This window comes from Camelus bactrianus, chromosome 21, assembly GCF_048773025.1.
Source record: "Camelus bactrianus isolate YW-2024 breed Bactrian camel chromosome 21, ASM4877302v1, whole genome shotgun sequence".
NCBI lineage: Eukaryota > Metazoa > Chordata > Mammalia > Artiodactyla > Camelidae > Camelus > Camelus bactrianus.
Window position 1 is genome coordinate 34,938,662 of NC_133559.1, and position 72,089 is coordinate 35,010,750.

A 72,089-nucleotide genomic window follows, 5' to 3' on the forward strand; every position below is an offset into this window, starting at 1 on the left:
ATGGGGAGGTACTAGCTCCAACTCGGTTTTACAGTGAAAACTGCAGGAACTTCAAACCGGCACTAGGAAACAGACTGAGAAACCAGAGTAAAAGTTTCTCCTGCAACCCGTTCCCTTTGTGCTGGATGAACGAACGTCTCTCCACATGCTCAGTTCTGAGAGATAAGTGTGTTTGAAAGCCGTCCTTCACCTAGCTTGTTGGGAACAAAAAGTTTCTTTTCAGTTGCAAACTACACTCCATACATATATATGGGGAGGTACTAGCTCCAACTCGGTTTTACAGTGAAAACTGCAGGAACTTCAAACCGGCACTAGGAAACAGACTGAGAAACCAGAGTAAAAGTTTCTCCTGCAACCCGTTCCCTTTGTGCTAGATGAACGAACGTCTCTCCACATGCTCAGTTCTGAGAGATAAGTGTGTGTGAAAGCCGTACTTCACCTAGCTTGTTGGGAACACAAAGTTTCTTTTCAGTTGCAAACTCCACTCCATACATATATATGGGGAGGTACTAGCTCCAACTCGGTTTTACAGTGAAATCTGCAGGAACTTCAAACCGGCACTAGGAAACAGACTGAGAAACCAGAGTAAAAGTTTCTCCTGCATCCCGTTCCCTTTGTGCTAGATGAACGAACGTCTCTCCACATGCTCAGTTCTGAGAGATAAGTGTGTGTGAAAGCCGTCCTTCACATAGCTTGTTGGGAACACAAAGTTTCTTTTCAGTTGCAAACTCCACTCCATACATATATATGGGGAGGTACTAGCTCCAACTCGGTTTTACAGTGAAAACTGCAGGAACTTCAAACCGGCACTAGGAAACAGACTGAGAAACCAGAGTAAAAGTTTCTCCTGCAACCCGTTCCCTTTGTGCTAGATGAACGAACGTCTCTCCACATGCTCAGTTCTGAGAGATAAGTGTGTGTGAAAGCCGTCCTTCAACTAGCTTGTTGGGAACACAAAGTTTCTTTTCAGATGCAAACTCCAATCCATATATATATATGGGGAGGTACTAGCTCCAACTCGATTTTACAGTGTAAACTGCAGGAACTTCAAACCGGCACTAGCTAACAGACTGAGAAATCAGAGTAAAAGTTTCTCCTGCAACCCGTTCCTTTTGTGCTACATGAACGAACGTCTCTCCACATGCTCAGTTCTGAGAGATAAGTGTGTGTGAAAGCCGTCCTTCACCTGTCTTGTTGGGAACACAAAGTTTCTTTTCAGTTGCAAACTCCACTCCATACATATATATGGGGAGGTACTAGCTCCAACTCGGTTTTACAGTGAAAACTGCAGGAACTTCAAACCGGCACTAGGAAACAGACTGAGAAACCAGAGTAAATGTTTCTCCTGCAAACCGTTCCCTTTGTGCTAGATGAACGAACGTCTCTCCACATGCTCAGTTCTGAGAGATAAGTGTGTGTGAAAGCCGTCCTTCAACTAGCTTGTTGGGAACACAAAGTTTCTTTTCAGTTGCAAACTCCACTCCATATATATATATGGGGAGGTACTAGCTCCAACTCGGTTTTACAGTGAAAACTGCAGGAACTTCAAACCGGCATTAGGAAACAGACTGAGAAACCAGAGTAAAAGTTTCTCCTGCAACCCGTTCCCTTTGTGCTAGATGAACGAACGTCTCTCCACATGCTCAGTTATGAGAGATAAGTGTGTGTGAATGCCGTCCTTCAACTGTCTTGTTGGGAACACAAAGTTTCTTTTCAGTTGCAAACTCCAATCCATACATATATATGGGTAGGTACTAGCTCCAACTCGGTTTTACAGTGAAAACTGCAGGAACTTCATACCGGCACTAGGAAACAGACTGAGAAACCAGAGTAAAAGTTTCTCCTGCCACCCGTTCCCTTTGTGCTAGATGAACGAACGTCTCTCCACATGCTCAGTTCTGAGAGATATGTGTGTGTGAAAGCCGTCCTTCAACTAGATTGTTGGGAACACAAAGTTTCTTTTCAGTTGCAAACTCCAATCCATACAAATATATGGGGAGGTACAAGCTCCAACTCGGTTTTACAGTGAAAACTGCAGGAACTTCAAACCGGCACTAGGAAACAGACTGAGAAACCAGAGTAAAAGTTTCTCCTGCAACCCGTTCCCTTTGTGCTAGATGAACGAACGTCTCTCCACATGCTCAGTTCTGAGTGATAAGTGTGTGTGAAAGCCGTCCTTCACCTAGCTTGTTGGGAACACAAAGATTCTTTTCAGTTGCAAACTCCACTCCATACATATATATGGGGAAGTACTAGCTCCAAATCTGTTTCACAGTGAAAACTGCAGGAACTTCAAACCGGCACTAGGAAACAGACTGAGAAACCAGAGAAAAAGTTTCTCCTGCAACCCGTTCCCTTTGTGCTAGATGAACGAACGTCTATCCACATGCTCATTTCTGAGAGATAAGTGTGTGTGAAAGCCGTCCTTCACCTGTCTTGTTGGGAACACAAAGTTTCTTTTCAGTTGCAAACTCCACTCCATACATATATATGTTGAGGTACTAGCTCCAACTCGGTTTTACAGTGAAAACTGCAGGAACTTCAAACCGGCACTAGGAAACAGACTGAGAAACCAGAGTAAAAGTTTCCCCTGCAACCCGTTCCCTTTGTGCTAGATGAACGAACGTCTCTCCACATGCTCAGTTCTGAGAGATACGTGCGTGTGAAAGCCGTCCTTCACCTAGCTTGTTGGGAACACAAAGTTTCTTTTCAGTTGCCAACTCCACTCCATATATATATATGGGGAGGTACTAGCTCCAACTCGGTTTTACAGTGAAAACTGCAGGAACTTCAAACCGGCACTAGGAAACAAACTGAGAAACCAGAGTAAAAGTTTCTCCTGCAACCCGTTCCCTTTGTGCTAGATGAACGAACGTCTCTCCACATGCTCAGTTCTGAGAGATAAGTGTGTGTGAAAGCAGTCCTTCACCTAGCTTGTTGGGAACACAAAGTTTCTTTTCAGTAGCAAACTCCACTCCATACATATATATGGGGAGGTACTAGCTCCAACTCGGTTTTACAGTGAAAACTGCAGGAACTTCAAACCGGCACTAGGAAACAGACTGAGAAACCAGAGTAAAAGTTTCTCCTGCAACCCGTTCCCTTTGTGCTAGATGAACGAACGTCTCTCCACATGCTCAGTTCTTAGAGATAATTGTGTGTGAAAGCCGAACTTCAACTAGCTTGTTGGGAACACAAAGTTTCTTTTCAGTTGCAAACTCCACTCCATATATATATATGGGGAGGTACTAGCTCCAACTCGGTTTTACAGTGAAAACTGCAGGAACTTCAAACCGGCATTAGGAAACAGACTGAGAAACCAGAGTAAAAGTTTCTCCTGCAACCCGTTCCCTTTGTGCTAGATGAACGAACGTCTCTCCACATGCTCAGTTATGAGAGATAAGTGTGTGTGAAAGCCGTCCTTCTCCTAGCTTGTTGGGAACACAAAGTTTCTTTTCAGTTGCAAACTCCAATCCATACATATATATGGGTAGGTACTAGCTCCAACTCGGTTTTACAGTGAAAACTGCAGGAACTTCAAAACGGCACTAGGAAACAGACTGAGAAACCAGAGTAAAAGTTTCTCCTGCCACCCGTTCCCTTTGTGCTAGATGAACGAACGTCTCTCCACATGCTCAGTTCTGAGAGATATGTGTGTGTGAAAGCCGTACTTCAACTAGATTGTTGGGAACACAAAGTTTCTTTTCAGTTGCAAACTCCAATCCATATATATATATGGGGAGGTACAAGCTCCAACTCGGTTTTACAGTGAAAACTGCAGGAACTTCAAACCGGCACTAGGAAACAGACTGAGAAACCAGAGTAAAAGTTTCTCCTGCAACCCGTTCCCTTTGTGCTAGATGAACGAACGTCTCTCCACATGCTCAGTTCTGAGAGAAAAGTGTGTGTGAAAGCCGTCCTTCACCTAGCTTGTTGGGAACACAAAGTTTCTTTTCAGTTGCAAACTCCACTCCATACATATATATGGGGAAGTACTAGCTCCAAATCTGTTTCACAGTGAAAACTGCAGGAACTTCAAACCGGCACTAGGAAACAGACTGAGAAACCAGAGAAAAAGTTTCTCCTGCAACCCGTTCCCTTTGTGCTAGATGAACGAACGTCTATCCACATGCTCATTTCTGAGAGATAAGTGTGTGTGAAAGCCGTCCTTCACCTGTCTTGTTGGGAACACAAAGTTTCTTTTCAGTTGCAAACTCCACTCCATACATATATATGGGGAGGTACTAGCTCCAACTCGGTTTTACAGTGAAAACTGCAGGAACTTCAAACCGGCACTAGGAAACAGACTGAGAAACCAGAGTAAAAGTTTCTCCTGCAACCCGTTCCCTTTGTGCTAGATGAACGAACGTCTCTCCACATGCTCAGTTCTGAGAGATACGTGCGTGTGAAAGCCGTCCTTCACCTAGCTTGTTGGGAACACAAAGTTTCTTTTCAGTTGCCAACTCCACTCCATATATATATATGGGGAGGTACTAGCTCCAACTCGGTTTTACAGTGAAAACTGCAGGAACTTCAAACCGGCACTAGGAAACAGACTGAGAAACCAGAGTAAAAGTTTCTCCTGCAACCCGTTCCCTTTGTGCTAGATGAACGAACGTCTCTCCACATGCTCAGTTCTGAGAGATAAGTGTGTGTGAAAGCCGTCCTTCACCTAGCTTGTTGGGAACACAAAGTTTCTTTTCAGTAGCAAACTCCACTCCATACATATATATGGGGAGGTACTAGCTCCAACTCGATTTTACAGTGAAAACTGCAGGAACTTCAAACCGGCAATAGCTAACAGACTGAGAAACCAGAGTAAAAGTTTCTCCTGCAACCCGTTCCTTTTGTGCTACATGAACGAACGTCTCTCCACATGCTCAGTTCTGAGAGATAAGTGTGTGTGAAAGCCGTACTTCAACTGTCTTGTTGGGAACACAAAGTTTCTTTTCAGTTGCAAACTCCACTCCATACATATATATGGGGAGGTACTAGCTCCAACTCGGTTTTACAGTGAAAACTGCAGGAACTTCAAACCGGAACTAGGAAACAGACTGAGAAACCAGAGTAAATGTTTCTCCTGCAACCCGTTCCCTTTGTGCTAGATGAACGAACGTCTCTCCACATGCTCAGTTCTGAGAGATAAGTGTGTGTGAAAGCCGTACTTCACCTAGCTTGTTGGGAACACAAAGTTTCTTTTCAGTTGCAAACTCCACTCCATATATATATATGGGGAGGTACTAGCTCCAACTCGGTTTTACAGTGAAAACTGCAGGAACTTCAAACCGGCACTAGGAAACAGACTGAGAAACCAGAGTAAAAGTTTCCCCTGCAACCCGTTCCCTTTGTGCTAGATGAACGAACGTCTCTCCACATGCTCAGTTATGAGAGATAAGTGTGTGTGAAAGCCGTCCTTCACCTGTCTTGTTGGGAACACAAAGTTTCTTTTCAGTTGCAAACTCCACTCCATACATATATATGGGTAGGTACTAGCTCCAACTCGGTTTTACAGTGAAAACTGCAGGAACTTCAAACCGGCACTAGGAAACAGACTGAGAAACCAGAGTAAAAGTTTCTCCTGCCACCCGTTCCCTTTGTGCTAGATGAACGAACGTCTCTCCACATGCTCAGTTCTGAGAGATATGTGTGTGTGAAAGCCGTCCTTCAACTAGATTGTTGGGAACACAAAGTTTCTTTTCAGTTGCAAACTCCACTCCATACATATATATGGGGAGGTACTAGCTCCAACTCGGTTTTACAGTGAAAACTGCAGGAACTTCAAACCGGCACTAGGAAACAGACTGAGAAACCAGAGTAAAAGTTTCTCCTGCAACCCGTTCCCTTTGTGCTAGATGAACGAACGTCTCTCCACATGCTCAGTTCTGAGTGATAAGTGTGTGTGAAAGCCGTCCTTCACCTAGCTTGTTGGGAACACAAAGTTTCTTTTCAGTTGCAAACTCCACTCCATACATATATATGGGGAAGTACTAGCTCCAAATCTGTTTCACAGTGAAAACTGCAGGAACTTCAAACCGGCACTAGGAAACAGACTGAGAAACCAGAGAAAAAGTTTCTCCTGCAACCCGTTCCATTTGTGCTAGATGAACGAACGTCTATCCACATGCTCATTTCTGAGAGATAAGTGTGTGTGAAAGCCGTCCTTCACCTGTCTTGTTGGGAACACAAAGTTTCTTTTCAGTTGCAAACTCCACTCCATACATATATATGGGGAGGTACTAGCTCCAACTCGGTTTTACAGTGAAAACTGCAGGAACTTCAAACCGGCACTAGGAAACAGACTGAGAAACCAGAGTAAAAGTTTCTCCTGCAACCCGTTCCCTTTGTGCTAGATGAACGAACGTCTCTCCACATGCTCAGTTCTGAGAGATACGTGCGTGTGAAAGCCGTCCTTCACCTAGCTTGTTGGGAACACAAAGTTTCTTTTCAGTTGCCAACTCCACTCCATATATATATATGGGGAGGTACTAGCTCCAACTCGGTTTTACAGTGAAAACTGCAGGAACTTCAAACCGGCACTAGGAAATAGACTGAGAAACCAGAGTAAAAGTTTCTCCTGCAACCCGTTCCCTTTGTGCTAGATGAACGAACGTCTCTCCACATGCTCAGTTCTGAGAGATAAGTGTGTGTGAAAGCCGTCCTTCACCTAGCTTGTTGGGAACACAAAGTTTCTTTTCAGTTGCAAACTCCACTCCATACATATATATGGGGAGGTACTAGCTCCAACTCGGTTTTACAGTGAAAACTGCAGGAACTTCAAACCGGCACTAGGAAACAGACAGAGAAACCAGTGTAAAAGTTTCTCCTGCATCCCGTTCCCTTTGTGCTAGATGAACGAACGTCTCTCCACATGCTCAGTTCTGAGAGATAAGTGTGTGTGAAAGCCGTCCTTCACCTAGCTTGTTGGGAACACAAAGTTTCTTTTCAGTTGCAAACTCCACTCCATACATATATATGGGGAGGTACTAGCTCCAACTCGGTTTTACAGTGAAAACTGCAGGAACTTCAAACCGGCACTAGGAAACAGACTGAGAAACCAGAGTAAAAGTTTCTCCTGCAACCCGTTCCCTTTGTGCTAGATGAACGAACGTCTCTCCACATGCTCAGTTCTGAGAGATAAGTGTGTGTGAAAGCCGTCCTTCACCTAGCTTGTTGGGAACACAAAGTTTCTTTTCAGTTGCAAACTCCACTCCATATATATATATGGGTAGGGACTAGCTCCAACTCGTTTTTACAGTGAAAACTGCAGGAACTTCCAACCGGCACTAAGAAACAGACTGAAAAACCAGAGTAAAAGTTTCTCCTGCAACCCGTTCCCTTTGTGTTAGATGAACGAACGTCTCTCCACATGCTCAGTTCTGAGAGATAAGTGTGTGTGAAAGCCGTCCTTCAACTAGCTTGTTGGGAACACAAAGTTTCTTTTCAGTTGCAAACTCCAGTCCATATATATATATGGGGAGGTACTAGCTCCAACTCGATTTTACAGTGAAAACTGCAGGAACTTCAAACCGGCACTAGCTAACAGACTGAGAAATCAGAGTAAAAGTTTCTCCTGCAAACCGTTCCTTTTGTGCTACATGAACGAACGTCTCTCCACATGCTCAGTTCTGAGAGATAAGTGTGTGTGAAAGCCGACCTTCACCTGTCTTGTTGGGAACACAAAGTTTCTTTTCAGTTGCAAACTCCACTCCATACATATATATGGGGAGGTACTAGCTCCAACTCGGTTTTACAGTGAAAACTGCAGGAACTTCAAACCGGCACTAGGAAACAGACTGAGAAACCAGAGTAAATGTTTCTCCTGCAACCCGTTCCCTTTGTGCTAGATGAACGAACGTCTCTCCACATGCTCAGTTCTGAGAGATAAGTGTGTGTGAAAGCCGTCCTTCACATAGCTTGTTGGGAACACAAAGTTTCTTTTCAGTTGCAAACTCCACTCCATATATATATATGGGGAGGTACTAGCTCCAACTCGGTTTTACAGTGAAAACTGCAGGAACTTCAAACCGGCACTAGGAAACAGACTGAGAAACCAGAGTAAAAGTTTCTCCTGCAACCCGTTCCCTTTGTGCTAGATGAACGAACGTCTCTCCACATGCTCAGTTATGAGAGATAAGTGTGTGTGAAAGCCGTCCTTCACCTGTCTTGTTGGGAACACAAAGTTTCTTTTCAGTTGCAAACTCCACTCCATACATATATATGGGTAGGTACTAGCTCCAAATCGGTTTTACAGTGAAAACTGCAGGAACTTCAAACCGGCACTAGGAAACAGACTGAGAAACCAGAGTAAAAGTTTCTCCTGCCACCCGTTCCCTTTGTGATAGATGAACGAACGTCTCTCCACATGCTCAGTTCTGAGAGATATGTGTGTGTGAAAGCCGTCCTTCAACTAGATTGTTGGGAACACAAAGTTTCTTTTCAGTTGCAAACTCCAATCCATACATATATATGGGGAGGTACTAGCTCCAACTCGGTTTTACAGTGAAAACTGCAGGAACTTCAAACCGGCACTAGGAAACAGACTGAGAAACCAGAGTAAAAGTTTCTCCTGCAACCCGTTCCCTTTGTGCTAGATGAACGAACGTCTCTCCACATGCTCAGTTCTGAGTGATAAGTGTGTGTGAAAGCCGTCCTTCACCTAGCTTGTTGGGAACACAAAGTTTCTTTCCAGTTGCAAACTCCACTCCATACATATATATGGGGAAGTACTAGCTCCAAATCTGTTTCACAGTGAAAACTGCAGGAAATTCAAACCGGCACTAGGAAACAGACTGAGAAACCAGAGAAAAAGTTTCTCCTGCAACCCGTTCCCTTTGTGCTAGATGAACGAACGTCTATCCACATGCTCATTTCTGAGAGATAAGTGTGTGTGAAAGCCGTCCTTCACCTGTCTTGTTGGGAACACAAAGTTTCTTTTCAGTTGCAAACTCCACTCCATACATATATATGGGGAGGTACTAGCTCCAACTCGGTTTTACAGTGAAAACTGCAGGAACTTCAAACCGGCACTAGGAAACAGACTGAGAAACCAGAGTAAAAGTTTCTCCTGCAACCCGTTCCCTTTGTGCTAGATGAACGAACGTCTCTCCACATGCTCAGTTCTGAGAGATACGTGCGTGTGAAAGCCGTCCTTCACCTAGCTTGTTGGGAACACAAAGTTTCTTTTCAGTTGCCAACTCCACTCCATATATATATATGGGGAGGTACTAGCTCCAACTCGGTTTTACAGTGAAAACTGCAGGAACTTCAAACCGGCACTAGGAAACAGACTGAGAAACCAGAGTAAAAGTTTCTCCTGCAACCCGTTCCCTTTGTGCTAGATGAACGAACGTCTCTCCACATGCTCAGTTCTGAGAGATAAGTGTGTGTGAAAGCCGTCCTTCACATAGCTTGTTGGGAACACAAAGTTTCTTTTCAGTTGCAAACTCCACTCCATACATATATATGGGGAGGTACTAGCTCCAAATCGGTTTTACAGTGAAAACTGCAGGAACTTCAAACCGGCACTAGGAAACAGACTGAGAAACCAGAGTAAAAGTTTCCCCTGCAACCCGTTCACTTTGTGCTAGATGAACGAACGTCTCTCCACATGCTCAGTTATGAGAGATAAGTGTGTGTGAAAGCCGTCCTTCACCTGTCTTGTTGGGAACACAAAGTTTCTTTTCAGTTGCAAACTCCACTCCATACATATATATGGGTAGGTACTAGCTCCAACTCGGTTTTACAGTGAAAACTGCAGGAACTTCAAACCGGCACTAGGAAACAGACTGAGAAACCAGAGTAAAAGTTTCTCCTGCCACCCGTTCCCTTTGTGCTAGATGAACGAACGTCTCTCCACATGCTCAGTTCTGAGAGATATGTGTGTGTGAAAGCCGTCCTTCAACTAGATTGTTGGGAACACAAAGTTTCTTTTCAGTTGCAAACTCCAATCCATACATATATATGGGGAGGTACTAGCTCCAACTCGGTTTTACAGTGAAAACTGCAGGAACTTCAAACCGGCACTAGGAAACAGACTGAGAAACCAGAGTAAAAGTTTCTCCTGCAACCCGTTCCCTTTGTGCTAGATGAACGAACGTCTCTCCACATGCTCAGTTCTGAGTGGTAAGTGTGTGTGAAAGCCGTCCTTCACCTAGCTTGTTGGGAACACAAAGTTTCTTTTCAGTTGCAAACTCCACTCCATACATATATATGGGGAAGTACTAGCTCCAAATCTGTTTCACAGTGAAAACTGCAGGAACTTCAAACCGGCACTAGGAAACAGACTGAGAAACCAGAGAAAAAGTTTCTCCTGCAACCCGTTCCCTTTGTGCTAGATGAACGAACGTCTATCCACATGCTCATTTCTGAGAGATAAGTGTGTGTGAAAGCCGTCCTTCACCTGTCTTGTTGGGAACACAAAGTTTCTTTTCAGTTGCAAACTCCACTCCATACATATATATGGGGAGGTACTAGCTCCAACTCGATTTTACAGTGAAAACTGCAGGAACTTCAAACCGGCACTAGGAAACAGACTGAGAAACCAGAGTAAAAGTTTCTCCTGCAACCCGTTCCCTTTGTGCTAGATGAACGAACGTCTCTCCACATGCTCAGTTCTGAGAGATACGTGCGTGTGAAAGCCGTCCTTCACCTAGCTTGTTGGGAACACAAAGTTTCTTTTCAGTTGCCAACTCCACTCCATATATATATATGGGGAGGTACTAGCTCCAACTCGTTTTTACAGTGAAAACTGCAGGAACTTCAAACCGGCACTAGGAAACAGACTGAGAAACCAGAGTAAAAGTTTCTCCTGCAACCCGTTCCCTTTGTGCTAGATGAACGAACGTCTCTCCACATGCTCAGTTCTGAGAGATAAGTGTGTGTGAAAGCCGTCCTTCACCTAGCTTGTTGGGAACACAAAGTTTCTTTTCAGTTGCAAACTCCACTCCATACATATATATGGGGAGGTACTAGCTCCAACTCGGTTTTACAGTGAAAACTGCAGGAACTTCAAACCGGCACTAGGAAACAGACAGAGAAACCAGAGTAAAAGTTTCTCCTGCATCCCGTTCCCTTTGTGCTAGATGAACGAACGTCTCTCCACATGCTCAGTTCTGAGAGATAAGTGTGTGTGAAAGCCGTCCTTCACCTACCTTGTTGGGAACACAAAGTTTCTTTTCAGTTGCAAACTCCACTCCATACATATATATGGGGAGGTACTAGCTCCAACTCGGTTTTACAGTGAAAACTGCAGGAACTTCAAACCGGCACTAGGAAACAGACTGAGAAACCAGAGTAAAAGTTTCTCCTGCAACCCGTTCCCTTTGTGCTAGATGAACGAACGTCTCTCCACATGCTCAGTTCTGAGAGATAAGTGTGTGTGAAAGCCGTCCTTCACCTAGCTTGTTGGGAACACAAAGTTTCTTTTCAGTTGCAAACTCCACTCCATACATATATATGGGTAGGTACTAGCTCCAACTCGGTTTTACAGTGAAAACTGCAGGAACTTCAAACCGGCACTAGGAAACAGACTGAGAAACCAGAGTAAATGTTTCTCCTGCAACCCGTTCCCTTTGTGCTAGATGAACGAACGTCTCTCCACATGCTCAGTTCTGAGAGATAAGTGTGTGTGAAAGCCGTCCTTCACCTAGCTTGTTGGGAACACAAAGTTTCTTTTCAGTTGCAAACTCCACTCCATACATATATATGGGGAGGTACTAGCTCCAACTCGGTTTTACAGTGAAAACTGCAGGAACTTCAAACCGGCACTAGGAAACAGACTGAGAAACCAGAGTAAAAGTTTCTCCTGCAACCCGTTCCCTTTGTGCTAGATGAACGAACGTCTCTCCACATGCTCAGTTCTGAGAGATAAGTGTGTGTGAAAGCCGTCCTTCAACTAGCTTGTTGGGAACACAAAGTTTCTTTTCAGTTGCAAACTCCAATCCATATATATATATGGGGAGGTACTAGCTCCAACTCGATTTTACAGTGAAAACTGCAGGAACTTCAAACCGGCACTAGCTAACAGACTGAGAAATCAGAGTAAAAGTTTCTCCTGCAACCCGTTCCTTTTGTGCTAGATGAACGAACGTCTCTCCACATGCTCAGTTCTGAGAGATAAGTGTGTGTGAAAGCCGACCTTCACCTGTCTTGTTGGGAACACAAAGTTTCTTTTCAGTTGCAAACTCCACTCCATACATATATATGGGGAGGTACTAGCTCCAACTCGGTTTTACAGTGAAAACTGCAGGAACTTCAAACCGGCACTAGGAAACAGACTGAGAAACCAGAGTAAATGTTTCTCCTGCAACCCGTTCCCTTTGTGCTAGATGAACGAACGTCTCTCCACATGCTCAGTTCTGAGAGATAAGTGTGTGTGAAAGCCGTCCTTCACATAGCTTGTTGGGAACACAAAGTTTCTTTTCAGTTGCAAACTCCACTCCATATATATATATGGGGAGGTACTAGCTCCAACTCGGTTTTACAGTGAAAACTGCAGGAACTTCAAACCGGCACTAGGAAACAGACTGAGAAACCAGAGTAAAAGTTTCTCCTGCAACCCGTTCCCTTTGTGCTAGATGAACGAACGTCTCTCCACATGCTCAGTTATGAGAGATAAGTGTGTGTGAAAGCCGTCCTTCACCTGTCTTGTTGGGAACACAAAGTTTCTTTTCAGTTGCAAACTCCACTCCATACATATATATGGGGAGGTACTAGCTCCAACTCGATTTTACAGTGAAAACTGCAGGAACTTCAAACCGGCACTAGCTAACAGACTGAGAAATCAGAGTAAAAGTTTCTCCTGCAACCCGTTCCCTTTGTGCTAGATGAACGAACGTCTCTCCACATGCTCAGTTCTGAGAGATAAGTGTGTGTGAAAGCCGTCCTTCAACTAGCTTGTTGGGAACACAAAGTTTCTTTTCAGTTGCAAACTCCAATCCATATATATATATGGGGAGGTACTAGCTCCAACTCGATTTTACAGTGAAAACTGCAGGAACTTCAAACCGGCACTAGCTAACAGACTGAGAAATCAGAGTAAAAGTTTCTCCTGCAACCCGTTCCTTTTGTGCTACATGAACGAACGTCTCTCCACATGCTCAGTTCTGAGAGATAAGTGTGTGTGAAAGCCGACCTTCACCTGTCTTGTTGGGAACACAAAGTTTCTTTTCAGTTGCAAACTCCACTCCATACATATATATGGGGAGGTACTAGCTCCAACTCGGTTTTACAGTGAAAACTGCAGGAACTTCAAACCGGCACTAGGAAACAGACTGAGAAACCAGAGTAAATGTTTCTCCTGCAACCCGTTCCCTTTGTGCTAGATGAACGAACGTCTCTCCACATGCTCAGTTCTGAGAGATAAGTGTGTGTGAAAGCCGTCCTTCACATAGCTTGTTGGGAACACAAAGTTTCTTTTCAGTTGCAAACTCCACTCCATATATATATATGGGGAGGTACTAGCTCCAACTCGGTTTTACAGTGAAAACTGCAGGAACTTCAAACCGGCACTAGGAAACAGACTGAGAAACCAGAGTAAAAGTTTCTCCTGCAACCCGTTCCCTTTGTGCTAGATGAACGAACGTCTCTCCACATGCTCAGTTATGAGAGATAAGTGTGTGTGAAAGCCGTCCTTCACCTGTCTTGTTGGGAACACAAAGTTTCTTTTCAGTTGCAAACTCCACTCCATACATATATATGGGTAGGTACTAGCTCCAACTCGGTTTTACAGTGAAAACTGCAGGAACTTCAAACCGGCACTAGGAAACAGACTGAGAAACCAGAGTAAATGTTTCTCCTGCAACCCGTTCCCTTTGTGCTAGATGAACGAACGTCTCTCCACATGCTCAGTTCTGAGAGATAAGTGTGTGTGAAAGCCGTCCTTCACCTAGCTTGTTGGGAACACAAAGTTTCTTTTCAGTTGCAAACTCCACTCCATACATATATATGGGGAGGTACTAGCTCCAACTCGGTTTTACAGTGAAAACTGCAGGAACTTCAAACCGGCACTAGGAAACAGACAGAGAAACCAGAGTAAAAGTTTCTCCGGCATCCCGTTCCCTTTGTGCTAGATGAACGAACGTCTCTCCACATGCTCAGTTCTGAGAGATAAGTGTGTGTGAAAGCCGTCCTTCACCTAGCTTGTTGGGAACACAAAGTTTCTTTTCAGTTGCAAACTCCACTCCATACATATATATGGGGAGGTACTAGCTCCAACTCGGTTTTACAGTGAAAACTGCAGGAACTTCAAACCGGCACTAGGAAACAGACTGAGAAACCAGAGTAAAAGTTTCTCCTGCAACCCGTTCCCTTTGTGCTAGATGAACGAACGTCTCTCCACATGCTCAGTTCTGAGAGATAAGTGTGTGTGAAAGCCGTCCTTCAACTAGCTTGTTGGGAACACAAAGTTTCTTTTCAGTTGCAAACTCCAATCCATATATATATATGGGGAGGTACTAGCTCCAACTCGATTTTACAGTGAAAACTGCAGGAACTTCAAACCGGCACTAGCTAACAGACTGAGAAATCAGAGTAAAAGTTTCTCCTGCAACCCGTTCCTTTTGTGCTACATGAACGAACGTCTCTCCACATGCTCAGTTCTGAGAGATAAGTGTGTGTGAAAGCCGACCTTCACCTGTCTTGTTGGGAACACAAAGTTTCTTTTCAGTTGCAAACTCCACTCCATACATATATATGGGGAGGTACTAGCTCCAACTCGGTTTTACAGTGAAAACTGCAGGAACTTCAAACCGGCACTAGGAAACAGACTGAGAAACCAGAGTAAATGTTTCTCCTGCAACCCGTTCCCTTTGTGCTAGATGAACGAACGTCTCTCCACATGCTCAGTTCTGAGAGATAAGTGTGTGTGAAAGCCGTCCTTCACATAGCTTGTTGGGAACACAAAGTTTCTTTTCAGTTGCAAACTCCACTCCATATATATATATGGGGAGGTACTAGCTCCAACTCGGTTTTACAGTGAAAACTGCAGGAACTTCAAACCGGCACTAGGAAACAGACTGAGAAACCAGAGTAAAAGTTTCTCCTGCAACCCGTTCCCTTTGTGCTAGATGAACGAACGTCTCTCCACATGCTCAGTTATGAGAGATAAGTGTGTGTGAAAGCCGTCCTTCACCTGTCTTGTTGGGAACACAAAGTTTCTTTTCAGTTGCAAACTCCACTCCATACATATATATGGGTAGGTACTAGCTCCAACTCGGTTTTACAGTGAAAACTGCAGGAACTTCAAACCGGCACTAGGAAACAGACTGAGAAACCAGAGTAAAAGTTTCTCCTGACACCCGTTCCCTTTGTGCTAGATGAACGAACGTCTCTCCACATGCTCAGTTCTGAGAGATATGTGTGTGTGAAAGCCGTCCTTCAACTAGATTGTTGGGAACACAAAGTTTCTTTTCAGTTGCAAACTCCAATCCATACATATATATGGGGAGGTACTAGCTCCAACTCGGTTTTACAGTGAAAACTGCAGGAACTTCAAACCGGCACTAGGAAACAGACTGAGAAACCAGAGTAAAAGTTTCTCCTGCAACCCGTTCCCTTTGTGCTAGATGAACGAACGTCTCTCCACATGCTCAGTTCTGAGAGATAAGTGTGTGTGAAAGCCGTCCTTCACATAGCTTGTTGGGAACACAAAGTTTCTTTTCAGTTGCAAACTCCACTCCATATATATATATGGGGAGGTACTAGCTCCAACTCGGTTTTACAGTGAAAACTGCAGGAACTTCAAACCGGCACTAGGAAACAGACTGAGAAACCAGAGTAAAAGTTTCTCCTGCAACCCGTTCCCTTTGTGCTAGATGAACGAACGTCTCTCCACATGCTCAGTTATGAGAGATAAGTGTGTGTGAAAGCCGTCCTTCACCTGTCTTGTTGGGAACACAAAGTTTCTTTTCAGTTGCAAACTCCACTCCATACATATATATGGGTAGGTACTAGCTCCAACTCGGTTTTACAGTGAAAACTGCAGGAACTTCAAACCGGCACTAGGAAACAGACTGAGAAACCAGAGTAAAAGTTTCTCCTGCCACCCGTTCCCTTTGTGCTAGATGAACGAACGTCTCTCCACATGCTCAGTTCTGAGAGATATGTGTGTGTGAAAGCCGTCCTTCAACTAGATTGTTGGGAACACAAAGTTTCTTTTCAGTTGCAAACTCCAATCCATACATATATATGGGGAGGTACTAGCTCCAACTCGGTTTTACAGTGAAAACTGCAGGAACTTCAAACCGGCACTAGGAAACAGACTGAGAAACCAGAGTAAAAGTTTCTCCTGCAACCCGTTCCCTTTGTGCTAGATGAACGAACGTCTCTCCACATGCTCAGTTCTGAGTGATAAGTGTGTGTGAAAGGCGTCCTTCACCTAGCTTGTTGGGAACACAAAGTTTCTTTCCAGTTGCAAACTCCACTCCATACATATATATGGGGAAGTACTAGCTCCAAATCTGTTTCACAGTGAAAACTGCAGGAAATTCAAACCGGCACTAGGAAACAGACTGAGAAACCAGAGAAAAAGTTTCTCCTGCAACCCGTTCCCTTTGTGCTAGATGAACGAACGTCTATCCACATGCTCATTTCTGAGAGATAAGTGTGTGTGAAAGCCGTCCTTCACCTGTCTTGTTGGGAACACAAAGTTTCTTTTCAGTTGCAAACTCCACTCCATACATATATATGGGGAGGTACTAGCTCCAACTCGGTTTTACAGTGAAAACTGCAGGAACTTCAAACCGGCACTAGGAAACAGACTGAGAAACCAGAGTAAAAGTTTCTCCTGCAACCCGTTCCCTTTGTGCTAGATGAACGAACGTCTCTCCACATGCTCAGTTCTGAGAGATACGTGCGTGTGAAAGCCGTCCTTCACCTAGCTTGTTGGGAACACAAAGTTTCTTTTCAGTTGCCAACTCCACTCCATATATATATATGGGGAGGTACTAGCTCCAACTCGGTTTTACAGTGAAAACTGCAGGAACTTCAAACCGGCACTAGGAAACAGACTGAGAAACCAGAGTAAAAGTTTCTCCTGCAACCCGTTCCCTTTGTGCTAGATGAACGAACGTCTCTCCACATGCTCAGTTCTGAGAGATAAGTGTGTGTGAAAGCCGTCCTTCACATAGCTTGTTGGGAACACAAAGTTTCTTTTCAGTTGCAAACTCCACTCCATACATATATATGGGGAGGTACTAGCTGCAAATCGGTTTTACAGTGAAAACTGCAGGAACTTCAAACCGGCACTAGGAAACAGACTGAGAAACCAGAGTAAAAGTTTCCCCTGCAACCCGTTCCCTTTGTGCTAGATGAACGAACGTCTCTCCACATGCTCAGTTATGAGAGATAAGTGTGTGTGAAAGCCGTCCTTCACCTGTCTTGTTGGGAACACAAAGTTTCTTTTCAGTTGCAAACTCCACTCCATACATATATATGGGTAGGTACTAGCTCCAACTCGGTTTTACAGTGAAAACTGCAGGAACTTCAAACCGGCACTAGGAAACAGACTGAGAAACCAGAGAAAAAGTTTCTCCTGCCACCCGTTCCCTTTGTGCTAGATGAACGAACGTCTCTCCACATGCTCAGTTCTGAGAGATATGTGTGTGTGAAAGCCGTCCTTCAACTAGATTGTTGGGAACACAAAGTTTCTTTTCAGTTGCAAACTCCAATCTATACATATATATGGGGAGGTACTAGCTCCAACTCGGTTTTACAGTGAAAACTGCAGGAACTTCAAACCGGCACTAGGAAACAGACTGAGAAACCAGAGTAAAAGTTTCTCCTGCAACCCGTTCCCTTTGTGCTAGATGAACGAACGTCTCTCCACATGCTCAGTTCTGAGTGGTAAGTGTGTGTGAAAGCCGTCCTTCACCTAGCTTGTTGGGAACACAAAGTTTCTTTTCAGTTGCAAAATCCACTCCATACATATATATGGGGAAGTACTAGCTCCAAATCTGTTTCACAGTGAAAACTGCAGGAACTTCAAACCGGCACTAGGAAACAGACTGAGAAACCAGAGAAAAAGTTTCTCCTGCAACCCGTTCCCTTTGTGCTAGATGAACGAACGTCTCTCCACATGCTCAGTTCTGAGAGATACGTGCGTGTGAAAGCCGTCCTTCACCTAGCTTGTTGGGAACACAAAGTTTCTTTTCAGTTGCCAACTCCACTCCATATATATATATGGGGAGGTACTAGCTCCAACTCGGTTTTACAGTGAAAACTGCAGGAACTTCAAACCGGCACTAGGAAACAGACTGAGAAACCAGAGTAAAAGTTTCTCCTGCAACCCATTCCCTTTGTGCTAGATGAACGAACGTCTCTCCACATGCTCAGTTCTGAGAGATAAGTGTGTGTGAAAGCCGTCCTTCACCTAGCTTGTTGGGAACACAAAGTTTCTTTTCAGTTGCAAACTCCACTCCATACATATATATGGGGAGGTACTAGCTCCAACTCGGTTTTACAGTGAAAACTGCAGGAACTTCAAACCAGCACTAGGAAACAGACAGAGAAACCAGAGTAAAAGTTTCTCCTGCATCCCGTTCCCTTTGTGCTAGATGAACGAACGTCTCTCCACATGCTCAGTTCTGAGAGATAATTGTGTGTGAAAGCCGTCCTTCACCTAGCTTGTTGGGAACACAAAGTTTCTTTTCAGTTGCAAACTCCACTCCATACATATATATGGGGAGGTACTAGCTCCAACTCGGTTTTACAGTGAAAACTGCAGGAACTTCAAACCGGCACTAGGAAACAGACTGAGAAACCAGAGTAAAAGTTTCTCCTGCAACCCGTTCCCTTTGTGCTAGATGAACGAACGTCTCTCCACATGCTCAGTTCTGAGAGATAAGTGTGTGTGAAAGCCGTCCTTCAACTAGCTTGTTGGGAACACAAAGTTTCTTTTCAGTTGCAAACTCCAATCCATATATATATATGGGGAGGTACTAGCTCCAACTCGATTTTACAGTGAAAACTGCAGGAACTTCAAACCGGCACTAGCTAACAGACTGAGAAATCAGAGTAAAAGTTTCTCCTGCAACCCGTTCCTTTTGTGCTACATGAACGAACGTCTCTCCACATGCTCAGTTCTGAGAGATAAGTGTGTGTGAAAGCCGACCTTCACCTGTCTTGTTGGGAACACAAAGTTTCTTTTCAGTTGCAAACTCCACTCCATACATATATATGGGGAGGTACTAGCTCCAACTCGGTTTTACAGTGAAAACTGCAGGAACTTCAAACCGGCACTAGGAAACAGACTGAGAAACCAGAGTAAATGTTTCTCCTGCAACCCGTTCCCTTTGTGCTAGATGAACGAACGTCTCTCCACATGCTCAGTTCTGAGAGATAAGTGTGTGTGAAAGCCGTCCTTCACATAGCTTGTTGGGAACACAAAGTTTCTTTTCAGTTGCAAACTCCACTCCATATATATATATGGGGAGGTACTAGCTCCAACTCGGTTTTACAGTGAAAACTGCAGGAACTTCAAACCGGCACTAGGAAACAGACTGAGAAACCAGAGTAAAAGTTTCTCCTGCAACCCGTTCCCTTTGTGCTAGATGAACGAACGTCTCTCCACATGCTCAGTTATGAGAGATAAGTGTGTGTGAAAGCCGTCCTTCACCTGTCTTGTTGGGAACACAAAGTTTCTTTTCAGTTGCAAACTCCACTCCATACATATATATGGGTAGGTACTAGCTCCAACTCGGTTTTACAGTGAAAACTGCAGGAACTTCAAACCGGCACTAGGAAACAGACTGAGAAACCAGAGTAAAAGTTTCTCCTGCCACCCGTTCCCTTTGTGCTAGATGAACGAACGTCTCTCCACATGCTCAGTTCTGAGAGATATGTGTGTGTGAAAGCCGTCCTTCAACTAGATTGTTGGGAACACAAAGTTTCTTTTCAGTTGCAAACTCCAATCCATACATATATATGGGGAGGTACTAGCTCCAACTCGGTTTTACAGTGAAAACTGCAGGAACTTCAAACCGGCACTAGGAAACAGACTGAGAAACCAGAGTAAAAGTTTCTCCTGCAACCCGTTCCCTTTGTGCTAGATGAACGAACGTCTCTCCACATGCTCAGTTCTGAGTGATAAGTGTGTGTGAAAGCCGTCCTTCACCTAGCTTGTTGGGAACACAAAGTTTCTTTCCAGTTGCAAACTCCACTCCATACATATATATGGGGAAGTACTAGCTCCAAATCTGTTTCACAGTGAAAACTGCAGGAAATTCAAACCGGCACTAGGAAACAGACTGAGAAACCAGAGAAAAAGTTTCTCCTGCAACCCGTTCCCTTTGTGCTAGATGAACGAACGTCTCTCCACATGCTCAGTTCTGAGAGATAAGTGTGTGTGAAAGCCGTCCTTCACATAGCTTGTTGGGAACACAAAGTTTCTTTTCAGTTGCAAACTCCACTCCATACATATATATGGGGAGGTACTAGCTCCAAATCGGTTTTACAGTGAAAACTGCAGGAACTTCAAACCGGCACTAGGAAACAGACTGAGAAACCAGAGTAAAAGTTTCCCCTGCAACCCGTTCCCTTTGTGCTAGATGAACGAACGTCTCTCCACATGCTCAGTTATGAGAGATAAGTGTGTGTGAAAGCCGTCCTTCACCTGTCTTGTTGGGAACACAAAGTTTCTTTTCAGTTGCAAACTCCACTCCATACATATATATGGGTAGGTACTAGCTCCAACTCGGTTTTACAGTGAAAACTGCAGGAACTTCAAACCGGCACTAGGAAACAGACTGAGAAACCAGAGAAAAAGTTTCTCCTGCCACCCGTTCCCTTTGTGCTAGATGAACGAACGTCTCTCCACATGCTCAGTTCTGAGAGATATGTGTGTGTGAAAGCCGTCCTTCAACTAGATTGTTGGGAACACAAAGTTTCTTTTCAGTTGCAAACTCCAATCCATACATATATATGGGGAGGTACTAGCTCCAACTCGGTTTTACAGTGAAAACTGCAGGAACTTCAAACCGGCACTAGGAAACAGACTGAGAAACCAGAGTAAAAGTTTCTCCTGCAACCCGTTCCCTTTGTGCTAGATGAACGAACGTCTCTCCACATGCTCAGTTCTGAGTGGTAAGTGTGTGTGAAAGCCGTCCTTCACCTAGCTTGTTGGGAACACAAAGTTTCTTTTCAGTTGCAAACTCCACTCCATACATATATATGGGGAAGTACTAGCTCCAAATCTGTTTCACAGTGAAAACTGCAGGAACTTCAAACCGGCACTAGGAAACAGACTGAGAAACCAGAGAAAAAGTTTCTCCTGCAACCCGTTCCCTTTGTGCTAGATGAACGAACGTCTCTCCACATGCTCAGTTCTGAGAGATACGTGCGTGTGAAAGCCGTCCTTCACCTAGCTTGTTGGGAACACAAAGTTTCTTTTCAGTTGCCAACTCCACTCCATATATATATATGGGGAGGTACTAGCTCCAACTCGGTTTTACAGTGAAAACTGCAGGAACTTCAAACCGGCACTAGGAAACAGACTGAGAAACCAGAGTAAAAGTTTCTCCTGCAACCCGTTCCCTTTGTGCTAGATGAACGAACGTCTCTCCACATGCTCAGTTCTGAGAGATAAGTGTGTGTGAAAGCCGTCCTTCACCTAGCTTGTTGGGAACACAAAGTTTCTTTTCAGTTGCAAACTCCACTCCATACATATATATGGGGAGGTACTAGCTCCAACTCGGTTTTACAGTGAAAACTGCAGGAACTTCAAACCGGCACTAGGAAACAGACAGAGAAACCAGAGTAAAAGTTTCTCCTGCATCCCGTTCCCTTTGTGCTAGATGAACGAACGTCTCTCCACATGCTCAGTTCTGAGAGATAATTGTGTGTGAAAGCCGTCCTTCACCTAGCTTGTTGGGAACACAAAGTTTCTTTTCAGTTGCAAACTCCACTCCATACATATATATGGGGAGGTACTAGCTCCAACTCGGTTTTACAGTGAAAACTGCAGGAACTTCAAACCGGCACTAGGAAACAGACTGAGAAACCAGAGTAAAAGTTTCTCCTGCAACCCGTTCCCTTTGTGCTAGATGAACGAACGTCTCTCCACATGCTCAGTTCTGAGAGATAAGTGTGTGTGAAAGCCGTCCTTCAACTAGCTTGTTGGGAACACAAAGTTTCTTTTCAGTTGCAAACTCCAATCCATATATATATATGGGGAGGTACTAGCTCCAACTCGATTTTACAGTGAAAACTGCAGGAACTTCAAACCGGCACTAGCTAACAGACTGAGAAATCAGAGTAAAAGTTTCTCCTGCAACCCGTTCCTTTTGTGCTACATGAACGAACGTCTCTCCACATGCTCAGTTCTGAGAGATAAGTGTGTGTGAAAGCCGTCCTTCACCTGTCTTGTTGGGAACACAAAGTTTCTTTTCAGTTGCAAACTCCACTCCATACATATATATGGGGAGGTACTAGCTCCAACTCGGTTTTACAGTGAAAACTGCAGGAACTTCAAACCGGCACTAGGAAACAGACTGAGAAACCAGAGTAAATGTTTCTCCTGCAACCCGTTCCCTTTGTGCTAGATGAACGAACGTCTCTCCACATGCTCAGTTCTGAGAGATAAGTGTGTGTGAAAGCCGTCCTTCACATAGCTTGTTGGGAACACAAAGTTTCTTTTCAGTTGCAAACTCCACTCCATATATATATATGGGGAGGTACTAGCTCCAACTCGGTTTTACAGTGAAAACTGCAGGAACTTCAAACCGGCACTAGGAAACAGACTGAGAAACCAGAGTAAAAGTTTCTCCTGCAACCCGTTCCCTTTGTGCTAGATGAACGAACGTCTCTCCACATGCTCAGTTATGAGAGATAAGTGTGTGTGAAAGCCGTCCTTCACCTGTCTTGTTGGGAACACAAAGTTTCTTTTCAGTTGCAAACTCCACTCCATACATATATATGGGTAGGTACTAGCTCCAACTCGGTTTTACAGTGAAAACTGCAGGAACTTCAAACCGGCACTAGGAAACAGACTGAGAAACCAGAGTAAAAGTTTCTCCTGCCACCCGTTCCCTTTGTGCTAGATGAACGAACGTCTCTCCACATGCTCAGTTCTGAGAGATATGTGTGTGTGAAAGCCGTCCTTCAAATAGATTGTTGGGAACACAAAGTTTCTTTTCAGTTGCAAACTCCAATCCATACATATATATGGGGAGGTACTAGCTCCAACTCGGTTTTACAGTGAAAACTGCAGGAACTTCAAACCGGCACTAGGAAACAGACTGAGAAACCAGAGTAAAAGTTTCTCCTGCAACCCGTTCCCTTTGTGCTAGATGAACGAACGTCTCTCCACATGCTCAGTTCTGAGTGATAAGTGTGTGTGAAAGCCGTCCTTCACCTAGCTTGTTGGGAACACAAAGTTTCTTTCCAGTTGCAAACTCCACTCCATACATATATATGGGGAAGTACTAGCTCCAAATCTGTTTCACAGTGAAAACTGCAGGAAATTCAAACCGGCACTAGGAAACAGACTGAGAAACCAGAGAAAAAGTTTCTCCTGCAACCCGTTCCCTTTGTGCTAGATGAATGAACGTCTATCCACATGCTCATTTCTGAGAGATAAGTGTGTGTGAAAGCCGTCCTTCACCTGTCTTGTTGGGAACACAAAGTTTCTTTTCAGTTGCAAACTCCACTCCATACATATATATGGGGAGGTACTAGCTCCAACTCGGTTTTACAGTGAAAACTGCAGGAACTTCAAACCGGCACTAGGAAACAGACTGAGAAACCAGAGTAAAAGTTTCTCCTGCAACCCGTTCCCTTTGTGCTAGATGAACGAACGTCTCTCCACATGCTCAGTTCTGAGAGATACGTGCGTGTGAAAGCCGTCCTTCACCTAGCTTGTTGGGAACACAAAGTTTCTTTTCAGTTGCCAACTCCACTCCATATATATATATGGGGAGGTACTAGCTCCAACTCGGTTTTACAGTGAAAACTGCAGGAACTTCAAACCGGCACTAGGAAACAGACTGAGAAACCAGAGTAAAGTTTCTCCTGCAACCCGTTCCCTTTGTGCTAGATGAACGAACGTCTCTCCACATGCTCAGTTCTGAGAGATAAGTGTGTGTGAAAGCCGTCCTTCACATAGCTTGTTGGGAACACAAAGTTTCTTTTCAGTTGCAAACTCCACTCCATACATATATATGGGGAGGTACTAGCTCCAAATCGGTTTTACAGTGAAAACTGCAGGAACTTCAAACCGGCACTAGGAAACAGACTGAGAAACCAGAGTAAAAGTTTCTCCTGCAAACCGTTCCCTTTGTGCTAGATGAACGAACGTCTCTCCACATGCTCAGTTCTGAGAGATAAGTGTGTGTGAAAGCCGTCCTTCACCTAGCTTGTTGGGAACACAAAGTTTCTTTTCAGTAGCAAACTCCACTCCATACATATATATGGGGAGGTACTAGCTCCAAATCGGTTTTACAGTGAAAACTGCAGGAACTTCAAACCGGCACTAGGAAACAGACTGAGAAACCAGAGTAAAAGTTTCTCCTGCAACCCGTTCCCTTTGTGCTAGATGAACGAACGTCTCTCCACATGCTCAGTTCTGAGAGATAAGTGTGTGTGAAAGCCGTCCTTCAACTAGCTTGTTGGGAACACAAAGTTTCTTTTCAGTTGCAAACTCCAATCCATATATATATATGGGGAGGTACTAGCTCCAACTCGATTTTACAGTGAAAACTGCAGGAACTTCAAACCGGCACTAGCTAACACACTGAGAAACCAGAGTAAAAGTTTCTCCTGCAACCCGTTCCTTTTGTGCTACATGAACGAACGTCTCTCCACATGCTCAGTTCTGAGAGATAAGTGTGTGTGAAAGCCGTACTTCACCTGTCTTGTTGGGAACACAAAGTTTCTTTTCAGTTGCAAACTCCACTCCATACATATATATGGGGAGGTACTAGCTCCAACTCGGTTTTACAGTGAAAACTGCAGGAACTTCAAACCGGCACTAGGAAACACACTGAGAAACCAGAGTAAATGTTTCTCCTGCAACCCGTTCCCTTTGTGCTAGATGAACGAACGTCTCTCCACATGCTCAGTTCTGAGAGATAAGTGTGTGTGAAAGCCGTACTTCACCTAGCTTGTTGGGAACACAAAGTTTCTTTTCAGTTGCAAACTCCACTCCATATATATATATGGGGAGGTACTAGCTCCAACTCGGTTTTACAGTGAAAACTGCAGGAACTTCAAACCGGCACTAGGAAACAGACTGAGAAACCAGAGTAAAAGTTTCCCCTGCAACCCGTTCCCTTTGTGCTAGATGAACGAACGTCTCTCCACATGCTCAGTTATGAGAGATAAGTGTGTGTGAAAGCCGTCCTTCACCTGTCTTGTTGGGAACACAAAGTTTCTTTTCAGTTGCAAACTCCACTCCATACATATATATGGGTAGGTACTAGCTCCAACTCGGTTTTACAGTGAAAACTGCAGGAACTTCAAACCGGCACTAGGAAACAGACAGAGAAACCAGAGTAAAAGTTTCTCCTGCCACCCGTTCCCTTTGTGCTAGATGAACGAACGTCTCTCCACATGCTCAGTTCTGAGAGATAAGTGTGTGTGAAAGCCGTCCTTCACCTAGCTTGTTGGGAACACAAAGTTTCTTTTCAGTTGCAAACTCCACTCCATACATATATATGGGGAGGTACTAGCTCCAACTCGGTTTTACAGTGAAAACTGCAGGAACTTCATTCCGGCACTAGGAAACAGACTGAGAAACCAGAGTAAAAGTTTCTCCTGCAACCCGTTCCCTTTGTGCTAGATGAACGAACGTCTCTCCACATGCTCAGTTCTGAGAGATAAGTGTGTGTGAAAGCCGTCCTTCAACTAGCTTGTTGGGAACACAAAGTTTCTTTTCAGTTGCAAACTCCAATCCATATATATATATGGGGAGGTACTAGCTCCAACTCGATTTTACAGTGAAAACTGCAGGAACTTCAAACCGGCACTAGCTAACAGACTGAGAAATCAGAGTAAAAGTTTCTCCTGCAACCCGTTCCTTTTGTGCTACATGAACGAACGTCTCTCCACATGCTCAGTTCTGAGAGATAAGTGTGTGTGAAAGCCGTCCTTCACCTGTCTTGTTGGGAACACAAAGTTTCTTTTCAGTTGCAAACTCCACTCCATACATATATATGGGTAGGTACTAGCTCCAACTCGGTTTTACAGTGAAAACTGCAGGAACTTCAAACCGGCACTAGGAAACAGACTGAGAAACCAGAGTAAAAGTTTCTCCTGCCACCCGTTCCCTTTGTGCTAGATGAATGAACGTCTCTCCAGATGCTCAGTTCTGAGAGATATGTGTGTGTGAAAGCCGTCCTTCAACTAGATTGTTGGGAACACAAAGTTTCTTTTCAGTTGCAAACTCCAATCCATACATATATATGGGGAGGTACTAGCTCCAACTCGGTTTTACAGTGAAAACTGCAGGAACTTCAAACCGGCACTAGGAAACAGACTGAGAAACCAGAGTAAAAGTTTCTCCTGCAACCCGTTCCCTTTGTGCTAGATGAACGAACGTCTCTCCACATGCTCAGTTCTGAGTGATAAGTGTGTGTGAAAGCCGTCCTTCACCTAGCTTGTTGGGAACACAAAGTTTCTTTCCAGTTGCAAACTCCACTCCATACATATATATGGGGAAGTACTAGCTCCAAATCTGTTTCACAGTGAAAACTGCAGGAAATTCAAACCGGCACTAGGAAACAGACTGAGAAACCAGAGAAAAAGTTTCTCCTGCAACCCGTTCCCTTTGTGCTAGATGAACGAACGTCTATCCACATGCTCATTTCTGAGAGATAAGTGTGTGTGAAAGCCGTCCTTCACCTGTCTTGTTGGGAACACAAAGTTTCTTTTCAGTTGCAAACTCCACTCCATACATATATATGGGGAGGTACTATCTCCAACTCGGTTTTACAGTGAAAACTGCAGGAACTTCAAACCGGCACTAGGAAACAGACTGAGAAACCAGAGTAAAAGTTTCTCCTGCAACCCGTTCCCTTTGTGCTAGATGAACGAACGTCTCTCCACATGCTCAGTTCTGAGAGATAAGTGTGTGTGAAAGCCGTCCTTCAACTAGCTTGTTGGGAACACAAAGTTTCTTTTCAGTTGCAAACTCCAATCCATATATATATATGGGGAGGTACTAGCTCCAACTCGATTTTACAGTGAAAACTGCAGGAACTTCAAACCGGCACTAGCTAACAGACTGAGAAATCAGAGTAAAAGTTTCTCCTGCAACCCGTTCCTTTTGTGCTACATGAACGAACGTCTCTCCACATGCTCAGTTCTGAGAGATAAGTGTGTGTGAAAGCCGACCTTCACCTGTCTTGTTGGGAACACAAAGTTTCTTTTCAGTTGCAAACTCCACTCCATACATATATATGGGGAGGTACTAGCTCCAACTCGGTTTTACAGTGAAAACTGCAGGAACTTCAAACCGGCACTAGGAAACAGACTGAGAAACCAGAGTAAATGTTTCTCCTGCAACCCGTTCCCTTTGTGCTAGATGAACGAACGTCTCTCCACATGCTCAGTTCTGAGAGATAAGTGTGTGTGAAAGCCGTCCTTCACATAGCTTGTTGGGAACACAAAGTTTCTTTTCAGTTGCAAACTCCACTCCATACATATATATGGGGAGGTACTAGCTCCAACTCGGTTTTACAGTGAAAACTGCAGGAACTTCAAACCGGCACTAGGAAACAGACTGAGAAACCAGAGTAAAAGTTTCTCCTGCAACCCGTTCCCTTTGTGCTAGATGAACGAACGTCTCTCCACATGCTCAGTTATGAGAGATAAGTGTGTGTGAAAGCCGTCCTTCACCTGTCTTGTTGGGAACACAAAGTTTCTTTTCAGTTGCAAACTCCACTCCATACATATATATGGGTAGGTACTAGCTCCAACTCGGTTTTACAGTGAAAACTGCAGGAACTTCAAACCGGCACTAGGAAACAGACTGAGAAACCAGAGTAAAAGTTTCTCCTGCCACCCGTTCCCTTTGTGCTAGATGAACGAACGTCTCTCCACATGCTCAGTTCTGAGAGATATGTGTGTGTGAAAGCCGTCCTTCAACTAGATTGTTGGGAACACAAAGTTTCTTTTCAGTTGCAAACTCCAATCCATACATATATATGGGGAGGTACTAGCTCCAACTCGGTTTTACAGTGAAAACTGCAGGAACTTCAAACCGGCACTAGGAAACAGACTGAGAAACCAGAGTAAAAGTTTCTCCTGCAACCCGTTCCCTTTGTGCTAGATGAACGAACGTCTCTCCACATGCTCAGTTCTGAGTGATAAGTGTGTGTGAAAGCCGTCCTTCACCTAGCTTGTTGGGAACACAAAGTTTCTTTCCAGTTGCAAACTCCACTCCATACATATATATGGGGAAGTACTAGCTCCAAATCTGTTTCACAGTGAAAACTGCAGGAAATTCAAACCGGCACTAGGAAACAGACTGAGAAACCAGAGAAAAAGTTTCTCCTGCAACCCGTTCCCTTTGTGCTAGATGAATGAACGTCTATCCACATGCTCATTTCTGAGAGATAAGTGTGTGTGAAAGCCGTCCTTCACCTGTCTTGTTGGGAACACAAAGTTTCTTTTCAGTTGCAAACTCCACTCCATACATATATATGGGGAGGTACTAGCTCCAACTCGGTTTTACAGTGAAAACTGCAGGAACTTCAAACCGGCACTAGGAAACAGACTGAGAAACCAGAGTAAAAGTTTCTCCTGCAACCCGTTCCCTTTGTGCTAGATGAACGAACGTCTCTCCACATGCTCAGTTCTGAGAGATACGTGCGTGTGAAAGCCGTCCTTCACCTAGCTTGTTGGGAACACAAAGTTTCTTTTCAGTTGCCAACTCCACTCCATATATATATATGGGGAGGTACTAGCTCCAACTCGGTTTTACAGTGAAAACTGCAGGAACTTCAAACCGGCACTAGGAAACAGACTGAGAAACCAGAGTAAAGTTTCTCCTGCAACCCGTTCCCTTTGTGCTAGATGAACGAACGTCTCTCCACATGCTCAGTTCTGAGAGATAAGTGTGTGTGAAAGCCGTCCTTCACATAGCTTGTTGGGAACACAAAGTTTCTTTTCAGTTGCAAACTCCACTCCATACATATATATGGGGAGGTACTAGCTCCAAATCGGTTTTACAGTGAAAACTGCAGGAACTTCAAACCGGCACTAGGAAACAGACTGAGAAACCAGAGTAAAAGTTTCTCCTGCAAACCGTTCCCTTTGTGCTAGATGAACGAACGTCTCTCCACATGCTCAGTTCTGAGAGATAAGTGTGTGTGAAAGCCGTCCTTCACCTAGCTTGTTGGGAACACAAAGTTTCTTTTCAGTAGCAAACTCCACTCCATACATATATATGGGGAGGTACTAGCTCCAAATCGGTTTTACAGTGAAAACTGCAGGAACTTCAAACCGGCACTAGGAAACAGACTGAGAAACCAGAGTAAAAGTTTCTCCTGCAACCCGTTCCCTTTGTGCTAGATAAACGAACGTCTCTCCACATGCTCAGTTCTGAGAGATAAGTGTGTGTGAAAGCCGTCCTTCAACTAGCTTGTTGGGAACACAAAGTTTCTTTTCAGTTGCAAACTCCAATCCATATATATATATGGGGAGGTACTAGCTCCAACTCGATTTTACAGTGAAAACTGCAGGAACTTCAAACCGGCACTAGCTAACAGACTGAGAAACCAGAGTAAAAGTTTCTCCTGCAACCCGTTCCTTTTGTGCTACATGAACGAACGTCTCTCCACATGCTCAGTTCTGAGAGATAAGTGTGTGTGAAAGCCGTACTTCACCTGTCTTGTTGGGAACACAAAGTTTCTTTTCAGTTGCAAACTCCACTCCATACATATATATGGGGAGGTACTAGCTCCAACTCGGTTTTACAGTGAAAACTGCAGGAACTTCAAACCGGCACTAGGAAACAGACTGAGAAACCAGAGTAAATGTTTCTCCTGCAACCCGTTCCCTTTGTGCTAGATGAACGAACGTCTCTCCACATGCTCAGTTCTGAGAGATAAGTGTGTGTGAAAGCCGTACTTCACCTAGCTTGTTGGGAACACAAAGTTTCTTTTCAGTTGCAAACTCCACTCCATATATATATATGGGGAGGTACTAGCTCCAACTCGGTTTTACAGTGAAAACTGCAGGAACTTCAAACCGGCACTAGGAAACAGACTGAGAAACCAGAGTAAAAGTTTCCCCTGCAACCCGTTCCCTTTGTGCTAGATGAACGAACGTCTCTCCACATGCTCAGTTATGAGAGATAAGTGTGTGTGAAAGCCGTCCTTCACCTGTCTTGTTGGGAACACAAAGTTTCTTTTCAGTTGCAAACTCCACTCCATACATATATATGGGTAGGTACTAGCTCCAACTCGGTTTTACAGTGAAAACTGCAGGAACTTCAAACCGGCACTAGGAAACAGACAGAGAAACCAGAGTAAAAGTTTCTCCTGCCACCCGTTCCCTTTGTGCTAGATGAACGAACGTCTCTCCACATGCTCAGTTCTGAGAGATAAGTGTGTGTGAAAGCCGTCCTTCACCTAGCTTGTTGGGAACACAAAGTTTCTTTTCAGTTGCAAACTCCACTCCATACATATATATGGGGAGGTACTAGCTCCAACTCGGTTTTACAGTGAAAACTGCAGGAACTTCATTCCGGCACTAGGAAACAGACTGAGAAACCAGAGTAAAAGTTTCTCCTGCAACCCGTTCCCTTTGTGCTAGATGAACGAACGTCTCTCCACATGCTCAGTTCTGAGAGATAAGTGTGTGTGAAAGCCGTCCTTCAACTAGCTTGTTGGGAACACAAAGTTTCTTTTCAGTTGCAAACTCCAATCCATATATATATATGGGGAGGTACTAGCTCCAACTCGATTTTACAGTGAAAACTGCAGGAACTTCAAACCGGCACTAGCTAACAGACTGAGAAATCAGAGTAAAAGTTTCTCCTGCAACCCGTTCCTTTTGTGCTACATGAACGAACGTCTCTCCACATGCTCAGTTCTGAGAGATAAGTGTGTGTGAAAGCCGTCCTTCACCTGTCTTGTTGGGAACACAAAGTTTCTTTTCAGTTGCAAACTCCACTCCATACATATATATGGGGAGGTACTAGCTCCAACTCGGTTTTACAGTGAAAACTGCAGGAACTTCAAACCGGCACTAGGAAACAGACTGAGAAACCAGAGTAAAAGTTTCTCCTGCCACCCGTTCCCTTTGTGCTAGATGAATGAACGTCTCTCCAGATGCTCAGTTCTGAGAGATATGTGTGTGTGAAAGCCGTCCTTCAACTAGATTGTTGGGAACACAAAGTTTCTTTTCAGTTGCAAACTCCAATCCATACATATATATGGGGAGGTACTAGCTCCAACTCGGTTTTACAGTGAAAACTGCAGGAACTTCAAACCGGCACTAGGAAACAGACTGAGAAACCAGAGTAAAAGTTTCTCCTGCAACCCGTTCCCTTTGTGCTAGATGAACGAACGTCTCTCCACATGCTCAGTTCTGAGTGATAAGTGTGTGTGAAAGCCGTCCTTCACCTAGCTTGTTGGGAACACAAAGTTTCTTTCCAGTTGCAAACTCCACTCCATACATATATATGGGGAAGTACTAGCTCCAAATCTGTTTCACAGTGAAAACTGCAGGAAATTCAAACCGGCACTAGGAAACAGACTGAGAAACCAGAGAAAAAGTTTCTCCTGCAACCCGTTCCCTTTGTGCTAGACGAACGAACGTCTATCCACATGCTCATTTCTGAGAGATAAGTGTGTGTGAAAGCCGTCCTTCACCTGTCTTGTTGGGAACACAAAGTTTCTTTTCAGTTGCAAACTCCACTCCATACATATATATGGGGAGGTACTATCTCCAACTCGGTTTTACAGTGAAAACTGCAGGAACTTCAAACCGGCACTAGGAAACAGACTGAGAAACCAGAGTAAAAGTTTCTCCTGCAACCCGTTCCCTTTGTGCTAGATGAACGAACGTCTCTCCACATGCTCAGTTCTGAGAGATACGTGCGTGTGAAAGCCGTCCTTCACCTAGCTTGTTGGGAACACAAAGTTTCTTTTCAGTTGCCAACTCCACTCCATATATATATATGGGGAGGTAATAGCTCCAACTCGGTTTTACAGTGAAAACTGCAGGAACTTCAAACCGGCACTAGGAAACAGACTGAGAAACCAGAGTAAAAGTTTCTCCTGCAACCCGTTCCCTTTGTGCTAGATGAACGAACGTCTCTCCACATGCTCAGTTCTGAGAGATAAGTGTGTGTGAAAGCCGTCCTTCACATAGCTTGTTGGGAACACAAAGTTTCTTTTCAGTAGCAAACTCCACTCCATACATATATATGGGGAGGTACTAGCTCCAAATCGGTTTTACAGTGAAAACTGCAGGAACTTCAAACCGGCACTAGGAAACAGACTGAGAAACCAGAGTAAAAGTTTCTCCTGCAACCCGTTCCCTTTGTGCTAGATGAACGAACGTCTCTCCACATGCTCAGTTCTGAGAGATAAGTGTGTGTGAAAGCCGTCCTTCACATAGCTTGTTGGGAACACAAAGTTTCTTTTCAGTAGCAAACTCCACTCCATAAATATATATGGGTAGGTACTAGCTCCAACTCGGTTTTACAGTGAAAACTGCAGGAACTTCAAACCGGCACTAGGAAACAGACTGAGAAACCAGAGTAAAAGTTTCTCCTGCAACCCGTTCCCTTTGTGCTAGATGAACGAACGTCTCTCCACATGCTCAGTTCTGAGAGATAAGTGTGTGTGAAAGCCGTCCTTCAACTAGCTTGTTGGGAACACAAAGTTTCTTTTCAGTTGCAAACTCCAATCCATATATATATATGGGGAGGTACTAGCTCCAACTCGATTTTACAGTGAAAACTGCAGGAACTTCAAACCGGCACTAGCTAACAGACTGAGAAACCAGAGTAAAAGTTTCTCCTGCAACCCGTTCCTTTTGTGCTACATGAACGAACGTCTCTCCACATGCTCAGTTCTGAGAGATAAGTGTGTGTGAAAGCCGTACTTCACCTGTCTTGTTGGGAACACAAAGTTTCTTTTCAGTTGCAAACTCCACTCCATACATATATATGGGGAGGTACTAGCTCCAACTCGGTTTTACAGTGAAAACTGCAGGAACTTCAAACCGGCACTAGGAAACAGACTGAGAAACGAGAGTAAATGTTTCTCCTGCAACCCGTTCCCTTTGTGCTAGATGAACGAACGTCTCTCCACATGCTCAGTTCTGAGAGATAAGTGTGTGTGAAAGCCGTACTTCACCTAGCTTGTTCGGAACACAAAGTTTCTTTTCAGTTGCAAACTCCACTCCATATATATATATGGGGAGGTACTAGCTCCAACTCTGTTTTACAGTGAAAACTGCAGGAACTTCAAACCGGCACTAGGAAACAGACTGAGAAACCAGAGTAAAAGTTTCCCCTGCAACCCGTTCCCTTTGTGCTAGATGAACGAACGTCTCTCCACATGCTCAGTTATGAGAGATAAGTGTGTGTGAAAGCCGTCCTTCACCTGTCTTGTTGGGAACACAAAGTTTCTTTTCAGTTGCAAACTCCACTCCATACATATATATGGGGAGGTACTAGCTCCAACTCGGTTTTACAGTGAAAACTGCAGGAACTTCAAACCGGCACTAGGAAACAGACTGAGAAACCAGAGTAAAAGTTTCTCCTGCCACCCGTTCCCTTTGTGCTAGATGAACGAACGTCTCTCCACATGCTCAGTTCTGAGAGATATGTGTGTGTGAAAGCCGTCCTTCAAATAGATTGTTGGGAACACAAAGTTTCTTTTCAGTTGCAAACTCCAATCCATACATATATATGGGGAGGTACTAGCTCCAACTCGGTTTTACAGTGAAAACTGCAGGAACTTCAAACCGGCACTAGGAAACAGACTGAGAAACCAGAGTAAAAGTTTCTCCTGCAACCCGTTCCCTTTGTGCTAGATGAACGAACGTCTCTCCACATGCTCAGTTCTGAGTGATAAGTGTGTGTGAAAGCCGTCCTTCACCTAGCTTGTTGGGAACACAAAGTTTCTTTCCAGTTGCAAACTCCACTCCATACATATATATGGGGAAGTACTAGATCCAAATCTGTTTCACAGTGAAAACTGCAGGAAATTCAAACCGGCACTAGGAAACAGACTGAGAAACCAGAGAAAAAGTTTCTCCTGCAACCCGTTCCCTTTGTGCTAGATGAACGAACGTCTATCCACATGCTCATTTCTGAGAGATAAGTGTGTGTGAAAGCCGTCCTTCACCTGTCTTGTTGGGAACACAAAGTTTCTTTTCAGTTGCAAACTCCACTCCATACATATATATGGGGAGGTACTAGCTCCAACTCGGTTTTACAGTGAAAACTGCAGGAACTTCAAACCGGCACTAGGAAACAGACTGAGAAACCAGAGTAAAAGTTTCTCCTGCCACCCGTTCCCTTTGTGCTAGATGAACGAACGTCTCTCCACATGCTCAGTTCTGAGAGATATGTGTGTGTGAAAGCCGTCCTTCAACTAGATTGTTGGGAACACAAAGTTTCTTTTCAGTTGCAAACTCCAATCCATACATATATATGGGGAGGTACTAGCTCCAACTCGGTTTTACAGTGAAAACTGCAGGAACTTCAAACCGGCACTAGGAAACAGACTGAGAAACCAGAGTAAAAGTTTCTCCTGCAACCCGTTCCCTTTGTGCTAGATGAACGAACGTCTCTCCACATGCTCAGTTCTGAGTGATAAGTGTGTGTGAAAGCCGTCCTTCACCTAGCTTGTTGGGAACACAAAGTTTCTTTCCAGTTGCAAACTCCACTCCATACATATATATGGGGAAGTACTAGCTCCAAATCTGTTTCACAGTGAAAACTGCAGGAAATTCAAACCGGCACTAGGAAACAGACTGAGAAACCAGAGAAAAAGTTTCTCCTGCAACCCGTTCCCTTTGTGCTAGATGAACGAACGTCTATCCACATGCTCATTTCTGAGAGATAAGTGTGTGTGAAAGCCGTCCTTCACCTGTCTTGTTGGGAACACAAAGTTTCTTTTCAGTTGCAAACTCCACTCCATACATATATATGGGGAGGTACTAGCTCCAACTCGGTTTTACAGTGAAAACTGCAGGAACTTCAAACCGGCACTAGGAAACAGACTGAGAAACCAGAGTAAAAGTTTCTCCTGCAACCCGTTCCCTTTGTGCTAGATGAACGAACGTCTCTCCACATGCTCAGTTCTGAGAGATACGTGCGTGTGAAAGCCGTCCTTCACCTAGCTTGTTGGGAACACAAAGTTTCTTTTCAGTTGCCAACTCCACTCCATATATATATATGGGGAGGGACTAGCTCCAACTCGGTTTTACAGTGAAAACTGCAGGAACTTCAAACCGGCACTAGGAAACAGACTGAGAAACCAGAGTAAAAGTTTCTCCTGCAACCCGTTCCCTTTGTGCTAGATGAATGAACGTCTCTCCACATGCTCAGTTCTGAGAGATAAGTGTGTGTGAAAGCCGTCCTTCACATAGCTTGTTGGGAACACAAAGTTTCTTTTCAGTAGCAAACTCCACTCCATACATATATATGGGGAGGTACAAGCTCCAAATCGGTTTTACAGTGAAAACTGCAGGTACTTCAAACCGGCACTAGGAAACAGACTGAGAAACCAGAGTAAAAGTTTCTCCTGCAAACCGTTCCCTTTGTGCTAGATGAACGAACGTCTCTCCACATGCTCAGTTCTGAGAGATAAGTGTGTGTGAAAGCCGTCCTTCACCTAGCTTGTTGGGAACACAAAGTTTCTTTTCAGTTGCAAACTCCACTCCATACATATATATGGGGAGGTACTAGCTCCAACTCGGTTTTACAGTGAAAACTGCAGGAACTTCAAACCGGCACTAGGAAACAGACTGAGAAACCAGAGTAAAAGTTTCTCCTGCAACCCGTTCCCTTTGTGCTAGATGAACGAACGTCTCTCCACATGCTCAGTTCTGAGAGATAAGTGTGTGTGAAAGCCGTCCTTCACCTAGCTTATTGGGAAAACAAAGTTTCTTTTCAGTTGCAAACTCCAATCCATACATTTATATGGGGAGGTACTAGCTCCAAATCGGTTTTACAGTGAAAACTGCAGGAACTTCAAACCGGCACTAGGAAACAGACTGAGAAACCAGAGTAAAAGTTTCTCCTGCAACCCGTTCCCTTTGTGCTAGATGAACGAACGTCTCTCCACATGCTCAGTTATGAGAGATAAGTGTGTGTGAAAGCCGTCCTTCACCTAGCTTGTTGGGAACACAAATTTTCTTTTCAGTTGCAAACTCCACTCCATACATATATATGGGGAGGTACTAGCTCCAACTCGGTTTTACAGTGAAAACTGCAGGAACTTCAAACCGGCACTAGGAAACAGACTGAGAAACCAGAGTAAAAGTTTCTCCTGCATCCCGTTCCCTTTGTGCTAGATGAACGAACGTCTCTCCACATGCTCAGTTCTGAGAGATAAGTGTGTGTGAAAGCCGTCCTTCACCTAGCTTGTTGGGAACACAAAGTTTCTTTTCAGTTGCAAACTCCACTCCATACATATATATGGGGAGGTACTAGCTCCAACTCGGTTTTACAGTGAAAACTGCAGGAACTTCAAACCGGCACTAGGAAACAGACTGAGAAACCAGAGTAAAAGTTTCTCCTGCAACCCGTTCCCTTTGTGCTAGATGAACGAACGTCTCTCCACATGCTCAGTTCTGAGAGATAAGTGTGTGTGAAAGCCGTCCTTCAACTAGCTTGTTGGGAACACAAAGTTTCTTTTCAGTTGCAAACTCCAATCCATATATATATATGGGGAGGTACTAGCTCCAACTCGATTTTACAGTGAAAACTGCAGGAACTTCAAACCGGCACTATCTAACAGACTGAGAAACCAGAGTAAAAGTTTCTCCTGCAACCCGTTCCTTTTGTGCTACATGAACGAACGTCTCTCCACATGCTCAGTTCTGAGAGATAAGTGTGTGTGAAAGCCGTCCTTCACCTGTCTTGTTGGGAACACAAAGTTTCTTTTCAGTTGCAAACTCCACTCCATACATATATATGGGGAGGTACTAGCTCCAACTCGGTTTTACAGTGAAAACTGCAGGAACTTCAAACCGGCACTAGGAAACAGACTGAGAAACCAGAGTAAAAGTTTCTCCTGCAACCCGTTCCCTTTGTGCTAGATGAACGAACGTCTCTCCACATGCTCAGTTCTGAGAGATAAGTGTGTGTGAAAGCCGTCCTTCACCTAGGTTGTTGGGAACACAAAGTTTCTTTTCAGTAGCAAAATCCACTCCATACATATATATGGGGAAGTACTAGCTCCAAATCGGTTTTACAGTGAAAACTGCAGGAACTTCAAACCGGCACTAGGAAACAGACTGAGAAACCAGAGTAAAAGTTTCTCCTGCAACCCGTTCCCTTTTTGCTAGATGAACGAACGTCTCTCCACATGCTCAGTTCTGAGAGATAAGTGTGTGTGAAAGCCGTCCTTCACCTAGCTTGTTGGGAACACCAAGTTTCTTTTCAGTTGCAAACTCCACTCCATACATATATATGGGGAGGTACTAGCTCCAACTCGGTTTTACAGTGAAAACTGCAGGAACTTCAAACCGGCACTAGGAAACAGACTGAGAAACCAGAGTAAAAGTTTCTCCTGCAACCCGTTCCCTTTGTGCTAGATGAATGAACGTCTCTCCACATGCTCAGTTCTGAGAGATAAGTGTGTGTGAAAGCCGTCCTTCACCTAGCTTGTTGGGAACACAAAGTTTCTTTTCAGTTGCAAACTCCACTCCATACATATATATGGGGAGGTACTAGCTCCAACTCGGTTTTACAGTGAAAACTGCAGGAACTTCAAACCGGCACTAGGAAACAGACTGAGAAACCAGAGAAAAAGTTTCTCCTGCATTCCGTTCCCTTTGTGCTAGATGAACGAACGTCTCTGCACATGCTCAGTTCTGAGAGATAAGTGTGTGTGAAAGCCGTCCTTCACCTAGCTTGTTGGGAACACAAAGTTTCTTTTCAGTTGCAAACTCCACTCCATACATATATATGGGGAGGTACTAGCTCCAACTCGGTTTTACAGTGAAAACTGCAGGAACTTCAAACCGGCACTAGGAAACAGACTGAGAAACCAGAGTAAAAGATTCTCCTGCAACCCGTTCCCTTTGTGCTAGATGAACGAACGTCTCTCCACATGCTCAGTTCTGAGAGATAAGTGTGTGTGAAAGCCGTCCTTCAACTAGCTTGTTGGGAACACAAAGTTTCTTTTCAGTTGCAAACTCCAATCCATATATATATATGGGGAGGTACTAGCTCCAACTCGATTTTACAGTGAAAACTGCAGGAACTTCAAACCGGCACTAGCTAACAGACTGAGAAATCAGAGTAAAAGTTTCACCTGCAACCCGTTCCTTTTGTGCTACATGAACGAACGTCTCTCCACATGCTCAGTTCTGAGAGATAAGTGTGTGTGAAAGCCGTCCTTCACCTGTCTTGTTGGGAACACAAAGTTTCTTTTCAGTTGCAAACTCCACTCCATACATATATATGGGGAGGTACTAGCTCCAACTCGGTTTTACAGTGAAAACTGCAGGAACTTCAAACCGGCACTAGGAAACAGACTGAGAAACCAGAGAAAATGTTTCTCCTGCAACCCGTTCCCTTTGTGCTAGATGAACGAACGTCTCTCCACATGCTCAGTTCTGAGAGATAAGTGTGTGTGAAAGCCGTCCTTCACCTAGCTTGTTGGGAACACAAAGTTTCTTTTCAGTGGCAAACTCCACTCCATATATATATATGGGGAGGTACTAGCTCCAACTCGGTTTTACAGTGAAAACTGCAGGAACTTCAAACCGGCACTAGGAAACAGACTGAGAAACCAGAGTAAAAGTTTCTCCTGCAACCCGTTCCCTTTGTGCTAGATGAACGAACGTCTCTCCACATGCTCAGTTATGAGAGATAAGTGTGTGTGAAAGCCGTCCTTCACCTGTCTTGTTGGGAACACAAAGTTTCTTTTCAGTTGCAAACTCCACTCCATACATATATATGGGTAGGTACTAGCTCCAACTCGGTTTTACAGTGAAAACTGCAGGAACTTCAAACCGGCACTAGGAAACAGACTGAGAAACCAGAGTAAAAGTTTCTCCTGCCACCCGTTCCCTTTGTGCTAGATGAACGAACGTCTCTCCACATGCTCAGTTCTGAGAGATATGTGTGTGTGAAAGCCGTCCTTCAACTAGATTGTTGGGAACACAAAGTTTCTTTTCAGTTGCAAACTCCACTCCATACATATATATGGGGAGGTACTAGCTCCAAATCTGTTTCACAGTGAAAACTGCAGGAACTTCAAACCGGCACTAGGAAACAGACTGAGAAACCAGAGTAAAAGTTTCACCTGCAACCCGTTCCCTTTGTGCTAGATGAACGAACGTCTCTCCACATGCTCAGTTCTGAGAGATATGTGTGTGTGAAAGCCGTCCTTCACCTAGCTTGTTGGGAACACAAAGTTTCTTTTCAGTAGCAAACTCCACTCCATACATATATATGGGGAGGTACAAGCTCCAAATCGGTTTTACAGTGAAAACTGCAGGAACTTCAAACCGGCACTAGGAAACAGACTGAGAAACCAGAGTAAAAGTTTCTCCTGCAACCCGTTCCCTTTGTGCTAGATGAACGAACGTCTCTCCACATGCTCAGTTCTGAGAGATAAGTGTGTGTGAAAGCCGTCCTTCACCTAGCTTGTTGGGAACACCAAGTTTCTTTTCAGTTGCAAACTCCACTCCATACATATATAAGGGGAGGTACTAGCTCCAACTCGGTTTTACAGTGAAAACTGCAGGAACTTCAAACCGGCACTAGGAAACAGACTGAGAAACCAGAGTAAAAGTTTCTCCTGCAACCCGTTCCCTTTGTGCTAGATGAACGAAAGTCTCTCCACATGCTCAGTTCTGAGAGATAAGTGTGTGTGAAAGCCGTCCTTCACCTAGCTTATTGGGAACACATAGTTTCTTTTCAGTTGCAAACTCCAATCCATACATTTATATGGGGAAGTACTAGCTCCAAATCGGTTTTACAGTGAAAACTGCAGGAACTTCAAACCGGCACTAGGAAACAGACTGAGAAACCAGAGTAAAAGTTTCTCCTGCAACCCGTTCCCTTTGTGCTAGATGAACGAACGTCTCTCCACATGCTCAGTTCTGAGTGATAAGTGTGTGTGAAAGCCGTCCTTCACCTAGCTTGTTGGGAACACAAATTTTCTTTTCAGTTGCAAACTCCACTCCATACATACATATGGGGAGGTACTAGCTCCAACTCGGTTTTACAGTGAAAACTGCAGGAACTTCAAACCGGCACTAGGAAACAGACTGAGAAACCAGAGTAAAAGTTTCTCCTGCATCCCGTTCCCTTTGTGCTAGATGAACGAACGTCTTTCCACATGCTCAGTTCTGAGAGATAAGTGTGTGTGAAAGCCGTCCTTCACCTAGCTTGTTGGGAACACAAAGTTTCTTTTCAGTTGCAAACTCCACTCCATACATATATATGGGGAGGTACTAGCTCCAAATCGGTTTTACAGTGAAAACTGCAGGAACTTCAAACCGGCACTAGGAAACAGACTGAGAAACCAGAGTAAAAGTTTCTCCTGCAACCTGTTCCCTTTGTGCTAGATGAACGAACGTCTCTCCACATGCTCAGTTCTGAGAGATAAGTGTGTGTGAAAGCCGTCCTTCAACTAGCTTGTTGGGAACACAAAGTTTCTTTTCAGTTGCAAACTCCAATCCATATATATATATGGGGAGGTACTAGCTCCAACTCGATTTTACAGTGAAAACTGCAGGAACTTCAAACCGGCACTATCTAACAGACTGAGAAACCAGAGAAAAAGTTTCTCCTGCAACCCGTTCCTTTTGTGCTACATGAACGAACGTCTCTCCACATGTTCAGTTCTGAGGGATAAGTGTGTGTGAAAGCCGTCCTTCACCTGTCTTGTTGGGAACACAAAGTTTCTTTTCAGTTGCAAACTCCTCTCCATACATATATATGGGGAGGTACTAGCTCCAACTCGGTTTTACAGTGAAAACTGCAGGAACTTCAAACCGGCACTAGGAAACAGACTGAGAAACCAGAGTAAAAGTTTCTCCTGCAACCCGTTCCCTTTGTGCTAGATGAACGAACGTCTCTCCACATGCTCAGTTCTGAGAGATAAGTGTGTGTGAAAGCCGTCCTTCACCTAGCTTGTTGGGAACACAAAGTTTCTTTTCAGTTGCAAACTCCACTCCATACATATATATGGGGAGGTACTAGCTCCAACTCGGTTTTACAGTGAAAACTGCAGGAACTTCAAACCGGCACTAGGAAACAGACTGAGAAACCAGAGTAAAAGATTCTCCTGCAACCCGTTCCCTTTGTGCTAGATGAACGAACGTCTCTCCACATGCTCAGTTCTGAGAGAAAAGTGTGTGTGAGTGCCGTCCTTCACCTAGCTTTTTGGGAACACAAAGTTTCTTTTCAGTTGCAAACTCCACTCCATACTTATATATGGGGAGGTACTAGCTCCAACTCGGTTTTACAGTGAAAACTGCAGGAACTTCAAACCGGCACTAGGAAACAGACTGAGAAACCAGAGTAAAAGTTTCTCCTGCAACCCGTTCCCTTTGTGCTAGATGAACGAACGTCTCTCCACATGCTCAGTTCTGAGAGAAAAGTGTGTGTGAAAGCCGTCCTTCACCTAGCTTGTTGGGAACACAAAGTTTCTTTTCAGTTGCAAACTCCACTCCATACTTATATATGGGGAGGTACTAGCTCCAACTCGGTTTTACAGTGAAAACTGCAGGAACTTCAAACCGGCACTAGGAAACAGACTGAGAAACCAGAGTAAAAGTTTCTCCTGCAACCCGTTCCCTTTGTGCTAGATGAACGAACGTCTCTCCACATGCTCAGTTCTGAGAGATAAGTGTGTGTGAAAGCCGTCCTTCACCTAGCTTGTTGGGAACACCAAGTTTCTTTTCAGTTGCAAACTCCACTCCATACATATATATGGGGAGGTACTAGCTCCAACTCGGTTTTACAGTGAAAACTGCAGGAACTTCAAACCGGCACTAGGAAACAGACTGAGAAACCAGAGTAAAAGTTTCTCCTGCAACCCGTTCCCTTTGTGCTAGATGAACGAACGTCTCTCCACATGCTCAGTTCTGAGAGATAAGTGTGTGTGAAAGCCGTACTTCACCTAGCTTGTTGCGAACACAAATTTTCTTTTCAGTTGCAAACTCCACTCCATACATATATATGGGGAGGTACTAGCTCCAACTCGGTTTTACAGTGAAAAGTGCAGGAACTTCAAACCGGCACTAGGAAACAGACTGAGAAACCAGAGTAATAGTTTCTCCTGCAACCCGTTCCTTTTGTGCTAGATGAACGAACGTCTCTCCACATGCTCAGTTCTGAGAGATAAGTGTGTGTGAAAGCCGTCCTTCACCCAGCTTGTTGGGAACACAAAGTTTCTTTTCAGTTGCAAACTCCACTCCATACATATATATGGGGAGGTACTAGCTCCAACTCGGTTTTACAGTGAAAACTGCAGGAACTTCAAACCGGCACTAGGAAACAGACTGAGAAACCAGGGTAAAAGTTTCTCCTGCATCCCGTTCCCTTTGTGCTAGATGAACGAACGTCTCTCCACATGCTCAGTTCTGAGAGATAAGTGTGTGTGAAAGCCGTCCTTCACCTAGCTTGTTGGGAACACAAAGTTTCTTTTCAGTTGCAAACTCAACTCCATACATATATATGGGGAGGTACTAGCTCCAACTCGGTTTTACAGTGAAAACTGCAGGAACTTCAAACCGGCACTAGGAAACAGACTGAGAAACCAGAGTAAAATTTTCTCCTGCAACCCGTTCCCTTTGTGCTAGATGAACGAACGTCTCTCCACATGCTCAGTTCTGAGAGATAAGTGTGTGTGAAAGCCGTCCTTCAACTAGCTTGTTGGGAACACAAAGTTTCTTTTCAGTTGCAAACTCCAATCCATATATATATATGGGGAGGTACTAGCTCCAACTCGATTTTACAGTGAAAACTGCAGGAACTTCAAACCGGCACTAGCTAACAGACTGAGAAATCAGAGTAAAAGTTTCCCCTGCAACCTGTTCCTTTTGTGCTACATGAACGAACGTCTCTCCACATGCTCAGTTCTGAGAGATAAGTGTGTGTGAAAGCCGTCCTTCACCTGTCTTGTTGGGAACACAAAGTTTCTTTTCAGTTGCAAACTCCACTCCATACATATATATGGGGAGGTACTAGCTCCAACTCGGTTTTACAGTGAAAACTGCAGGAACTTCAAACCGGCACTAGGAAACAGACTGAGAAACCAGAGTAAATGTTTCTCCTGCAACCCGTTCCCTTTGTGCTAGATGAACGAACGTCTCTCCACATGCTCAGTTCTGAGAGATACGTGCGTGTGAAAGCCGTCCTTCTCCTAGCTTGTTGGGAACACAAAGTTTCTTTTCAGTTGCCAACTCCACTCCATACATATATATGGGGAGGTACTAGCTCCAACTCGATTTTACAGTGAAAACTGCAGGAACTTCAAACCGGCACTAGGAAACAGACTGAGAACCCAGAGTAAAAGTTTCTCCTGCAACCCGTTCCCTTTGTGCTAGATGAACGAACGTCTCTCCACATGCTCAGTTCTGAGAGATAAGTGTGTGTGAAAGCCGTACTTCACCTAGCTTGTTGGGAACACCAAGTTTCTTTTCAGTTGCAAACTCCACTCCATATATATATATGGGGAGGTACTAGCTCCAAATCGGTTTTACAGTGAAAACTGCAGGAACTTCAAACCGGCACTAGGAAACAGACTGAGAAACCAGAGTAAAAGTTTCTCCTGCAACCCGTTCCCTTTGTGCTAGATGAACGAACGTCTCTCCACATGCTCAGATCTGAGAGATAAATGTGTGTGAAAGCCGTACTTCAACTAGATTGTTGGGAACACCAAGTTTCTTTTCAGTTGCAAACTCCACTCCATACATATATATGGGGAGGTACTAGCTCCAACTCGGTTTTACAGTGAAAACTGCAGGAACTTCAAACCGGCACTAGGAAACAGACTGAGAAACCAGAGTAAAAGTTTCTCCTGCAACCCGTTCCCTTTGTGCTAGATGAACGAACGTCTCTCCACATGCTCAGTTCTGAGAGATAAGTGTGTGTGAAAGCCGTACTTCACCTAGCTTGTTGGGAACACAAAGTTTCTTTTCAGTTGCAAACTCCAATCCATACATTTATATGGGGAGGTACTAGCTCCAACTCGGTTTTACAGTGAAAACTGCAGGAACTTCAAACCGGCACTAGGAAACAGACTGAGAAACCAGAGTAAAAGTTTCTCCTGCAACCCGTTCCCTTTGTGCTAGATGAACGAACGTCTCTCCACATGCTCAGTTCTGAGTGATAAGTGTGTGTGAAAGCCGTCCTTCACCTAGCTTGTTGGGAACACAAAGTTTCTTTTCAGTTGCAAACTCCACTCCATACATATATATGGGGAGGTACTAACTCCAACTCGGTTTTACAGTGAAAACTGCAGGAACTTCAAAACGGCACTAGGAAACAGACTGAGAAACCAGAGTAAAAGTTTCTCCTGCATCCCGTTCCCTTTGTGCTAGATGAACGAACGTCTCTCCACATGCTCAGTTCTGAGAGTTAAGTGTGTGTGAAAGCCGTCCTTCACCTAGCTTGTTGGGAACACAAAGTTTCTTTTCAGTTGCAAACTCCACACCATACATATATATGGGGAGGTACTAGCTCCAACTCGGTTTTACAGTGAAAACTGCAGGAACTTCAAACCGGCACTAGGAAACAGACTGAGAAACCAGAGTAAAAGTTTCTCCTGCAACCCGTTCCCTTTGTGCTAGGTGAACGAACGTCTCTCCACATGCTCAGTTCTGAGAGATAAGTGTGTGTGAAAGCCGTCCTTCAACTAGCTTGTAGGGAACACAAAGTTTCTTTTCAGTTGCAAACTCCAATCCATATATATATATGGGGAGGTACTAGCTCCAACTCGATTTTACAGTGAAATCTGCAGGAACTTCAAACCGGCACTATCTAACAGACTGAGAAACCAGAGTAAAATTTCTCCTGCAAACCGTTCCCTTTGTGCTAGATGAACGAACGTCTCTCCACATGCTCAGTTCTGAGAGATAAATGTGTGTGAAAGCCGTCATTCACCTAGCTTGTTGGGAACACAAAGTTTCTTTTCAGTTGCAAACTCCACTCCATAATTTTATATGGGGAGGTACTAGCTCCAAATCGGTTTTACAGTGAAAACTGCAGGAACTTCAAACCGGCACTAGGAAACAGACTGAGAAACCAGAGTAAAAGTTTCTCCTGCAACCCGTTCCCTTTGTGCTAGATGAACGAACGTCTCTCCACATGCTCAGATCTGAGAGATAAATGTGTGTGAAAGCCGTACTTCACCTAGCTTGTTGGGAACACCAAGTTTCTTTTCAGTTGCAAACTCCACTCCATACATATATATGGGGAGGTACTAGCTCCAACTCGGTTTTACAGTGAAAACTGCAGGAACTTCAAACCGGCACTAGGAAACAGACTGAGAAACCAGAGTAAAAGTTTCTCCTGCAACCCGTTCCCTTTGTGCTAGATGAACGAACGTCTCTCCACATGCTCAGTTCTGAGAGATAAGTGTGTGTGAAAGCCGTACTTCACCTAGCTTGTTGGGAACACAAAGTTTCTTTTCAGTTGCAAACTCCAATCCATACATTTATATGGGGAGGTACTAGCTCCAACTCGGTTTTACAGTGAAAACTGCAGGAACTTCAAACCGGCACTAGGAAACAGACTGAGAAACCAGAGTAAAAGTTTCTCCTGCAACCCGTTCCCTTTGTGCTAGATGAACGAACGTCTCTCCACATGCTCAGTTCTGAGAGATAAGTGTGTGTGAAAGCCTTCCTTCACCTAGCTTGTTGGGAACACAAATTTTCTTTTCAGTTGCAAACTCCACTCCATACATATATATGGGGAGGTACTAACTCCAACTCGGTTTTACAGTGAAAACTGCAGGAACTTCAAAACGGCACTAGGAAACAGACTGAGAAACCAGAGTAAAAGTTTCTCCTGCATCCCGTTCCCTTTGTGCTAGATGAACGAACGTCTCTCCACATGCTCAGTTCTGAGAGATAAGTGTGTGTGAAAGCCGTCCGTCACCTAGCTTGTTGGGAACACAAAGTTTCTTTTCAGTTGCAAACTCCACACCATACATATATATGGGGAGGTACTAGCTCCAACTCGGTTTTACAGTGAAAACTGCAGGAACTTCAAACCGGCACTAGGAAACAGACTGAGAAACCAGAGTAAAAGTTTCTCCTGCAACCCGTTCCCTTTGTGCTAGGTGAACGAACGTCTCTCCACATGCTCAGTTCTGAGAGATAAGTGTGTGTGAAAGCCGTCCTTCAACTAGCTTGTAGGGAACACAAAGTTTCTTTTCAGTTGCAAACTCCAATCCATATATATATATGGGGAGGTACTAGCTCCAACTCGATTTTACAGTGAAATCTGCAGGAACTTCAAACCGGCCATATCTAACAGACTGAGAAACCAGAGTAAAATTTCTCCTGCAAACCGTTCCCTTTGTGCTAGATGAACGAACGTCTCTCCACATGCTCAGTTCTGAGAGATAACTGTGTGTGAAAGCCGTCATTCACATAGCTTGTTGGGAACACAAAGTTTCTTTTCAGTTGCAAACTCCACTCCATAATTTTATATGGGGAGGTACTAGCTCCAACTCGGTTTTACAGTGAAAACTGCAGGAACTTCAAACCGGCACTAGGAAACAGACTGAGAAACCAGAGTAAAAGTTTCTCCTGCAACCCGTTCCCTTTGTGCTAGATGAACGAACGTCTCTCCATATGCTCAGTTGTGAGAGGTAAGTGTGTTAAAGCCGTCCTTCAAATAGCTTGTTGGGAACACAAAGTTTCTTTTCAGTTGCAAACTCCACTCCATACATATATATGGGGAGGTACTAGCTCCAACTCGATTTTACAGTGAAAACTGCAGGAACTTCAAACCGGCACTAGGAAACAGACTGAGAAACCAGAGTAAAAGTTTCTCCTGCAACCCGTTCCCTTTGTGCTAGATGAACGAACGTCTCTCCACATGCTCAGTTCTGAGAGATAAGTGTGTGTGAAAGCCGTACTTCACCTAGCTTGTTGGGAACACAAAGTTTCTTTTCAGTTGCAAACTCCACTCCATACATATATATGGGGAGGTACTAGCTCCAACTCGGTTTTACAGTGAAAACTGCAGGAACTTCAAACCGGCACTAGGAAACAGACTGAGAAACCAGAGTAAAAGTTTCTCCTGCATCCCGTTCCCTTTGTGCTAGATGAACGAACGTCTCTCCACATGCTCAGTTCTGAGAGTTAAGTGTGTGTGAAAGCCGTCCTTCACCTAGCTTGTTGGGAACACAAAGTTTCTTTTCAGTTGCAAACTCCACACCATACATATATATGGGGAGGTACTAGCTCCAACTCGGTTTTACAGTGAAAACTGCAGGAACTTCAAACCGGCACTAGGAAACAGACTGAGAAACCAGAGTAAAAGTTTCTCCTGCAACCCGTTCCCTTTGTGCTAGGTGAACGAACGTCTCTCCACATGCTCAGTTCTGAGAGATAAGTGTGTGTGAAAGCCGTCCTTCAACTAGCTTGTAGGGAACACAAAGTTTCTTTTCAGTTGCAAACTCCAATCCATATATATATATGGGGAGGTACTAGCTCCAACTCGATTTTACAGTGAAATCTGCAGGAACTTCAAACCGGCACTATCTAACAGACTGAGAAACCAGAGTAAAATTTCTCCTGCAAACCGTTCCCTTTGTGCTAGATGAACGAACGTCTCTCCACATGCTCAGTTCTGAGAGATAAATGTGTGTGAAAGCCGTCATTCACCTAGCTTGTTGGGAACACAAAGTTTCTTTTCAGTTGCAAACTCCACTCCATAATTTTATATGGGGAGGTACTAGCTCCAAATCGGTTTTACAGTGAAAACTGCAGGAACTTCAAACCGGCACTAGGAAACAGACTGAGAAACCAGAGTAAAAGTTTCTCCTGCAACCCGTTCCCTTTGTGCTAGATGAACGAACGTCTCTCCACATGCTCAGATCTGAGAGATAAATGTGTGTGAAAGCCGTACTTCACCTAGCTTGTTGGGAACACCAAGTTTCTTTTCAGTTGCAAACTCCACTCCATACATATATATGGGGAGGTACTAGCTCCAACTCGGTTTTACAGTGAAAACTGCAGGAACTTCAAACCGGCACTAGGAAACAGACTGAGAAACCAGAGTAAAAGTTTCTCCTGCAACCCGTTCCCTTTGTGCTAGATGAACGAACGTCTCTCCACATGCTCAGTTCTGAGAGATAAGTGTGTGTGAAAGCCGTACTTCACCTAGCTTGTTGGGAACACAAAGTTTCTTTTCAGTTGCAAACTCCAATCCATACATTTATATGGGGAGGTACTAGCTCCAACTCGGTTTTACAGTGAAAACTGCAGGAACTTCAAACCGGCACTAGGAAACAGACTGAGAAACCAGAGTAAAAGTTTCTCCTGCAACCCGTTCCCTTTGTGCTAGATGAACGAACGTCTCTCCACATGCTCAGTTCTGAGAGATAAGTGTGTGTGAAAGCCTTCCTTCACCTAGCTTGTTGGGAACACAAATTTTCTTTTCAGTTGCAAACTCCACTCCATACATATATATGGGGAGGTACTAACTCCAACTCGGTTTTACAGTGAAAACTGCAGGAACTTCAAAACGGCACTAGGAAACAGACTGAGAAACCAGAGTAAAAGTTTCTCCTGCATCCCGTTCCCTTTGTGCTAGATGAACGAACGTCTCTCCACATGCTCAGTTCTGAGAGATAAGTGTGTGTGAAAGCCGTCCGTCACCTAGCTTGTTGGGAACACAAAGTTTCTTTTCAGTTGCAAACTCCACACCATACATATATATGGGGAGGTACTAGCTCCAACTCGGTTTTACAGTGAAAACTGCAGGAACTTCAAACCGGCACTAGGAAACAGACTGAGAAACCAGAGTAAAAGTTTCTCCTGCAACCCGTTCCCTTTGTGCTAGGTGAACGAACGTCTCTCCACATGCTCAGTTCTGAGAGATAAGTGTGTGTGAAAGCCGTCCTTCAACTAGCTTGTAGGGAACACAAAGTTTCTTTTCAGTTGCAAACTCCAATCCATATATATATATGGGGAGGTACTAGCTCCAACTCGATTTTACAGTGAAATCTGCAGGAACTTCAAACCGGCACTATCTAACAGACTGAGAAACCAGAGTAAAATTTCTCCTGCAAACCGTTCCCTTTGTGCTAGATGAACGAACGTCTCTCCACATGCTCAGTTCTGAGAGATAACTGTGTGTGAAAGCCGTCATTCACCTAGCTTGTTGGGAACACAAAGTTTCTTTTCAGTTGCAAACTCCACTCCATAATTTTATATGGGGAGGTACTAGCTCCAACTCGGTTTTACAGTGAAAACTGCAGGAACTTCAAACCGGCACTAGGAAACAGACTGAGAAACCAGAGTAAAAGTTTCTCCTGCAACCCGTTCCCTTTGTGCTAGATGAACGAACGTCTCTCCATATGCTCAGTTGTGAGAGGTAAGTGTGTTAAAGCCGTCCTTCAAATAGCTTGTTGGGAACACAAAGTTTCTTTTCAGTTGCAAACTCCACTCCATACATATATATGGGGAGGTACTAGCTCCAACTCGATTTTACAGTGAAAACTGCAGGAACTTCAAACCGGCACTAGGAAACAGACTGAGAAACCAGAGTAAAAGTTTCTCCTGCAACCCGTTCCCTTTGTGCTAGATGAACGAACGTCTCTCCACATGCTCAGTTCTGAGAGATAAGTGTGTGTGAAAGCCGTACTTCACCTAGCTTGTTGGGAACACAAAGTTTCTTTTCAGTTGCAAACTCCACTCCATACATATATATGGGGAGGTACTAGCTCCAACTCGGTTTTACAGTGAAAACTGCAGGAACTTCAAACCGGCACTAGGAAACAGACTGAGAAACCAGAGTAATAGTTTCTCCTGCAACCCGTTCCTTTTGTGCTAGATGAACGAACGTCTCTCCACATGCTCAGTTCTGAGAGATAAGTGTGTGTGAAAGCCGTCCTTCACCTAGCTTGTTGGGAACACAAAGTTTCTTTTCAGTTGCAAACTCCACTCCATACATATATATGGGGAGGTACTAGCTCCAAGTCGGTTTTACAGTGAAAACTGCAGGAACTTCAAACCGGCACTAGGAAACAGACTGAGAAACCAGAGTAAAAGTTTCTCCTGCATCCCGTTCCCTTTGTGCTAGATGAACGAACGTCTCTCCACATGCAAAGTTCTGAGAGATAAGTGTGTGTGAAAGCCGTCCTTCACCTAGCTTGTTGGGAACACAAAGTTTCTTTTCAGTTGCAAACTCCACTCCATACATATATATGGGGAGGTACTAGCTCCAACTCGGTTTTACAGTGAAAACTGCAGGAACTTCAAACCGGCACTAGGAAACAGACTGAGAAACCAGAGTAAAAGTTTCTCCTGCAACCCGTTCCCTTTGTGCTAGATGAACGAACGTCTCTCCACATGCTCAGTTCTGAGAGATAAGTGTGTGTGAAAGCCGTCCTTCAACTAGCTTTTTGGGAACACAAAGTTTCTTTTCAGTTGCAAACTCCAATCCATATATATATATGGGGAGGTACTAGCTCCAACTCGATTTTACAGTGAAAACTGCAGGAACTTCAAACCAGCACTAGGAAACAGACTGAGAAACCAGAGTAAAAGTTTCTCCTGCAACCCGTTCCCTTTGTGCTAGATGAACGAACGTCTCTCCACATGCTCAGTTCTGAGTGATAATTGTGTGTGAAAGCCGTCCTTCACCTAGCTTGTTGGGAACACAAAGTTTCTTTTCAGTTGCAAACTCCACTCCATACATATATATGGGGAGGTACTAGCTCCAACTCGGTTTTACAGTGAAAACTGCAGGAACTTCAAACCGGCACTAGGAAACAGACTGAGAAACCAGAGTAAAAGTTTCTCCTGCATCCCGTTCCCTTTGTGCTAGATGAACGAACGTCTCTCCACATGCTCAGTTCTGAGAGATAAGTGTGTGTGAAAGCCGTCCTTCACCTAGCTTGTTGGGAACACAAAGTTTCTTTTCAGTTGCAAACTCCACTCCATACATATATATGGGGAGGTACTAGCTCCAACTCGATTTTACAGTGAAAACTGCAGGAAATTCAAACCGGCACTATCAAACAGACTGAGAAACAAGAGTAAAAGTTTCTCCTGCAACCCGTTCCTTTAGTGCTAGATGAACGAACGTCTCTCCACATGCTCAGTTCTGAGATATAAGTGTGTGTGAAAGCCGTCCTTCACCTGTCTTGTTGGGAACACAAAGTTTCTTTTCAGTTGCAAACTCCACTCCATACATATATATGGGGAGGTACTAGCTCCAAATCGGTTTTACAGTGAAAACTGCAGGAACTTCAAACCGGCACTAGGAAACAGACTGAGAAACCAGAGAAAATGTTTCTCTTGCAACACGTTCCCTTTGTGCTAGATGAACGAACGTCTCTCCACATGCTCAGTTCTGAGAGATAAGTGTGTGTGAAAGCCGTCCTTCACCTAGCTTGTTGGGAACACAAAGTTTCTTTTCAGTTGCAAACTCCACTCCATACATATATATGGGGAGGTACTAGCTCCAACTCGGTTTTACAGTGAAAACTGCAGGAACTTCAAACCGGCACTAGGAAACAGACTGAGAAACCAGAGTAAAAGTTTCTCCTGCAACCCGTTCCCTTTGTGCTAGATGAACGAACGTCTCTCCACATGCTTAGTTCTGAGAGATAAGTGTGTGTGGAAGCCGTACTTCACCTAGCTTGTTGGGAACACAAAGTTTCTTTTCAGTTGCAAACTCCAATCCATACATTTATAAGGGGAGGTACTAGCTCCAACTCGGTTTTACAGTGAAAACTGCAGGAACTTCAAACCGGCACTAGGAAACAGACTGAGAAACCAGAGTAAAAGTTTCTCCTGCAACCCGTTCCCTTTGTGCTAGATGAACGAACGTCTCTCCACATGCTCAGTTCTGAGTGATAATTGTGTGTGAAAGCCGTCCTTCACCTAGCTTGTTGGGAACACAAATTTTCTTTTCAGTTGCAAACTCCACTCCATACATATATATGGGGAGGTACTAACTCCAACTCGGTTTTACAGTGAAAACTGCAGGAACTTCAAAACGGCACTAGGAAACAGACTGAGAAACCAGAGTAAAAGTTTCTCCTGCATCCCGTTCCCTTTGTGCTAGATGAACGAACGTCTCTCCACATGCTCAGTTCTGAGAGATAAGTGTGTGTGAAAGCCGTCCTTCACCTAGCTTGTTGGGAACACAAAGTTTCTTTTCAGTTGCAAACTCCACACCATACATATATATGGGGAGGTACTAGCTCCAACTCGGTTTTACAGTGAAAACTGCAGGAACTTCAAACCGGCACTAGGAAACAGACTGAGAAACCAGAGTAAAAGTTTCTCCTGCAACCCGTTCCCTTTGTGCTAGGTGAACGAACTTCTCTCCACATGCTCAGTTCTGAGAGATAAGTGTGTGTGAAAGCCGTCCTTCAACTAGCTTGTAGGGAACACAAAGTTTCTTTTCAGTTGCAAACTCCAATCCATATATATATATGGGGAGGTACTAGCTCCAACTCGATTTTACAGTGAAATCTGCAGGAACTTCAAACCGGCACTATCTAACAGACTGAGAAACCAGAGTAAAATTTCTCCTGCAAACCGTTCCCTTTGTGCTAGATGAACGAACGTCTCTCCACATGCTCAGTTCTGAGAGATAAATGTGTGTGAAAGCCGTCATTCACCTAGCTTGTTGGGAACACAAAGTTTCTTTTCAGTTGCAAACTCCACTCCATAATTTTATATGGGGAGGTACTAGCTCCAACTCGGTTTTACAGTGAAAACTGCAGGAACTTCAAACCGGCACTAGGAAACAGACTGAGAAACCAGAGTAAAAGTTTCTCCTGCAACCCGTTCCCTTTGTGCTAGATGAACGAACGTCTCTCCATATGCTCAGTTGTGAGAGGTAAGTGTGTTAAAGCCGTCCTTCAACTAGCTTGTTGGGAACACAAAGTTTCTTTTCAGTTGCAAACTCCACTCCATACATATATATGGGGAGGTACTAGCTCCAACTCGGTTTTACAGTGAAAACTGCAGGAACTTCAAACCGGCACTAGGAAACAGACTGAGAAACCAGAGTAAAAGTTTCTCCTGCAACCCGTTCCCTTTGTGCTAGATGAACGAACGTCTCTCCACATGCTCAGTTCTGAGAGTTAAGTGTGTGTGAAAGCCGTACTTCACCTAGCTTGTTGGGAACACAAAGTTTCTTTTCAGTTGCAAACTCCACTCCATACATATATATGGGGAGGTACTAGCTCCAACTCGGTTTTACAGTGAAAACTGCAGGAACTTCAAACCGGCACTAGGAAACAGACTGAGAAACCAGAGTAATAGTTTCTCCTGCAACCCGTTCCTTTTGTGCTAGATGAACGAACGTCTCTCCACATGCTCAGTTCTGAGAGATAAGTGTGTGTGAAAGCCGTCCTTCACCTAGCTTGTTGGGAACACAAAGTTTCTTTTCAGTTGCAAACTCCACTCCATACATATATATGGGGAGGTACTAGCTCCAAGTCGGTTTTACAGTGAAAACTGCAGGAACTTCAAACCGGCACTAGGAAACAGACTGAGAAACCAGAGTAAAAGTTTCTCCTGCATCCCGTTCCCTTTGTGCTAGATGAACGAACGTCTCTCCACATGCTAAGTTCTGAGAGATAAGTGTGTGTGAAAGCCGTCCTTCACCTAGCTTGTTGGGAACACAAAGTTTCTTTTCAGTTGCAAACTCCACTCCATACATATATATGGGGAGGTACTAGTTCCAACTCGGTTTTACAGTGAAAACTGCAGGAACTTCAAACCGGCACTAGGAAACAGACTGAGAAACCAGAGTAAAAGTTTCTCCTGCAACCCGTTCCCTTTGTGCTAGATGAACGAACGTCTCTCCACATGCTCAGTTCTGAGAGATAAGTGTGTGTGAAAGCCGTCCTTCAACTAGCTTGTTGGGAAAACAAAGATTCTTTTCAGTTGCAAACTCCAATCCATACATATATATGGGGAGGTACTAGCTCCAACTCGATTTTACAGTGAAAACTGCAGGAACTTCAAACCGGCACTAGCTAACAGACTGAGAAACCAGAGTAAAAATTTCTCCTGCAACCCGTTCCTTTTGTGCTACATGAACGAACGTCTCTCCACATGCTCAGTTCTGAGAGATAAGTGTGTGTGAAAGCCGTACTTCACCTGTCTTGTTGGGAACACAAAGTTTCTTTTCAGTTGCAAACTCCCCTCCATACATATATATGGGGAGGTACTAGCTCCAAATCGGTTTTACAGTGAAAACTGCAGGAACTTCAAACCGGCACTAGGAAACAGACTGAGAAACCAGAGTAAATGTTTCTCTTGCAACCCGTTCCCTTTATGCTAGATGAACGAACGTCTCTCCACATGCTCAGTTCTGAGAGATAAGTGTGTGTGAAAGCCGTCCTTCACCTAGCTTGTTGGGAACACAAAGTTTGTTTTCAGTTGCAAACTCCACTCCATACATATATATGGGGAGGTACTAGCTCCAACTCGGTTTTACAGTGAAAACTGCAGGAACTTCACACCGGCACTAGGAAACAGACTGAGAAACCAGAGTAAAAGTTTCTCCTGCAACCCGTTCCCTTTGTGCTAGATGAACGAACGTCTCTCCACATGCTCAGTTCTGAGAGATAATTGTGTGTGAAAGCCGTCCTTCACCTAGCTTGTTGGGAACACAAATTTTCTTTTCAGTTGCAAACTCCACTCCATACATATATATGGGGAGGTACTAGCTCCAACTCGGTTTTACAGTGAAAACTGCAGGAACTTCAAACCGGCACTAGGAAACAGACTGAGAAACCAGAGTAAAAGTTTCTCCTGCATCCCGTTCCCTTTGTGCTAGATGAACGAACGTCTCTCCACATGCTCAGTTCTGAGAGATAAGTGTGTGTGAAAGCCGTCCTTCACCTAGCTTGTTGGGAACACAAAGTTTCTTTTCAGTTGCAAACTCCACTCCATACATATATATGGGGAGGTACTAGCTCCAACTCGGTTTTACAGTGAAAACTGCAGGAACTTCAAACCGGCACTAGGAAACAGACTGAGAAACCAGAGTAAAAGTTTCTCCTGCAACCCGTTCCCTTTGTGCTAGATGAACGAACGTCTCTCCACATGCTCAGTTCTGAGAGATAAGTGTGTGTGAAAGCCGTCCTTCAACTAGCTTGTTGGGAACACAAAGTTTCTTTTCAGTTGCAAACTCCAATCCATATATATATATGGGGAGGTACTAGCTCCAACTCGATTTTACAGTGAAAACTGCAGGAACTTCAAACCGGCACTATCAAACAGACTGAGAAACAAGAGTAAAAGTTTCTCCTGCAACCCGTTCCTTTTGTGCTAGATGAACGAACGTCTCTCCACATGCTCAGTTCTGAGATATAAGTGTGTGTGAAAGCCGTCCTTCACCTGTCTTGTTGTGAACACAAAGTTTCTTTTCAGTTGCAAACTCCACTCCATACATATATATGGGGAGGTACTAGCTCCAACTCGGTTTTACAGTGAAAACTGCAGGAACTTCAAACCGGCACTAGGAAACAGACTGAGAAACCAGAGTAAAAGTTTCTCCTGCAACCCGTTCCCTTTGTGCTAGATGAACGAACGTCTCTCCACATGCTCAGTTCTGAGAGATAAGTGTGTGTGAAAGCCGTCCTTCAACTAGCTTGTTGGGAAAACAAAGATTCTTTTCAGTTGCAAACTCCTATCCATACATATATATGGGGAGGTACTAGCTCCAACTCGATTTTACAGTGATAACTGCAGGAACTTCAAACCGGCACTAGCTAACAGACTGAGAAACCAGAGTAAAAGTTTCACCTGCAACCCGTTCCTTTTGTGCTACATGAACGAACGTCTCTCCACATGCTCAGTTCTGAGAGATAAGTGTGTGTGAAAGCCGTCCTTCACCTGTCTTGTTGGGAACACAAAGTTTCTTTTCAGTTGCAAACTCCACTCCATACATATATATGGGGAGGTACTAGCTCCAAATCGGTTTTACAGTGAAAACTGCAGGAACTTCAAACCGGCACTAGGAAACAGACTGAGAAACCAGAGTAAATGTTTCTCTTGCAACCCGTTCCCTTTGTGCTAGATGAACGAACGTCTCTCCACATGCTCAGTTCTGAGAGATAAGTGTGTGTGAAAGCCGTCCTTCACCTAGCTTGTTGGGAACACAAAGTTTCTTTTCAGTTGCAAACTCCACTCCATACATATATATGGGGAGGTACTAGCTCCAACTCGGTTTTACAGTGAAAACTGCAGGAACTTCAAACCGGCACTAGGAAACAGACTGAGAAACCAGAGTAAAAGTTTCTCCTGCAACCCGTTCCCTTTGTGCTAGATGAACGAACGTCTCTCCACATGCTCAGTTCTGAGAGATAAGTGTGTGTGAAAGCCGTACTTCACCTAGCTTGTTGGGAACACAAGTTTCTTTTCAGTTGCAAACTCCAATCCATACATTTATAAGGGGAGGTACTAGCTCCAACTCGGTTTTACAGTGAAAACTGCAGGAACTTCAAACCAGCACTAGGAAACAGACTGAGAAACCAGAGTAAAAGTTTCTCCTGCAACCCGTTCCCTTTGTGCTAGATGAACGAACGTCTCTCCACATGCTCAGTTCTGAGTGATAATTGTGTGTGAAAGCCGTCCTTCACCTAGCTTGTTGGGAACACAAAGTTTCTTTTCAGTTGCAAACTCCACTCCATACATATATATGGGGAGGTACTAGCTCCAACTCGGTTTTACAGTGAAAACTGCAGGAACTTCAAACCGGCACTAGGAAACAGACTGAGAAACCAGAGTAAAAGTTTCTCCTGCATCCCGTTCCCTTTGTGCTAGATGAACGAACGTCTCTCCACATGCTCAGTTCTGAGAGATAAGTGTGTGTGAAAGCCGTCCTTCACCTAGCTTGTTGGGAACACAAAGTTTCTTTTCAGTTGCAAACTCCACTCCATACATATATATGGGGAGGTACTAGCTCCAACTCGACTTTACAGTGAAAACTGCAGGAACTTCAAACCGGCACTATCAAACAGACTGAGAAACAAGAGTAAAAGTTTCTCCTGCAACCCGTTCCTTTAGTGCTAGATGAACGAACGTCTCTCCACATGCTCAGTTCTGAGATATAAGTGTGTGTGAAAGCCGTCCTTCACCTGTCTTGTTGGGAACACAAAGTTTCTTTTCAGTTGCAAACTCCACTCCATACATATATATGGGGAGGTACTAGCTCCAAATCGGTTTTACAGTGAAAACTGCAGGAACTTCAAACCGGCACTAGGAAACAGACTGAGAAACCAGAGTAAATGTTTCTCTTGCAACACGTTCCCTTTGTGCTAGATGAACGAACGTCTCTCCACATGCTCAGTTCTGAGAGATAAGTGTGTGTGAAAGCCGTCCTTCACCTAGCTTGTTGGGAACACAAAGTTTCTTTTCAGTTGCAAACTCCACTCCATACATATATATGGGGAGGTACTAGCTCCAACTCGGTTTTACAGTGAAAACTGCAGGAACTTCAAACCGGCACTAGGAAACAGACTGAGAAACCAGAGTAAAAGTTTCCCTGCATCCCGTTCCCTTTGTGCTAGATGAACGAACGTCTCTCCACATGCTCAGTTCTGAGAGATAAGTGTGTGTGAAAGCCGTCCTTCACCTAGCTTGTTGGGAACACAAAGTTTCTTTTCAGTTGCAAACTCCACTCCATACATATATATGGGGAGGTACTAGCTCCAACTCGGTTTTACAGTGAAAACTGCAGGAACTTCAAACCGGCACTAGGAAACAGACTGAGAAACCAGAGTAAAAGTTTCTCCTGCAACCCGTTCCCTTTGTGCTAGATGAACGAACGTCTCTCCACATGCTCAGTTCTGAGAGATAAGTGTGTGTGAAAGCCGTCCTTCAACTAGCTTGTTGGGAACACAGAGTTTCTTTTCAGTTGCAAACTCCAATCCTTATATATATATGGGGAGGTACTAGCTCCAACTCGATTTTACAGTGAAAACTGCAGGAACTTCAAACCGGCACTATCAAACAGACTGAGAAACCAGAGTAAAAGTTTCTCCTGCAACCCGTTCCTTTTGTGCTACATGAACGAACGTCTCTCCACATGCTCAGTACTGAGAGATAAGTGTGTGTGAAAGCCGTCCTTCACCTGTCTTGTTGAGAACACAAAGTTTCTTTTCAGTTGCAAACTCCACTCCATACATATATATGGGGAGGTACTAGCTCCAACTCGGTTTTACAGTGAAAACTGCAGGAACTTCAAACCGGCACTAGGAAACAGACTGAGAAACCAGAGTAAATGTTTCTCCTGCAACCCGTTCCCTTTGTGCTAGATGAACGAACGTCTCTCCACATGCTCAGTTCTGAGAGATAAGTGTGTGTGAAAGCCGTCCTTCACCTAGCTTGTTGGGAACACAAAGTTTCTTTTCAGTTGCAAACTCCACTCCATACATATATATGGGGAGGTACTAGCTCCAACTCGGTTTTACAGTGAAAACTGCAGGAACTTCAAACCGGCACTAGGAAACAGACTGAGAAACCAGAGTAAAAGTTTCTCCTGCAACCCGTTCCCTTTGTGCTAGATGAACGAACGTCTCTCCACATGCTCAGTTCTGAGAGATAAGTGTGTGTGAAAGCCGTCCTTCACCTAGCTTGTTGGGAACACAAAGTTTCTTTTCAGTTGCAAACTCCACTCCATACATATATATGGGGAGGTACTAGCTCCAACTCGGTTTTACAGTGAAAACTGCAGGAACTTCAAACCGGCACTAGGAAACAGACTGAGAAACCAGAGTAAAAATTTCTCCTGCAACCCGTTCCCTTTGTGCTAGATTAACGAACGTCTCTCCACATGCTCAGTTCTGAGAGATAAGTGTGTGTGAAAGCCGTACTTCACCTAGCTTGTTGGGAACACAAAGTTTCTTTTCAGTTGTAAACTCCACTCCATACATATATATGGGGAGGTACTAGCTCCAACTCGTTTTTACAGTGAAAACTGCAGGAACTTCAAACCGGCACTAGGAAACAGACTGAGAAACCAGAGTAATAGTATCTCCTGCAACCCGTTCCCTTTTTGCTAGATGAACGAACGTCTCTCCACATGCTCAGTTCTGAGAGATAAGTGTGTGTGAAAGCCGTCCTTCACCTACCTTGTTGGGAACACAAAGTTTCTTTTCAGTTGCAAACTCCACTCCATACTTATATATGGGGAGGTACTAGCTGCAACTCGGTTTTACAGTGAAAACTGCAGGAACTTCAAACCGGCACTAGGAAACAGACTGAGAAACCAGAGTAAAAGTTTCTCCTGCAACCCGTTCCCTTTGTGCTAGATGAACGAACGTCTCTCCACATGCTCAGTTCTGAGAGATAAGTGTGTGTGAAAGCCGTCCTTCACCTAGCTTGTTGGGAACACAAAGTTTCTTTTCAGTTGCAAACTCCACTCCATACATATATATGGGGAGGTACTAGCTCCAACTCGTTTTTACAGTGAAAACTGCAGGAACTTCAAACCGGCACTAGGAAACAGACTGAGAAACCAGAGTAATAGTTTCTCCTGCAACCCGTTCCCTTTGTGCTAGATGAACGAACGTCTCTCCACATGCTCAGTTCTGAGAGATAAGTGTGTGTGAAAGCCGTCCTTCACCTAGCTTGTTGGGAACACAAAGTTTCTTTTCAGTTGCAAACTCCACTCCATACATATATATGGGGAGGTACTAGCTCCAACTCGGTTTTACAGTGAAAACTGCAGGAACTTCAAACCGGCACTAGGAAACAGACTGAGAAACCAGAGTAAAAGTTTCTCCTGCATCCCGTTCCCTTTGTGCTAGATGAACGAACGTCTCTCCACATGCTCAGTTCTGAGAGATAAGTGTGTGTGAAAGCCGTCCTTCACCTAGCTTGTTGGGAACACAAAGTTTCTTTTCAGTTGCAAACTCCACTCCATACATATATATGGGGAGGTACTAGCTCAAACTCGGTTTTACAGTGAAAACTGCCGGAACTTCAAACCGGCACTAGGAAACAGACTGAGAAACCAGAGTAAAAGTTTCTCCTGCAACCCGTTCCCTTTGTGCTAGATGAACGAACGTCTCTCCAAATGCTCAGTTCTGAGAGATAAGTGTGTGTGAAAGCCGTCCTTCAACTAGCTTGTTGGGAACACAAAGTTTCTTTTCAGTTGCAAACTCCAATCCATATATATATATGGGGAGGTACTAGCTCCAACTCGATTTTACAGTGAAAACTGCAGGAACTTCAAACAGGCACTAGCTAACAGACTGAGAAACCAGAGTAAAAGTTTCTCCTGCAACCCGTTCCTTTTGTGCTGCATGAACGAACGTCTCTCCACGTGCTCAGTTCTGAGAGATAAGTGTGTGTGAAAGCCGTCCTTCACCGGTCTTGTTGGGAACACAAAGTTTCTTTTCAGTTGCAAACTCCACTCCATACATATATATGGTGAGGTAGTAGCTCCAACTCGGTTTTACAGTGAAAACTGCAGGAACTTCAAACCGGCACTAGGAAACAGACTGAGAAACCAGAGTAAATGTTTCTCCTGCAACCCGTTCCCTTTGTGCTAGATGAACGAACGTCTCTCCACATGCTCAGTTCTGAGAGATAAATGTGTGTGAAAGCCGTCCTTCACCTAGCTTGTTGGGAACACAAAGTTTCTTTTCAGTTGCAAACTCCACTCCATACATATATATGGGGAGGTACTAGTTCCAACTCGGTTTTACAGTGAAAACTGCAGGAACTTCAAACCGGCACTAGGAAACAGACTGAGAAACCAGAGTAAAAGTTTCTCCTGCAACCCGTTCCCTTTGTGCTAGATGAACGAACGTCTCTCCACATGCTCAGTTCTGAGTGATAAGTGTGTGGAAGCCGTCCTTCACCTAGCTTGTTGGGAACACAAAGTTTCTTTTCAGTTGCAAACTCCACTCTATACATATATATGGGGAGGTACTAGCTCCAACTCGGTTTTACAGTGAAAACTGCAGGAACTTCAAAACGGCACTAGGAAACAGACTGAGAAACCAGAATAAAGTTTCCCCTGCAACCCGTTCCCTTTGTGCCAAATGAACGGACGTCTCTCCACATGCCCAGTTCTGAGAGATAAGTGTGTGTGAAAGCCGTCCTTCACCTAGCTTGTTGGGAACACAAAGTTTGTTTTCAGTTGCAAACTCCAATCCATACATATATATGGGGAGGTACTAGCTCCAACTCGGTTTTACAGTGAAAACTGCAGGAATTTCAAACCGGCACTAGGAAACAGACTGAGAAACCAGAGTAAAAGTTTCTCCTGCAACCCGTTCCCTTTGTGCTAGATGAACGAACGTCTCTCCACATGCTCAGTTCTGAGAGATAAGTGTGTGTGAAAGCCGTCCTTCACCTAGCTTGTTGGGAACACAAAGTTTCTTTTCAGTTGCAAACTCCACTCCATACATATATATGGGGAGGTACTAGCTCCAACTCGGTTTTACAGTGAAAACTGCAGGAACTTCAAACCGGCACTAGGAAACAGACTGAGAAACCAGAGTAAAAGTTTCCCCTGCAACCCGTTCCCTTTGTGCTAGATGAACGAACGTCTCTCCACATGCTCAGTTCTGAGAGATAAGTGTGTGTGAAAGCCGTACTTCACCTAGCTTGTTGGGAACACAAAGTTTCTTTTCAGTTGCAAACTCCAATCCATACATATATATGGGGAGGGACAAGCTCCAACTTGGTTTTACAGTGAAAACTGCCGGAACTTCAAACCGGCACTAGGAAACAGACTGAGAAACCAGAGTAAAAGTTTCTCCTGCAACCCGTTCCCTTTGTGCTAGATGAACGAACGTCTCTCCAAATGCTCAGTTCTGAGAGATAAGTGTGTGTGAAAGCCGTCCTTCAACTAGCTTGTTGGGAACACAAAGTTTCTTTTCAGTTGCAAACTCCAATCCATATATATATATGGGGAGGTACTAGCTCCAACTCGATTTTACAGTGAAAACTGCAGGAACTTCAAACAGGCACTAGCTAACAGACTGAGAAACCAGAGTAAAAGTTTCTCCTGCAACCCGTTCCTTTTGTGCTGCATGAACGAACGTCTCTCCACGTGCTCAGTTCTGAGAGATAAGTGTGTGTGAAAGCCGTCCTTCACCGGTCTTGTTGGGAACACAAAGTTTCTTTTCAGTTGCAAACTCCACTCCATACATATATATGGTGAGGTAGTAGCTCCAAATCGGTTTTACAGTGAAAACTGCAGGAACTTCAAACCGGCACTAGGAAACAGACTGAGAAACCAGAGTAAATGTTTCTCCTGCAACCCGTTCCCTTTGTGCTAGATGAACGAACGTCTCTCCACATGCTCAGTTCTGAGAGATAAATGTGTGTGAAAGCCGTCCTTCACCTAGCTTGTTGGGAACACAAAGTTTCTTTTCAGTTGCAAACTCCACTCCATACATATATATGGGGAGGTACTAGTTCCAACTCGGTTTTACAGTGAAAACTGCAGGAACTTCAAACCGGCACTAGGAAACAGACTGAGAAACCAGAGTAAAAGTTTCTCCTGCAACCCGTTCCCTTTGTGCTAGATGAACGAACGTCTCTCCACATGCTCAGTTCTGAGAGATAAGTGTGTGTGAAAGCCGTCCTTCACCTAGCTTGTTGGGAACACAAAGTTTCTTTTCAGTTGCAAACTCCAATCCATACAGATATATGGGGAGGTACTAGCTCCAACTCGGTTTTACAGTGAAAACTGCAGGAACTTCAAACCGGCACTAGGAAACAGACTTAGAAACCAGAGTAAAAGTTTCTCCTGCAACCCGTTCCCTTTGTGCTAGTTGAACGAACGTCTCTCCACATGCTCAGTTCTGAGTGATAAGTGTGTGTGAAAGCCGTCCTTCACCTAGCTTGTTGGGAACACAAAGTTTCTTTTCAGTTGCAAACTCCACTCTATACATATATATGGGGAGGTACTAGCTCCAACTCGGTTTTACAGTGAAAACTGCAGGAACTTCAAACCGGCACTAGGAAACAGACTGAGAAACCAGAATAAAGTTTCCCCTGCAACCCGTTCCCTTTGTGCCAAATGAACGGACGTCTCTCCACATGCCCAGTTCTGAGAGATAAGTGTGTGTGAAAGCCGTCCTTCACCTAGCTTGTTGGGAACACAAAGTTTGTTTTCAGTTGCAAACTCCAATCCATACATATATATGGGGAGGTACTAGCTCCAACTCGGTTTTACAGTGAAAACTGCAGGAATTTCAAACCGGCACTAGGAAACAGACTGAGAAACCAGAGTAAAAGTTTCTCCTGCAACCCGTTCCCTTTGTGCTAGATGAACGAACGTCTCTCCACATGCTCAGTTCTGAGAGATAAGTGTGTGTGAAAGCCGTCCTTCACCTAGCTTGTTGGGAACACAAAGTTTCTTTTCAGTTGCAAACTCCACTCCATACATATATATGGGGAGGTACTAGCTCCAACTCGGTTTTACAGTGAAAACTGCAGGAACTTCAAACCGGCACTAGGAAACAGACTGAGAAACCAGAGTAAAAGTTTCTCCTGCAACCCGTTCCCTTTGTGCTAGATGAACGAACGTCTCTCCACATGCTCAGTTCTGAGAGATAAGTGTGTGTGAAAGCCGTACTTCACCTAGCTTGTTGGGAACACAAAGTTTCTTTTCAGTTGCAAACTCCAATCCATACATATATATGGGGAGGGACAAGCTCCAACTCGGTTTTACAGTGAAAACTGCAGGAACTTCAAACCGGCACTAGGAAACAGACTGAGAAACCAGAGTAAAAGTTTCTCCTGCAACCCGTTCCCTTTGTGCTAGATGAACGAACGTCTCTCCACATGCTCAGTTCTGAGAGATAAGTGTGTGTGAAAGCCGTACTTCACCTAGCTTGTTGGGAACACAAAGTTTCTTTTCAGTTGCAAACTCCACTCCATACATATATATTGGGAGGTACTAGCTCCAACTCGGTTTTACAGTGAAAACTGCAGGAACTTCAAACTGGCACTAGGAAACAGACTGAGAAACCAGAGTAATAGTTTCTCCTGCAACCCGTTCCATTTGTGCTAGATGAACGAACGTCTCTCCACATGCTCAGTTCTGAGAGATAAGTGTGTGTGAAAGCCGTCCTTCACCTATCTTGTTGGGAACACAAATTTTCTTTTCAGTTGCAAACTCCACTCCATACATATATATGGGGAGGTACTAGCTCCAACTCGGTTTTACAGTGAAAACTGCAGGAACTTCAAACAGGCACTAGGAAACAGACTGAGAAACCAGAGTAAAAGTTTCTCCTGCAACTCGTTCCCTTTGTGCTAGATGAACGAACGTCTCTCCACATGCTCAGTTCTGAGAGATAAGTGCGTGCGAAAGCCGTACTTCACCTAGCTTGTTGGGAACACAAAGTTTCTTTTCAGTTCCAAACTCCACTCCATATATATATATGGGGAGGTACAAGCTCCAAATCTGTTTTACAGTGAAAACTGCAGGAACTTCAAACCGGCACTAGGAAACAGACTGAGAAACCAGAGTAAAAGTTTCTCCTGCATCCCGTTCCCTTTGTGCTAGATGAACGAACGTCTCTCCACATGCTCAGTTCTGAGAGATAAGTGTGTGTGAAAGCCGACCTTCACCTAGCTTGTTGGGAACACAAAGTTTCTTTTCAGTTGCAAACTCCACTCCATACATGTATATGGGGAGGTACTAGCTCCAACTCGGTTTTACAGTGAAAACTGCAGGAACTTCAAACCGGCACTAGGAAACAGACTGAGAAACCAGAGTAAAAGTTTCTCCTGCATCCCGTTCCCTTTGTGCTAGATGAACGAACGTCTCTCCACATGCTCAGTTCTGAGAGATAAGTGTGTGTGAAAGCCGTCCTTCACCTAGCTTGTTGGGAACACAAAGTTTCTTTTCAGTTGCAAACTCCACTCCATACATATATATGGGGAGGTACTAGCTCCAACTCGGTTTTACAGTGAAAACTGCAGGAACTTCAAACCGGCACTAGGAAACAGACTGAGAAACCAGAGTAAAAGTTTCTCCTGCAACCCGTTCCCTTTGTGCTAGATGAACGAACGTCTCTCCACATGCTCAGTTCTGAGAGATAAGTGTGTGTGAAAGCCGTCCTTCAACTAGCTTGTTGGGAACACAAAGTTTCTTTTCAGTTGCAAACTCCAATCCTTATATATATATGGGGAGGTACTAGCTCCAACTCGATTTTACAGTGAAAACTGCAGGAACTTCAAACCGGCACTATCAAACAGACTGAGAAACCAGAGTAAAAGTTTCTCCTGCAACCCGTTCCTTTTGTGCTACATGAACGAACGTCTCTCCACATGCTCAGTTCTGAGAGATAAGTGTGTGTGAAAGCCGTCCTTCACCTGTCTTGTTGAGAACACAAAGTTTCTTTTCAGTTGCAAATTCCACTCCATACATATATATGGGGAGGTACTAGCTCCAACTCGGTTTTACAGTGAAAACTGCAGGAACTTCAAACCGGCACTAGGAAACAGACTGAGAAACCAGAGTAAATGTTTCTCCTGCAACCCGTTCCCTTTGTGCTAGATGAACGAACGTCTCTCCACATGCTCAGTTCTGAGAGATAAGTGTGTGTGAAAGCCGTCCTTCACCTAGCTTGTTGGGAACACAAAGTTTCTTTTCAGTTGCAAACTCCACTCCATACATATATATGGGGAGGTACTAGCTCCAACTCGGTTTTACAGTGAAAACTGCAGGAACTTCAAACGGGCACTAGGAAACAGACTGAGAAACCAGAGTAAAAGTTTCTCCTGCAACCCGTTCCCTTTGTGCTAGATGAACGAACGTCTCTCCACATGCTCAGTTCTGAGAGATAAGTGTGTGTGAAAGCCGTCCTTCACCTATCTTGTTGGGAACACAAAGGTTCTTTTCAGTTGCAAACTCCACTCCATACATATATATGGGGAGGTACTAGCTGCAACTCGGTTTTACAGTGAAAACTGCAGGAACTTCAAACCGGCACTAGGAAACAGACTGAGAAACCAGAGTAAAAGTTTCTCCTGCAACCCGTTCCCTTTGTGCTAGATGAACGAACGTCTCTCCACATGCTCAGTTCTGAGAGATAAGTGTGTGTGAAAGCCGTACTTCACCTAGCTTGTTGGGAACACAAAGTTTCTTTTCAGTTGCAAACTCCACTCCATACATATATATGGGGAGGTACTAGCTCCAACTCGGTTTTACAGTGAAAACTGCAGGAACTTCAAACCGGCACTAGGAAACAGACTGAGAAACCAGAGTAATAGTTTCTCCTGCAACCCGTTCCCTTTGTGCTAGATGAACGAACGTCTCTCCACATGCTCAGTTCTGAGAGATAAGTGTGTGTGAAAGCCGTCCTTCACCTAGCTTGTTGGGAACACAAAGTTTCTTTTCAGTTGCAAACTCCACTCCATACATATATATGGGAAGGTACTAGCTGCAACTCGGTTTTACAGTGAAAACTGCAGGAACTTCAAACCGGCACTAGGAAACAGACTGAGAAACCAGAGTAAAAGTTTCTCCTGCAACCCGTTCCCTTTGTGCTAGATGAACGAACGTCTCTCCACATGCTCAGTTCTGAGAGATAAGTGTGTGTGAAAGCCGTACTTCACCTAGCTTGTTGGGAACACAAAGTTTCTTTTCAGTTGCAAACTCCACTCCATACATATATATGGGGAGGTACTAGCTCCAACTCGGTTTTACAGTGAAAACTGCAGGAACTTCAAACCGGCACTAGGAAACAGACTGAGAAACCAGAGTAATAGTTTCTCCTGCAACCCGTTCCCTTTGTGCTAGATGAACGAACGTCTCTCCACATGCTCAGTTCTGAGAGATAAGTGTGTGTGAAAGCCGTCCTTCACCTAGCTTGTTGGGAACACAAAGTTTCTTTTCAGTTGCAAACTCCACTCCATACATATATATGGGGAGGTACTAGCTCCAACTCGGTTTTACAGTGAAAACTGCAGGAACTTCAAACCGGCACTAGGAAACAGACTGAGAAACCAGAGTAAAAGTTTCTCCTGCATCCCGTTCCCTTTGTGCTAGATGAACGAACGTCTCTCCACATGCTCAGTTCTGAGAGATAAGTGTGTGTGAAAGCCGTCCTTCACCTAGCTTGTTGGGAACACAAAGTTTCTTTTCAGTTGCAAACTCCACTCCATACATATATATGGGGAGGTACTAGCTCCAACTCGGTTTTACAGTGAAAACTGCCGGAACTTCAAACCGGCACTAGGAAACAGACTGAGAAACCAGAGTAAAAGTTTCTCCTGCAACCCGTTCCCTTTGTGCTAGATGAACGAACGTCTCTCCAAATGCTCAGTTCTGAGAGATAAGTGTGTGTGAAAGCCGTCCTTCAACTAGCTTGTTGGGAACACAAAGTTTCTTTTCAGTTGCAAACTCCAATCCATATATATATATGGGGAGGTACTAGCTCCAACTCGATTTTACAGTGAAAACTGCAGGAACTTCAAACAGGCACTAGCTAACAGACTGAGAAACCAGAGTAAAAGTTTCTCCTGCAACCCGTTCCTTTTGTGCTGCATGAACGAACGTCTCTCCACGTGCTCAGTTCTGAGAGATAAGTGTGTGTGAAAGCCGTCCTTCACCTGTCTTGTTGGGAACACAAAGTTTCTTTTCAGTTGCAAACTCCACTCCATACATATATATGGTGAGGTAGTAGCTCCAACTCGGTTTTACACTGAAAACTGCAGGAACTTCAAACCGGCACTAGGAAACAGACTGAGAAACCAGAGTAAATGTTTCTCCTGCAACCCGTTCCCTTTGTGCTAGATGAACGAACGTCTCTCCACATGCTCAGTTCTGAGATATAAGTGTGTGTGAAAGCCGTCCTTCACCTAGCTTGTTGGGAACACAAAGTTTCTTTTCAGTTGCAAACTCCACTCCATACATATATATGGGGAGGTACTAGTTCCAACTCGGTTTTACAGTGAAAACTGCAGGAACTTCAAACCGGCACTAGGAAACAGACTGAGAAACCAGAGTAAAAGTTTCTCCTGCAAACCGTTCCCTTTGTGCTAGATGAACGAACGTCTCTCCACATGCTCAGTTCTGAGAGATAAGTGTGTGTGAAAGCCGTCCTTCACCTAGCTTGTTGGGAACACAAAGTTTCTTTTCCGTTGCAAACTCCAATCCATATATATATATGGGGAGGTACTAGCTCCAACTCGGTTTTACAGTGAAAACTGCAGGAACTTCAAACCGGCACTAGGAAACAGACTTAGAAACCAGAGTAAAAGTTTCTCCTGCAACCCGTTCCCTTTGTGCTAGATGAACGAACGTCTCTCCACATGCTCAGTTCTGAGTGAGAAGTGTGTGTGAAAGCCGTCCTTCACCTAGCTTGTTGGGAACACAAAGTTTCTTTTCAGTTGCAAACTCCACTCTATACATATATATGGGGAGGTACTAGCTCCAACTCGGTTTTACAGTGAAAACTGCAGGAACTTCAAACCGGCACTAGGAAACAGACTGAGAAACCAGAATAAAGTTTCTCCTGCAACCCGTTCCCTTTGTGCTAGATGAACGGACGTCTCTCCACATGCCCAGTTCTGAGAGATAAGTGTGTGTGAAAGCCGTCCTTCACCTAGCTTGTTGGGAACACAAAGTTTGTTTTCAGTTGCAAACTCCAATCCATACATATATATGGGGAGGTACTAGCTCCAACTCGGTTTTACAGTGAAAACTGCAGGAATTTCAAACCGGCACTAGGAAACAGACTGAGAAACCAGAGTAAAAGTTTCTCCTGCAACCCGTTCCCTTTGTGCTAGATGAACGAACGTCTCTCCACATGCTCAGTTCTGAGAGATAAGTGTGTGTGAAAGCCGTCCTTCACCTAGCTTGTTGGGAACACAAAGTTTCTTTTCAGTTGCAAACTCCACTCCATACATATATATGGGGAGGTACTAGCTCCAACTCGGTTTTACAGTGAAAACTGCAGGAACTTCAAACCGGCACTAGGAAACAGACTGAGAAACCAGAGTAAAAATTTCTCCTGCAACCCGTTCCCTTTGTGCTAGATGAACGAACGTCTCTCCACATGCTCAGTTCTGAGAGATAAGTGTGTGTGAAAGCCGTACTTCACCTAGCTTGTTGGGAACACAAAGTTTCTTTTCAGTTGCAAACTCCAATCCATACATATATATGGGGAGGGACAAGCTCCAACTCGGTTTTACAGTGAAAACTGCAGGAACTTCAAACCGGCACTAGGAAACAGACTGAGAAACCAGAGTAAAAGTTTCTCCTGCAACCCGTTCCCTTTGTGCTAGATGAACGAACGTCTCTCCACATGCTCAGTTCTGAGAGATAAGTGTGTGTGAAAGCCGTACTTCACCTAGCTTGTTGGGAACACAAAGTTTCTTTTCAGTTGCAAACTCCACTCCATACATATATATGGGGAGGTACTAGCTCCAACTCGGTTTTACAGTGAAAACTGCAGGAACTTCAAACTGGCACTAGGAAACAGACTGAGAAACCAGAGTAATAGTTTCTCCTGCAACCCGTTCCATTTGTGCTAGATGAACGAACGTCTCTCCACATGCTCAGTTCTGAGAGATAAGTGTGTGTGAAAGCCGTCCTTCACCTATCTTGTTGGGAACACAAAGTTTCTTTTCAGTTGCAAACTCCACTCCATACATATATATGGGGAGGTACTAGCTCCAACTCGGTTTTACAGTGAAAACTGCAGGAACTTCAAACAGGCACTAGGAAACAGACTGAGAAACCAGAGTAAAAGTTTCTCCTGCAACTCGTTCCCTTTGTGCTAGATGAACGAACGTCTCTCCACATGCTCAGTTCTGAGAGATAAGTGCGTGCGAAAGCCGTACTTCACCTAGCTTGTTGGGAACACAAAGTTTCTTTTCAGTTCCAAACTCCACTCCATATATATATATGGGGATGTACAAGCCCCAAATCTGTTTTACAGTGAAAACTGCAGGAACTTCAAACCGGCACTAGGAAACAGACTGAGAAACCAGAGTAAAAGTTTCTCCTGCATCCCGTTCCCTTTGTGCTAGATGAACGAACGTCTCTCCACATGCTCAGTTCTGAGAGATAAGTGTGTGTGAAAGCCGTCCTTCACCTAGCTTGTTGGGAACACAAAGTTTCTTTTCAGTTGCAAACTCCACTCCATACATGTATATGGGGAGGTACTAGCTCCAACTCGGTTTTACAGTGAAAACTGCAGGAACTTCAAACCGGCACTAGGAAACAGACTGAGAAACCAGAGTAAAAGTTTCTCCTGCAACCCGTTCCCTTTGTGCTAGATGAACGAACGTCTCTCCACATGCTCAGTTCTGAGAGATAAGTGTGTGTGAAAGCCGTCCTTCACCTAGCTTGTTGGGAACACAAAGTTTCTTTTCAGTTGCAAACTCCAATCCATATATATATTTGGGGAGGTACTAGCTCCAACTCGATTTTACAGTGAAAACTGCAGGAACTTCAAACCGGCACTAGGAAACAGACTGAGAAACCAGAGTAAAAGTTTCTCCTGCAACCCGTTCCTATTGTGCTACATGAACGAACGTCTCTCCACATGCTCAGTTCTGAGAGATACGTGCGTGTGAAAGCCGTACTTCACCTAGCTTGTTGGGAACACAAAGTTTCTTTTCAGTTGCAAACTCCACTCCATACATATATATGGGGAAGTACTAGCTCCAACTCGATTTTACAGTGAAAACTGCAGGAACTTCAAACCGGCACTAGGAAACAGACTGAGAAACCAGAGTAAAAGTTTCTCCTGCAACCCGTTCCCTTTGTGCTAGATGAACGAACGTCTCTCCACATGCTCAGTTCTGAGAGATAAGTGTGTGTGAAAGCCGTCCTTCACCTAGCTTGTTGGGAACACAAAGTTTCTTTTCAGCTGCAAACACCAATCCATACAGATATATGGGGAGGTACTAGCTCCAACTCGGTTTTACAGTGAAAACTGCAGGAACTTCAAACCGGCACTAGGAAACAGACTTAGAAACCAGAGTAAAAGTTTCTCCTGCAACCCGTTCCCTTTGTGCTAGATGAACGAACGTCTCTCCACATGCTAAGTTCTGAATGATAAGTGTGTTTGAAAGCCGTCCTTCACCTAGCTTGTTGGGAACACAAAGTTTCTTTTCAGTTGCAAACTCCACTCCATACATATATATGGGGAGGTACTAGCTCCAACTCGGTTTTACAGTGAAAACTGCAGGAACTTCAAACCGGCAATAGGAAACAGACTGAGAAACCAGAGTAAATGTTTCCCCTGCAACCCGTTCCTTTGTGCTAGATGAACGAACGTCTCTCCACATGCTCAGTTCTGAGAGATATGTGTGTGTGTAAGCCGTCATTCAACTAGCTTGTTGGGAACACAAAGTTTCTTTTCAGTTGCAAACTCCACTCCATACATATATATGGGGAGGTACTAGCTCCAACTCGGTTTTACAGTGAAAACTGCAGGAACTTCAAACCGGCACTAGGAAACAGACTGAGAAACCAGAGTAAAAGTTTCTCCTGCAACCCGTTCCCTTTGTGCTAGATGAACGAACGTCTCTCCACATGCTCAGTTCTGAGAGATAAGTGTGTGTGAAAGCCGTCCTTCACATGTCTTTTTGGGAACACAAAGTTTCTTTTTAGTTGCAAACACCACTCCATACATATATATGGGGAGGTACTAGCTCCAACTCGGTTTTTCAGTGAAAACTGCAGGAAGTTCAAACCGGCACTAGGAAACAGACTGAGAAACCAGAGTAAAAGTTTCTCCTGCAACCCGTTCCCTTTGTGCTAGATGAAAGAACGTCTCTCCACATGC